Raw genomic sequence first — 72,089 nt, 5'->3', positions numbered from 1 at the left:
GGAAAAATTTATATACACCTTGCTATATACTCCTAATTGCTCTCCTCCTAATGAGACAACCCCTTCCTTCCCTCCATTCTCTTTTTTAGTGTCCATTCCACAAGCTTCTAACCCCCTCAGCCCTCTCATCTCCCCTCCAGATAGAAAATGCCAACATAGTCTCCAGTGTCTACCTGATCCTACAAGCTCATTCTTCACCACCATCTTTTTCTATCCCATTGTCCAGTCCACTCCCTGTCTGAAGAGTTGGCTTTGGGAATGGTTCCTGTCTTGGGCTAACAGAATGTCTGGGGGCCATAACTACCAGGGTCCTTCTAGTTTCAGTCAGACCATTAAGTCTGGTCTTTTTACAAGAATTTGGGTTCTGCATCCCACTGCTCCCCTGCTCCCTTAGGGTTTCTCTGTTGTGTTCCCTTTCAGGGCAGTCATCTGTTGTACCAGGGCACCATCTAGTTCTCTTGGTCTCAGGCTGATGTAGTCTCTAGTTTATGTGACCGTTTCTGTCTCCTGGGCTTGAAATTACCTTGTGTCCTTGGTGTTCATTCTCCTTTGGTCCATGGGTTGAGACCAGTTGATGGAACTTAGATGGCTACTTGCTAGTGTTTTAGACCCCAGACATCACTCTCCAAAGTGGGATGCAGAATGTTTTATTAATGGATTTTATTATGCCAATTGACTTAGATGTCCACTGAAATTATGGTCCCCAAACCCCCGCCCCTGCTGTGCTGGCCTTCAAAGAATTCAGTTTATTCAGGGAGCTTCTTTGCTTTTGGTTAGTCCAGTTGTGCTAACCTCGCCTGTATTCTGTGCTGTCTTTTCCTTCACCCAAAGTAGTTCTTATCTACTGTCTAATTAGTGAAGACCCCTTTCCCTGCCTCCCTCCCTCCCCACTCTTGTAACCATTAAAGAATATTTCTTCTCTGTTTAAACTATTTCTCGAATTCTTATGATACTGGTCTTATACAACATTTGTCCTTTTGCAACTGACTAATTTCACTCAGCGTAATGCCTTCCAGATTCCTCCGTGTTATGAAATGTTTCACAAATTCATCACTGTTCTTTATCGATGCCTAGTATTCCATTGTGTGAATATACCATAATTTATTTATCCATTCATCTGTTGATGGGCACCTTGGTTGCTTTCATCTTTTTGCTATTGTAAACAGTGTTGCAATAAATATGGGTGTGCATATATCAGTTTGTGTAAAGACTCTTATTTCTCTAGGATATATTCCAAGAAGTGGGATTGCTAGATCATATGGTTGTTCTTTTAGTAGCTTTTTAAGGAAGCAACAAATCGATTTCCAAAGTGGTTGTACCATTTACATTCCCACTAGCAGTGTATAAGTGCTCCAGTCTCTCCATAACCTCTCCAACATTTATTATTTTGTGTTTTTTGGATTAACATCAGCCTTGTTGGAGTGAGATGGAATCTCAGTGTAGTTTTGATTTGCATTTCTCTAAAGGCTAATGATCCTGAGCATTTCCTCATGTATCTGTTAGCTACCTGAATGTCTTCTTTAGTGAAGTGCCTGTTAATATCCTTTTCCCGTTTTTCATTGGGTTATTCGTCTTTTTGTAATTGAGTTTTTGGAGTGTCATGTAGATTTTAGAGATTAGGCACTGATAGGAAATGTCAGAGCTAAAAATTTTTCCCAGTCTGTAGGTAACCTTTTTACTCTTTTGATGAAGTCTTTGGATGAGCATAGGTGTTTGATTTTTAGGAGCTCCCAGTTATCTATTTTTTTCTGCATTATTAGTAATGTTTTGCATACCGTTTATGCCATGTAACATTGTCCCTATTTTTTCTTTCATGATCTTTATCGTGTTAGATTTTATATTTAGGTCTTTGATCCGTTTTGAGTTCGTATTTGTGCATGGTGTGAGGTATGGGTCTTGTTTCATTTTTTTGCAGATGGATGTCCAGTTGTGCCAGCACCATTTGTTAAAAAGACGTCATTTCCCCATTAAACTGATTTGGGGCCTTAGTCAAATATCAGGTTCTCATAAGTGCATGGATATATGTCTGGATTTTCAATTCTGTTCCACTGGTCTATGTATCTGTTGTACCAGTACCAGGCTGTTTTGACTACCGTGGTGGTACAATAGGTTCTAAAATCAGGTAGTGTGAGGCCTCCCACTTTGTTCTTCTTTTTCAGTACTGCTCTACTTATCCGGGGACTTTTCCTTTCTATATGAAGTTCATGATTTGTTTCTCCATCTCATTAAAAAATGTCATTGGAATTTGGATTGGAATAGCATTGTACGTATAGATCGCTTTTGGTAGAATAGATATTTTTACAATGTACTGTCTTCTTATTCATGAGCAAGGTATGTTTTTCTACTTATGTAGGTCTCTTTTGGTTTCTTGCAGAAGTGTTTTGTAGCTTTCTTTGTATAAGTCTTTTACATCTCTGGAAAGATTTATTCCTAAGTATTTTATCTTCTTGGGGACTACTGTAAATGGTATTGATTTGTTCATTTGGTCTTTGATGTTCTTTTTGTTGGTGTAGAGGAATCCAGCTGATTTTTGCATGTTTATCTTTTATCCAGATACTCATCTGAACTCTTCTATTAGTTTCAGTAGTTTTCTGGAGAATTCCTTAGGGTTTCCTGTGTATAAGATCATGTCATCTGCAAATAGAGATACTTTGACTTCTTCCTTGCCAATCTGGATGCCCTTTATTTCTTTATCTAGGCTAATTGCTCTGGCTACGGCCTCCAGCACAATGTTGAATACGAGTGGTGATAAAGGACCTCCTTGTCTGGTTCCTGTTCTCAATGGGAATGCTTTCGGGCCCTCTCCGTTTATGATGATGTTGGCTCTTGGCTTCGTATAAATGCCCTTTATTATGTTGAGAAATATTCCTTCTATTCCTATTTTGCTGAGAGTTTTTATGATGAATGGGTGTGGAACTTTGTCAAATGCATTTTCTGCATCTATTGATAAAATCATGTGATTATTGTGTTTTGTTTTATTTATATGATGGATTACATTAATTGTTTTTCTAACGTTGAACCATCTCTGCAGACCTGGTATGAATTGCACTTGGTCATGATGAATCATTTTTTTGATATGTTGTTGAATCCTATTCCTTAGAATTTTGTTGAGGATTTTTGCATCTAGGTTCATGAGGGGTATAAGTCTGTAATTTTCTTTTTTTATCGTGTCTTTACTTGGTTTTGGTGTCAGGGATATGTTGCCTTCTTAGAATTAGTTTGGGAGTAATCCGCCCTTTTCTACTCTCTGAAATACCTTTAGTAGTGGTGGTGTTAACTCTTCTCTGAAAGTTTGGTAGAACTCTGCAGTGAAGCCGCCCAGGCCTGGGCTTTTTTTGGGGGTTGGGGGAGTTTTTTGATTACTTTTTCCGTCTCTTCTTTTGTTATGGGCTTATTTAGTTATTCTACCTCTGTGTTAGCTTAGGTATGTAGGGTGTTCTAGGAATTCATCCAAGTCTTCTAGGTTTTAAATTTGGTAGAGCACAAGTTTTCATAGAAATATGACATGATTCTTTTAATTTCACTTGAGTCTATTGTAATATCACCCATCTCATTTATTATTTGAATTATTTACTTCCTCTCCTCTTTTTCTTTTGTCAGTTTAGCCAGTGGTTTATCAATTTTGTTGATTTTTTCAAAAAACCAGCTTTTGGTCTTGTTAATTTTTTCAATTTTTTTCCTTTCTATTTCATTTAGTTCTGCTCTAATTTTTATTATTTGTTTTCTTCTAGTGCCTGAGGGATTCTTTTGTTGCTCTCTTTCTATTTCTTCAAGTTGTAGAAATAATCATTTGATTTTGGCCATTTCTTCTTTTTGTATGTGTGGATTTATTGATATAAACTTACCTCTGAGCACTGCCTTCACTGTGTCCCAAAGGTCCTGATAGGAAGTGTTTTCATTCTCATTGGATTCTGTGAATTTCTTTATTCCATCCTTAACATCTTCTATAATCCAGTCTTTTTGAGCAGGGTATTCTTCTGTTTCCAAATGTTTGATTTCTTTTCCCTGCTTTTCTGTTATTGATTTCCACCTTCACGGCTTTATGGTCAGAGAAGATGCTTTGTGATAATTCAGTGTTTTGTATTCTGCTAAGGCTTCCTTTATGACCTAATATGTGGTCTATTCTAGAGAATGTTCCATGTGCACTAGAAAAGAAAGTATGCTTGACTGCTGTTGGGTGAAGTGTTTTGTATATGTCTATGAGGTCCTTCACCGAAAATAGTGTGTGGAAGCGTTCTACTATTATTGTGGAGCTGTCAATCTCACTTTTCAATGCTAATAGAGTTTGTTTTATGTATTGTCATTGGGAGCATAAATATTTAATGTGGTTATATCCTCCTGATATATTGTCCCTTTAATAATTAGTGTCCTTCCTTATCTTATATGATGCATTTAAATTTAAAGTCTATTTTGTCAGAAATTAATATTGCCACTTCTGCTCTTTTTTGATTGTTGTTTGCCTGATATATATATTTTTTCCATTCTTTGAGTTTTTGTTTTTTTTTTGTTGGGTTGATACCTGATATTATTGATTTTCTAACCCAAGATCTCCCTTTAGTATTTCTTGTAGTTTTGGTTTGGTTTTTACAAATTCCCTAAACTTCTTTTTATCTGGAAATGTCCTAATTTCACCTTCACATTTAAGAGACAGTTTTGCTGGATATATGATTCTTGGGTGACAATTTTTTTTCCTTCAGTTGTTTTTATATGTCATCTCATTGCCTTCTTGCCTGCATGGATTCTGCCATGTAGTCCAAGCTTATTCTTATTGGCTCCTCTTTGTAGGTTTTTTTTTTGTTTATCCCTATCTGCTCTTAAAATTCTCTACCTTTGGTTTTGGCAAGTTTGATTATAACATGTCTTGGTGACTTCCTTTTAACATCTACCTTATGTGGCATTTGATGAGCATCTTGGATAAATATCTTCTCATTTTTCATGAAATCAGAGAAGATTTCTGCCAACAAATCTTCATCAACTCTCTCTGTATTTTCTGTTATCGCTCCCAGTTCTGGTACTCCAATCACTCATAGAGTATTTCTCTTGATAGAGTCCAAATGATTCTTAAGTTTTCTTCATTTTCTAAAATTCTTTTACCTGATTTTTCTTCAAATATATTAGTGCCAAGTGCTTTATCTTCAAGTTCAGAAATTATGCCTTCCACTTGCTCAAATTTGCTCCTCTGACTTCCCACTGAGTTCTTTAATTCTGTATTTTTATTGTTAATTTTCTGAATTTCTGATTGCAGCCTGTCTTTGGATTTTTCCAGCTTATTAATTTTTTCATTAGTTTCCTGAATAACCTTTTTAATTTCTTAAACTGCTTTTTCTGTGTGTTCCTTGGTTTGTTCTGCGCATTGCTGATTTCCTTTCTGATGTCTTAAAGTGTTCTGTATATTAATCTTTTGTATTCTGCCTCTGGTAATTCCAGGAAGGCATTTTCATCTAGAAGAACCCTTGATTCTTTATTTTAAGAGCTTGTTGAGGTGATCATGATCCACTTCTTTATGTTACTTGATATTGACTGTTGTCTCTGAGCCATCTATGAGTTATTGTATTAGTTTATTTTTTGTTTGCTTACTATGTTGTAGCTTCTTGCTTTGTTTTGTTTTGATATGCCCAAATGGGTTGCTTGAGTGAGCTAGCTTGATTATTCTGAATGTCATTAATGCCATTGAGGGGTTCACTTAAAAGATGGTTAAAATGGCAAAAACAAAAGGCATTCCCAATGGAACTCATTCGAAACCTGTTTGTACATAATATTAAAGTTTACTTTCAAATGTATTTTTATATTTTATAATTGTGAATAAAGAGGTTCAAAGAAGAAGCCGAGTCTCAGAATTAAATTAACATAGAGTTAAAGAAATAGAACAGTAAGAATTAAGAATTTCTAACATTTTCTTCTCTTCCTTGATGTGATCCATTTTTCACCTACAAAGAAAGTATAATTTGTAGGAGAAAACATATTATATTAATGTTATGCAACCAAACACAAATTAGTATTAAAAAAATCCATTCGTTTATAGCCACAAAATTGTTTTTAAAAAATTTTTTAGCTGGGAGCTGAGAAACAATACTCTACTATAAAGGGTCAGAAACGGGACAATATATTAAAAACATATTTCTTCTTTCTTCCAAGATTACCAGCTCATTTATTCCTAACTATGTATTGAATTTTATACACACCTTGCCTATACTACGCTGTATGCAAAATTATGTACTCAGTACATACAACAAAGAAATATTCATGTTACCAGATTAGAAAATTCAATGTAAACCTGGTTAGAAAAAGTCTGACAAACCTCAGATAATATGATAATAACTATTTGATTTTTAGTAGATACACTTTCTTTCTTACTCTCTATATCTCTTTCTGTTTCCTCTTCTCTTCTTAATCCAGGTGCAGGAAGTATAGCAATTAATATTTATCTGAATTTGATTATTTGGCTCTTTAGAATTTCATTGGATTATGTTGACTTGTTAATTTGATTGGTATGCAAATGTGAGCTTACTGATTGCATTAAAATATATAACGGAAATGAGGAAATAATATCAGGCAACATGCAAAAAGATACTTGGCTCCCTACTGCTTAACACATCCTCCAGGGAAAAGAAATTGAATGATAAGTAACTTGATGGCCCTTCAAATTCCTTTTTCCCTAAAGAGTATTTCCCTCCATTAAAAAAAGTTTGCACATAATTTTCACCTGAAGTTGTGAATTTTCATATAATGTGAAATGTTCTAAAAACTAACCACAGTCTCTCTGTGGAAAATTATAGTACCACTGCTATTGGAGGGGGGGAGTATTAAGAGCTAAGTGAGCATGTGGGCTACTAACCACCATTGCTTGACCAAGAGGGAAACTAGGGTACTAGTAAGTAATCATATAGATCATAAAACAAAAGCAAAAGCAAAGATTCACTAATAAATATCTGCCTTTTCTTGTCTTTTTATATGAGTAAGTTCATACAATATTTGCCTTCTTGTGATTGACTTATTTCACTCAGTGGTTACTAGGGCAGCAGGGAGAGGAAAAGGGAGTGTTCAATGGTGATGGAAAAATCACATCGATTAAGAATGGGGTTGCACACAGTTCATTATTGTAATTGCCATCAATAAGTTGGACACGTGTAAAAAATTGAACTGGCATTGTGTGATAGATATATTTACAACAGCAACAACAACAACCAAAAAAAGAGTAGCTACTGAGGCTGCTTGTGTACAACCAAAAGTGATTTAATCTCTTGGTTGGAGAGTTAAAGTCACGGTTTGATGGGACATCCCAGTTAATTGGTCAAAAATGTTTAATGCTCCTGTTCTATCTCCTGGATTATTGCATAGTGCCTGGTGTCTTAAGAGCTTGCAAACAGCCATTAAAGCCATGACAATTGGTCTTTATTCGCCTGGAGCAACAGAGGAAGAAGAAGAGTCAGGAATAGGAAGAGGATATATAATGTGTGGCTAATTGCCTCCAAGAATAATTGCCTCCTTTGCCATAAGACCAGAAGAACTTGATGGCGACCAGCTACCATTACTGAACACTTTGATCAAATATTCTGTAGAAGAATCTTGATCAAAAGAGGGAAAGGTAGAACAGAATTTCAAATTCTCATGGACTCCAGACTTTCTGGAGCCATGGGGGCTGGATGAAATCCTGAAACTATTGCCCTGAGACTATTGCCCTTTAAAACTTAAACCAAAAATATCCCCTGAAATCTTCTTAAAACCAAACAATTATTTAGTTTCGCTGATAATAAATATCTGCCTTGAGCATTATGCTCTTATAAGAGCTATCTATATGGGATCAAAATAACAATGGCAACTCGAAAGATTAGATAGGAAATTTAGGGTGCAGAGAGTATATGTTAATAAGTAGGAACAATTCAGAAAAGGAGGATGAGAATGCTTACACAGCTCAAAGAATGTAATCAATATCACTGAATTGTACATGATTAACCAGTAAGCAAAGTACACACAGGTTTACAAGTAAGCAATGTATGCAAAGGCTTAATTGTGATTACTTATAAATCTGTAGTGAACAATTTCACATGGGTTTCACCACATCAAACATGTGTTGGGTTCGAACTGCCAACTTTCTGTTTAGCAGCTGAGCACTTAACCCCTGAGCCAACAGGGCCATCTCAAAATAGAAAGTAGAGTTTGATGTGGTCTACAACATAACTTTGTTACAAGTGCCACAGAATGGCGGGAATTAGGCAGCAGTTTACACCGCCTGTAACATTGACTCAGAAACTAGGATGACTGCACCTGAATACCACATATGGCCTGCTATGAGACTGCAAAAAACTGACAAACAAAAAACACATTGCCTTAGAGTTGATTCTGACTCATAGAGACCCTATAGGACAGAGTAGAACTGCCCCATAGGGTTTCCAAGGAGCACCTGGTGGGTTCAAACTGCTGATCTTTTGGCTAACAGCCATTGCTCTTACCCACTATGAACCAGGGTTTCCTGAGACTGCAAAGGTAGAGGATTTAATGGCAGTTATAGTAGCATGAAACATCACTATGTCCTATAGGGTCACCATGAGTCGGAATTAACTCGATGGCAACAGCTTTTGGTGTGGTCTTTAATATTGGCAAAACGTTGGGGAAAAAATGCTCATTCTTTTGAAAAGGCAAAGGATTAATATAAGGTCTCTGGGTAGCACAAGTGTTTTGTGATGGGCTGCTAATCTAATGGTTGGTGGTTCAAACCACTCAGCAGCTCCATCAGAGAAAGTTCTTGCAATCTGGTTCAATAATGATTAAGGCAAAGTAAACCCTTTGGAGTAGTTCTACTTAGGTTGTCAGATAAAATATAGGACATTCATGAATATTTTTATGTACAAATGTGACCTATGTAGAGAACCCTATAGGTGGTGTAACAGTTAAGCACTCATCTGCTAACCATAATTTTGGTGGTTTGAACCCACTCAGCACCTCCGTGGGAGAAAGACCTGATCTGCTGCCATAAAGATTGCAGCCTTGAAAGCCTATGGGGCAGTTCTACCTTGTCACATTTCATCGCTTGGAGCCAAAATCGACCCAACAGTGCCTAACAATAACATAACCTATCTAAGCCCTATATTTTTATTTGCTAAATATGGCAGGCCTAGATTAATGTCACCCATGATTTCCAGTGTTGGGAAGGTAATCTGATTACTAGGAATTGCATAGAAAAGTTAAGACAGAAGTACCTGAAAGCACTCACAAAGTTCTCCTGGAAATGTCTAATACTCTTCATAATAGGCATTTCCAACCAGAGAGTACATGATCCTTGTTGACCACTCCTCAACTCTGTCTTCTCATTCCAATTATCATTCAGTGCAGTGTAAATGCTGTTAATATTTTTCTTCACTTTTTTTATATATCCACTTCATTCTGTATTTCTTACCCAAAACACTTTCTTTTTGCTGCTTTAAAAATATCTAAATTTCGGGGAGTATTAAAGTCAAACCAAATCAAACTTGTAGTGAAGTCGATTCTGACCATTACAACCCTATATCTTACAGAATAGAACTGCTTCATGGGGTTTTTTTTGGCTGTAACCTTTACTGAAGCAGATTTCCAGGCATTTCTTCTGTGGTGCTGCTGGATGGGTTCGAGTCGCTAACCTTTGGATTAGAAGCCAAGTGCAAACCATTGGCTCTACACAGGGACTGGCACTTAAATTTGTTGGTGATGCTTCTGTACATTTACTTTTTAGAGGATGTACGGCCGGAATGCTCCTTAGAAGCAAGGATGACAAGACATTGTCGCCCCTACTTTGGGTATGTTATCAGGAGGGACCAGTTCCAGGAGAAGGGCATCACACTTGGTAAAGCAGAGGGTCAGCAAAAAAGAGGGTAACCCTCAAGGAGATGGATTGACACAGTGGCTGCAACAATGGTCTCAAACATAACAATGATTGTGAGGATGGCATAGGACCAGGAAGGGTTTTTCTCTGTTGTACATAGGGTCCGTATGAATTGGAAACAACTGGATGGCACCTAACAACAACAACAACAACATTTACTTTGGAAATACTTGTATATATTTCAAAGCCAAGTCTATAGGTTAAAATTATTTTTCCAAAGTATTCAGAACAATTTAGCTTCAAAAAATCCCCATGAATAATAAAAAAAAAAAACTATGAATAATTCAGAGGACACTTATTTGATACTCATTTATTAAATATCTAAAACATGACAGCTATGCGGTGAATTGCAGACTGTTCTAATAAAAGACAGCTTTCAGTCTCTTCTGAAAAAAATGCATAATCTGACATTGATCTTATTTTTATGGAACATTCCACACATCAGTCTTCCTGAGGTTATAAATTACAATATCTGGTCCTGAAACATGACAGCCAATTAGCCACTATCTAATATCTAAACTGTCAGTCTATTCCCTGGAGTATTTTTTACATTAATTCTCTCATTCAGCCCATGAGAAAATTGACGCAGATTTCCTTCTCATTTGGAATAGGATTTATTAATAATTTGACTTTGTTTATCATTGAATATATATTTTATCTGCTTTGAGAATCCATTATATCTGTGTGGCCCAATATATTATTCATTGGCCACAGTGTGGCTAGTGAGTGCTTGAACTATAGCTAGTCTAAATGGAGATGTGTGTAAGTTTAGATACTCACCAGTTTTCAAAGATTTATATATATCTTCCACATATATATGTGTGTAAAATGGTTCATTAATAATATTTTGCTTTGATCACATGTTGAAATGATAATATTTTAAAAATAATATTAAAATTTCACCTATTTCTACTTTTCAATGTGACTAATTAAACTTTTATATGCAGTTCACAAAATATTTCATTTGATTATTGCTGCATTAGACAAGAAGCTTCCTGAGGGTAGGAACTGAGTTCAATCTTAATATTCTGTATATTCTTAGAGATGCTTCTGTAAACAGTAAACCATTTCTACTGCCTCTAGTTCCTTACTTTGTGTTTACTAAGAAACTCACTGAAATTGAATTTCTGTCTTTTCCAATTGCAGTGCAACTTCTCAAGAAATATTCATAATTATTACTCTTATTCATTTTATAGTATGCAATCTCAGTTCACATCTAGCAGATCTTTCTATTTTACTGAGTATTGCTCTCAGCACCCTTTGAGAACTCTATTCCACTGGATTCTATGTCACTTCACTCTGTTGATTGTCCATTTATTTCTCTAATGTCTTTCACCCAGTCCTCTTCATGGATTCATCAGTATCCTTGCTCTAAAGAATCTTGATTATTCTTTGGCTCATTTAGTTTCTCTAGATGTGTTCTCTCTTTTTTGATATCATCCACTCTGGTAATTTTAACTACCGCCTCTAAGCTGATCTGTTAAAAACAAAACAAAACAAACAAAAACAGGCTTTTTTTGAGGAATACTCCGTGAGAGTATAAATTCACCCTGGGTATAGGCAGAGAGGCCATATTCAGCCTTGGAAAAAGTTCTTTGGCAAAGATATAAGCAGTTAGAGTTTGGCTAGAGTCCCCTGAAGTGGTGAGTCCTTAGATACATGGGTTAGAGATCAATAACATCTCCTTTCATGGTTTACAATCACAAGAATTTATTTTTGTGTTTACCGGTCTTTGAGTCAACTGATGTTTGACTGATCTGGACTGGGCTCAGCTGGAAATCTCAGCCTGAAAGCCTGATAGCCTTGGCTCCAAGCTGTGAGCTTGATTCCAGTACGGTCTGTTTATTTATTTATTTATTGGGAGGGGGGCAGAGACAGGTTGAAGGGTCTGTAGCTACAGGAAAAATTTTCTTTTTATGCCAGATCATCACAGAGCAAGAGCTAATCAAAACTGTACAAGCATATTGAATGCAACTGCTCGATCATATCCTATAACATTATAACAAAACTCTTCATCAGTGAGGTAAGAAAGTACACTCCACCTACAATGAGAGTGATTTTTTCTATAAAATAATTCATTATTATGTAATGTTTAAACATGTCCTGAATTTTTTTTCAATTATTACTACCATTACTGTATTAGGATAGGCTATATTATAATAAATGACTCTGAAATACCAAAAACATATGTTTATTTATTACTCACAATAATATTTATGTAAGTTCATCATAACTGTTCTTACAACATCTTCATATTGTGCCCATAACTTATGGAACAGTCCCTTGAAGTAACACTGCCAATCTTATGGTAAAAAGACAAGACAGACATAGTGAGTCTCAAATTGGCTCATAAAGCTTTTCTTTAAAAATGACATATATTACTTCATTACATAATCAACACGTCCTTAGCCAAAGCATGTGATACACTACTTCCAAACTGAGCAGTGCAGGAATGTATAATCCTCCCACAATGAATTGAAGGGAATAATTGTTAATAACTCTACCATAACTACTAGAATCTAGGTATTAATCTTTTTTTTTTTTTGCAAACTCTATTAGTCTTTTTGATTGTGGCATAATTGGAATGTGTTGAACATTATCCCTGAATTTAAGAATGTAAATAACAACAATAACAATAATAATCTGTCAAATGGTGGAGTTCAATTCACAGAGAATTTAGACTAGGTTATTTGGACCAAATTCTCTATAAGCCCGGAATTATTTATTTTTTTTAAGTGAACCATTTGAATGGTTCCAAGGATTTGCAGAGTCAAGACTCAGAAGAGATAAAACATCCCAAGAAGTAAACTAAGCTTTGGGCACAAATTTCTCCACTGAGGCATATGTCAACAATAAAAAAAAATAGAATGAGAGAATGAGAAGCTGATGTTGTGGTCACCTCACAGAATCAGATGGACTTTCCACCTAACATGCGGTTTGGGTGTTGTGCCTTATAGGCCACACAAGTACCAAGAAGACACAAAAAGATTTATTATTCATATACTTTTTTTTTTTTATGGCATCCTGGGTAGGCCCCCAATGGCTTTAAAGAGAGCATGGAAGAGAGACTGACTTGCATTTTTATTGTGGTTTGGTTTATTGTGCCGGGGTGAGGGTTTCCATGTTTATAGGCTGGGTTTTGAATTTCCTACTAATGCCAAAGGAGAAAGAACTTGGGTTTTCTCATTAATTTGTCCAGATTTGGGCCAGAAGAGGTAAGGGGATTTGAAATCAGTTAACAGTCAAATATCAAGAATGAATTTAGGGAGATGAGAGGATAGAGGAGATTAGAAGCTGGTGAAATGGACACGAAAAGAGAGAGTGGAGAGAAAGACCAGGTTGTCTTATTAGAGGGAGAGCAATTGGGATTATGTAGCAAAGTGTATACAACTTTTTGTGTCAGAGACTGACTTGATTTGTAAACTTTCACTTAAAGAACAATACAAATAAAAATGAAATAAAATAAAGAATTTAGACTCCTTATTACAGCTGAGTAGAGGCCCTGGTAAATATTCCATGCATTGGGATAAATTCCTAGTGAGGCATAAACTGTGATTTCTGTGAAATAAAGGAGACTAGCTCCATAGGAACTGATGTCTAGTATTGAAATATCTTAAAAACTATTTGGAACAAAATGATATGAAATATTTAGTGCCCACAGCATAAAAAAAAAAAAAAAAAATTTTTTTTTTCCTCAGCATAAACGTTTTTAGCAAACAAAAAACAATTGTAATCTCTGTGAAGGAAAATAACTTCATTCATTATCTCAAATTATCTCTACATTTTTTCATAAACTATGTGTGATATTTAATCAGTAATAACCAGATATGCAGCAATGTACTATTCAAACCTTGAAAAAAATCAAGGCAAAACATTGACAATAGAGGCAGACAGATAAACATTATGGGTGCTATTGGGCGTGAATTAAAAAAAAAAAATTGTGACTGATACATTTGAAAAATAAATTTTAATATGGATCTTTTTGCAGAGAACTGAAAGTGTCATAAAAGAATCCAGTGGAAAATCAACAGCCTGAAAATAAAAGACTAATTAAAATCACAAGTGGTGGGCTTAACGGCATATTAAAGATAGATCAGAAAATCATTTAAGCCTGAAGCATGTGGACGTAAAGAATCAGAAAATAAGAAATAAGACATATTTTCTAATGTGTTGGTAATTTAAAACCCAGAGAAAGAGAATGGGTTAGAAGCTATATTTGAAGAAATCAAGGCCATATTTATGTCCTTTTTTTAACTGATTAAAGGCATCAAGCCATAGATTTAAGAACTTCTACAAACTCTAGGCTGGGTAAATACAAAGGAAATCACCTAGATTTATTTTATCAAAAGTGGTGAAAACAAAACATAAAGTGTTACAAGAAGCCGTAAGACAAAAGTCATTAGCTTCAAAGGAACAATATTGTAAATGACAGTTGACATATCAATAGCAGCAATTAGAGCCAGAAAACAACGGGATGACATCTTCAATGTGTTCACAAAAAATATGCTAACATAGAATTCTATATCAAGGAATTATATTCTTTAAAAATAAATGCAAAAAAGACATTTTCAAACAAAAATTTAAAAAATCGGGCGGAGCCAAGGTGGCAGAATAGGCAGATGCTGTCAGCAAGCACTCTTTACAACAAAGACCCAAAAAAACAAGGGAAACAAGTGTATTTATGATAAGCTGGGAGCCCTGAGCATCAAAGGCAAGCTTAGACAATGAACTGAGGGCCAGGGGAAGGAAGAGACCACTCAGAAGTGGAGAGGAGTTACCGGACCTGAATTGTGGGAAGCCCTCAGGCACCATTCCTGGGAGCGGTAGCGGTGGCAGCAGGCTGGTACTAACATTCAGCCACAGTTTCCCCAGGGAGAAGCAGCCAGCCACACAGCCTACTCACACCTCCAGAACCTGAGAAGAACGGCCCTCTCGGCAAAGGCTAAGTACTTGCGTATATTTTACCAAGCTCCCCCACCCCCAAGCTGGCTTCACCGGCTGAATCACTGGGCCTGAGATAGGCCCTGTTGATCACCTAGAGCCATCCTCCTGGCCTTGGGGAAGGAAAAAATTTGCAAGTGGGGGGAAAAGATAATTTGCTAGCTCCATTAACTGGGGGAGCTCAGGACAGAAGCGACTCCTGTCCAGGCATAAACCGCCCATGGACATTGAGCACCTTTCCCTTCTGCATGGATCTGTGTGGGCCTATTTAGGGAGAATAGGCCCTTTTTGGCAAACTCCAACCATTTAAGCTGTGTGGTGGAGAGGTGGGTATTTGATGTTTGACCTTGCTTTGCCTATTAAACAAGGTCCTCACCTACCCACAACAGGGACCTAAGGACTGGTAGCTCCACTCAGGTCATCCAGTCACCCATGAGAGGGGTTCAAAGATAACTAGTACCTCCCAGTCCTTACAACCAAAAACTTAGAGTGCCCATGGTCTCTCTACAAAACCCACCCACCAGCACGCTCTAGGGAAGAGGGACGTGCTTTCCTCAGAGATGCTTGGGGATTGATTCTCAGCCCCCTGTCTTGTTCAGAGCATGACCCCCTGCTGCAATCAGATACCAGTATATACACCAATCACCCCTACCCCTCTAAGACTGTAGGATAGAGCCTGTACCACACATTTGATGATCAGCTACCTGGAAACCTGAGCTGAATTCATATAAGAAAACTGAATGGACTCCTAGACTAATATACCTGAGAACAGCTCTAGCCATCTGGGGACAAGACGTCAGAACTCCAAACGTGAAAATAATCAAGCTAGCTCACTCAAGCAACCCATACCAAAACAAAAAAAGGCGAGCAGCTATGACACAGTAAGCAAGCATAAAATAATACAATAAATTATAGATGGCTCGGAGACAACAGCCAATATCGAGTCACATAAAGAAACAGACCGTGGTCACCTCAACGGGCTCTTAAAACAAAGAATCCAGGGATCTTCTAGATAAAAGTGCATTCCTGGAATTACCAGAGCCAGAATACAAAACTTTAATATACAGAACCCTTCAAGACATCAGGAAGAAAATGAGGCAATATGCAGAACAAGCCAAGGAAAACACAGATAAAGCAAATGAAGAAATTAGAAAGATTACTCAGGAACATAACGAAAAGTTTAATAAGCTGGAAAAATCCATAGACAGACAGCAATCAGAAATTCAGAAGGTAAACAATAAAATTATAGAATTAGACAACTCAATAGGAAGTCAGAGGAGCAGAATTGAGCAAGTAGAAACTAGAATTTCTAAACTCAAAGGTAAATCACTTGGCATTAATATACTTGAAGAAAAATCAGATAAAAGAATTAAAAAAAAAATGAAGAAACCTTAAGAATCATGTGGTACTCTGTCAAGAGAAATAAGCTACAAGTTATTGGAGTACCAGAACAGGGAGGGATAACAGAAAATACAGAGAAAATTGTTGAAGATTTGTTGGCAGAAAACTTCCCTGATATTGTGAAAGATGAAAAGATATCTATCCAAGATGCTCATCGAACTCCACATAAGGTAGATCTGAAAAGATAGTCATCAAGAGATATTATAATCAAACTTACCAAAACCAAAGCTAAAGGGAGAATAATAAGAGCAGCCAGGGATAAAAGAAAAGTCACCTTCAAAGGAGAGCCAATAAGAATAAGCTCAGACTATTCGGCAGAAACCATGCAGTCAAGGAGGCAATGGGATGACATATTAAAAAAACAAGGAAAAAAATTGTCTGCCAAGAATCATATATCCATGAAAACTGTCTCTTCAACATGAAGGTGAAATTAAGACATTTCCAGATAAACACAAGTTTAGGGAATTCATAAATACCAAACCAAAACTAAAAGAAATGCTAAAGGGAGAACTTTGGTTAGAAAATCAATAGTATCAGGTATCAACCCAAGACTAGAACACTGGGCAGAGCAACCAGAAGTCAACCCAGACAGGGGGAAAAAAAAAAAAGCCCAAAACAGGGTAACGGGGATGCTATTATATAAAAGAAGACAACATTAAAATAATAAAGAGGGACTAAGAAATGTAATCATTTGCAGAGGAAGATACAGTGATACAAAGAAGTAAAAGCTAGTTTTAAATTTAGAAAAATAGGGGTAAATAATAAGGTAACCTCAAAGGAAACAAACTATCCTACTCACCAAGATAAAGTAAAACAAGGGAAAAATACAGACACAGCAGAAACAAAATCAACAACAAAAAATATGAGGAACAAACAATATATAACGAAAAACTACTCAGCAAATATAATTAAGTGGGAAAAAGAAACTGTCAATAACACACAAAAAAAGACATCAAAATGATAGCACTAAATTCATACCTATTCATAATTACCCTGAATGTAAATGGACTAAATGCACCAATAAAGAGACGGAGAGTAGCAGAATGGATTAAAAAAACAGGATCTGTCTATATGCTGCCTACAAGAGACACACCTTAGACTTAGAGACACAAACAAACTAAAACTCAAAGGATGGAAAAAAATATATATTAAGCAAACAACAATCAAGAAAGACCAGGAATGGGAATATTAATTTCTGACAAAATAGACTTTAAACTTAATATCACCATAAAGGATAAGGAAAGACACTATATAATGATTAAAGGGACAATATACCAAGAAGATATAGCCATATTAAATATTTATGCACCCAATGACAGGGCTGCAAGGTACATAAAACAAACTTTATCAGCCTTGAAAAGTGAGATAGATAGTGCCAAAATAATAGCAGGAGACTTCAACAAACCACTTTTGGTGAAGGACAGGACATCCCGAAAGAAGCTCAATGAAGACACAGAAGATCTAAATGGCACAATCAACCAGCTTGACCTTGTAGACATGTACAGAACATTCCACCCAACAGCAAACAAGTACACTTTCTTTTCTAGTGCACATGGAACATTCTCTAGAATAGACCACATATTAGGTCATAAAGCAAGCCTTAGCAGAATCTAAAACATTGAAATATTACAAAGCATCTTCTCTGACCATAATGCCATAAAACTGGAAATCAATGACAGGAAAAGCAGGGAAAAGAAATCAAACACTTGGAAACCTAACAATACCCTGCTCAAAAAAGACTGGATTACCGAAGACATTAAGGATGGAATAAAGAAATTCATAGAATCCAATGAGAATGAAAACACTTCCTATCAGAACCTTTGGGACAGACAAAGGTGGTGCTCATAGGCCAATTCATACAAAAAAATGCATGCACACAAAAAGAAGAAAGGGCCAAAATCAAAGACCTATTCCTACAACTTGAACAAATAGAAAGAGAGCAACAAAAGAAACCCACATGCACCAGATTTAAACAAATAATAAAAATTAGAGCTGAACAAAATGAAATAAAAAACAGAAAAACAATTGAAAGAACTAACAAGACCAAAACTGTTTTTTTGAAAAACTCAACAAAATTGATAAACCTTTGGCCAAAATGACAAAAGAAAAACAGGAGAGGAAGCAAATAACCCAAATAAGAAATGAGATGGGTGATATTACAACAGACCCAACTGAAATTAAAAGAATCATATCAGATTACTATGAAAAACTATACTCAAATTTGAAAACTTAGAAGAAATTGATGAATTCCTAGAAATACACTACCTACCTAAACTGACACAAACAGAGGTAACACAACTAAATAGACCCATAACAAAAGAAGAGATTGAAAAGCTAATCAAAAAACTCCCAACAAAAAAAAAAGCCCTGGTCCGGACGGCTTTACTGCAGAGTTCTACCAAACTTTGAGAGAAGAGTTAACACCACTACTACTAAAGGTATTTCAGAGCATAGAAAAGGATGGAATACTACCAAATTCTTTGTATGAAGCCACCACATCCCTGATACCAAAACCAGGTACAGATACCACAAGAAAAGAAATTTATAGACCTATATCCCTCGTGAATGTTGATGCAAAAATCCTCAAAAAAAATTCTAGCCAATAGAATTCAACAACATATCAAAAAAAAAAAATTCACCATGACCAAGTCGGATTCATACCAGGTATGCAGGGATGGTTCAACATTAGAAAAACAATTAATGTAATCCACCACATAAATAAAACAAAAGACAAGAATCACATGATTTTATCAATTGATGCAGAAAAGGCATTCACAAAGTTCAACACTCATTCATGATAAAAACTCTCAGCAAAATAGTAATAGAAGGAAAATTCCTCAACATAATAAAGGGCATTTATACAAAGCCAGCAGCCAACACCACCCTAAATGGAGAGAGCCTGAAAACATTCCCACTGAGATCAGAAACCAGACAAGGATGCCCTTTATAACCGCTCTTATTCAACATTGTGCTGGAGGACCTAGCCAGGGCAATTAGTCTAGGCAAAGAAACAAAAGGCATCCAGATTGGCAAGGAAGAAGTAAAAGTATCACTATTTGCAGATGACATGATCTTATACACAGAAAACCCTAAGGAATCCTCCAGAAAACTACTGAAACTAATAGAAGAGTTCAGCAGAGTCTCAGGTTACGAGATAAACATACAAAAATCAGTTAGATTCCTCTACATCAACAAAACTAACATTGAAGAGGAAATCACCAAGTCAATGCCATTTACAGTAGCCCCCAAGAAGATAAAACACTTAGGAATAAATCTTACCAGAGATGTAAAAGACTTTTACAAAGAAAACTACAGTACACTTCTGCAAGAAACCAAAAGAGACTTACATAAGTGGAAGAACATACATTGCTCATGGATAGGAGACTTCACATTATAAAAATATCTATTCTACCAAAAGCGATCTATACATTTAATGCATTCCGATCCAAATCTCAGCGACATTCCTTAAGGAGATGGAGAAACAAATCACTGATTTCATATGGAAGAGAAAGAGGCCCCGGACAAATAAGGCATTCCTGAAAAAGAAGAACAAAGTAGGAGGCCTTACTTTACCTGATCTTAGAACCTATTACACCGCCACAGTAGTCAAAACAGCCTGGTACTGGTACAACAACAGATACATGGACCAGTGGAACAGAATTGAGAATCCAGACATAAATCCATCCACATATGAGCAGCTGATATTTGACAAAGGCCCCAAAACAGTTAAATGGGGAAAAAACAGTCTTTTTAAAAAATGGTGCTGGCATACCTGGATATCTATCTGCAAAAACGTGAAACAAGACCCGTACCTCACTCCATGCACAAAAACTAACTCAAAATGGATCAAAGACCTAAATATAAAACCTAAAATGATAAAGATCATGGAAGACAAAATAGGGACAATGTTAGGAGCCCTAATACATGGCATAAACAGTATAGAAAACATTATAAAGAACGTAGAAGAAAAACTAGATAAGTGGGAGCTCCTAAAAATCAAACACTTGTGCTCATCCAAAGACTTCGACAAAAGACTACCTACAGACTGGGAAAAAGCTTTTAGCTATGACATTTCTGATCAGCGCCTGATCTCTAAAATCTACATGATACTGTAAAAACTCAAGTGCAAAAAGACAACCCAATTACAAAATGGGTAAAAGATATGAATAGACACTTCACTAGAGAAGACATTCAGGTAGCTAACAGATATATGAGGAAATGTTCACGATTTTTAGCCATTACAGAAATACAGATTAAAACTACAATGAGATTTCATCTCACTCCAACAAGGCTGGCATTAATTCAAAAAACACAAAATAATAAATGTTGGAGAGGCTGTGGAGAGATTGGAACACTTCTATACTGCTGGTGGGAATGTCAAATGGTACATCCACTTTGGAAATCGATTTGGTGCTTCCTTAAAAAGCTAGAAATAGAACTACCATACGATCCAGCAATCCCACTCCTTGGAATATATCCTAGAGAAATAAGAGCCTTTACACAAACAGATATATGCACACACATGTTTATTGCAGCACTGTTTACAATAGCAAAAACATGCAAGCAACCAAGGTGTCCATCAACGGATAAATGGATAAATAAATTATTATTCATACAATGGAATACTACACATCGATAAAGAACAGTGAGGAATCTGTGAAACATTTCATAACATGGAGGAAACTGGAAGGCATTGTGCCGAGTGAAATTAGTCAGTTGCAAAAGGACAAATATTGTAGAAGAGCACTATTATAAGAACTTGAGAAATAGTTTAAACTGAGAAGAAAACATTCTTTTGTGGTTACGAGAGTGGGGAGGGAGGGACGGTGGGAGAAGGGTATTCACTAATTAGATGGTAGATAAGAACTACTTTAGGTGAAGGAAAGACAGCACACAGCACAGGCGAGGACAGAACAATTGGACTAAACCAAAAGCAAAGAAGTTTCCTGAATAAACTGAATGCTTCTAAGACCAGCATAGCAGGGGCAGGGGTCTGGGGACCATGGTTTCAGGAGACATCTAAGTCAATTGGCATAATAAAATCTATTAACAAAACATTCTGCATCCCATTTTGAAGAGTAGCGTCCGGGTTCTTAAATGCTAGCAAGCAGCCATCTAAGATGCATCAATTGGTCTCAACCCACCTGGATCAAAGGTGAATGAAGAACGCCAAGGACAAAAGGTGATTACGAGCCCAAGAGACAGAAAGGGCCACATGAACCAGAGACTACATCATCCTGAGACCAGAAGAACTAGATGGTGCCTGGCTACAACCGATGACTGCCCTGACAGGGAACACAACAGAGAATCCCTGAGGGAGCAGGAGAGCAGTGGGATGCAGACCCCAAATTCTCATAAGACCATACTTAATGGTCTGACTGAGACTGGAAGGACCCTGGTGGTCATGGCCCCCAGACCTTCTGTTGCCCCAGGACCGGAACTATTCCCGAAGCCAACTCTTCAGACAGGGATTGGACTGTACAAGGGGTTGGAGAGGGATGCTGGTGAGGAGTGAGCTTGTTGGATCAGGTGGACACTTGAGACTAGGTTGACATCTCCTGACTGGAGGGGAGATGAGAGGGTGGAGGGGGTTAGAAACTGGTGAAAAGGACATGAAAAGAGAGAGTGGAGGGAGAGAGCAGGCTGTTTTTAGGGGGAGAGTAATTGGGAGTGTGTAGCAAGGTGTATACAGGTTTTTGTGTGAGAGACTGACTTGATTTGTAAACTTTCACTTAAAGCACAATAAAAATTATTATTTTTTTTAAAAGAGAACATCAGAGAGTATTCTATGGATAGGAAGAAAATGATACCAAGCGGATTGATTAGAAATGCATAGAGTAAATAAACAGGCAAACCTGAATGAATATTGAATATATAAATCAAAATAATATGTCACTGAAGGTATGTATATGATTAAAATGTACTCAAAATTGCATGTAAGTTGGAAGCAGATAATGGAGAGATATGTTTTAAGATTTTGAATTATCTGAGAAGTTATAAAAATAATTATCTTTACTAACCTTTGCATTAACCTTTAATTAATATTCTAAAAGAATGAATAATGAACAAGCTAAAACAGCAGAACATAGGATACTAAAAAAATTATCAATTCAAAAGAAAGACAATTCAATTAAAAAGAAAGACAAAGTGAAAACAAATAGTAAAATAGGATAGATATCTATAGAGTCATAAAAAATAAAAATAAATTCTGGAAGACTGCATAAAAAACGTAATGAAACTGCTTACAACATGATAAAAATCAGTGAGAAATTAAAAATACTGGGAGGCAAAAAGTTATATAATGTGCTCAATATAAAGAAATGAAAACAAAAAAGTAACTATACTAATATCAGACAAAGTAGATTTCATAGGGAAAGAAGTAACGTGAGATATTTAAGGAAATAGTATAAAGCTAAAAGTTTTAGTTTTCTAGGAAGATAATCACAAATTTCCGGGAAGATATCACAACTAAAATTTGTTTACAATAAACAAAATGACAATCCTCAGAGTAAGTAGGTAATTAATAGAAAAAAAGAAGAAAAATTCAGTATGGATTTAAAATATTCGAACAAATTGCTTAACTAGCCTTATTTCATTGACACATAAAGACCACTACACTAAACAACTACAGAATACACATTTTTCTCAAGTACCCGAAGGATGTTTACCAAAAATGATCATAGGCTGGGATATACATTAAGTCACAACAAATATCAAATGATTAAAATTTATTTTATTTTACTATGCTTTAAGCAAAAGTTTTCAATTCAAGACAGTTTCTCATACAAAAACTTATATACACATTGTTATGTGACACTAGTTGCTTTCCCTATAATGTGAAAGCACGCTCTTTCTCTCCACCCTATATTTCCCATGTCCATTCAACCAGCTCTTGTCCCCCTCTACCTTCTCATCTTGCCCCCAGGCAGGAGCTGCCCACACAGTCTCCTGTGTCTACTTGAGCTAAGTAAGAAGCACACTCCTCAACAGTATTAATTTTTGCGTTATACTCCAGTCTAATCTTTGTCTGAAGAGTTGGCTTCGGGAATGATTTTAGTTATGGGTTAAGAGAGAGTCTGGGGGCGGTGACCTCTGGGGTCCCCTCCAGTCTCTGTCACACCATTAAGTCTGGTCTTTTTACTAGAATTTGAGGTCTGCATCCCACTTTTCTCCTGCTCCATTGGGTATTCTCTGTTGTGTTTCCTGTCAGGGCAGTCATTGGTAGTAGCTGGGCACCATCTAGTTCTTCCAGTCTCAGGCTGAAGGAGTCTCTGGTTTATGTGACCCTTTCTGTCTCTTGTGCTCATATTTTCCTTGTGCCTTTGATGTTCTTCATTCTCCCTTGCCACAAGTGGGTTGAGGCCAATTGATGCATATTAGATGGCCGCTTGCTAACTTTTAAGACCCCAGGCCCCACTCACCCAAGTGGGATGCAGAACATTTTCTTGCTATACTTTGTTATGCCAATTGACCTAGATGTCCTCTGAAACCATGGTCCTCAGATCCCTGCTGCTGCTGCTCTGTCCCTGAAAGTGTTTGGTTTTATTCAGGAAACTTCTTAGCTTTAGATTTAGTCCAGTTGTGCTGATTTCCCCTGTATTGTGTGCTGTCCTGCCTTTCACCTAAAACAATTCTGGTCTATACTCTAATTTGTGAATACCCCTCTCCATCCCTCCCCACCCTCGTAACCATAAAAGAATGTTTTCTTCTGTCTTTAAGCCTTTTTTTGAGTTCTTGTAATAGTGGTCTCATACAATATTTGTCCTTTTGTGATTAATTTCACTCAGAATAATAAGTTCCAGATTCCCCCTTGTTATGTTTCACAGATTTATCATTGTTCTTTATCATTGCATAGTATTCCACTGTATGAGAATATCATAATTTGTTTATCCATTCATCTATTGTTAGGCAACTTGGTTGTTTCCATCTTTTTACTACTGTAAACAGTACTGCAATGAACATGGCTGTGCATATATCTATTTGTGTGAGGGCTCTTATTTCTCTAGGATATATTCCAAGGGGTGGGACTGCTGGATCTTATGGCACTGGGTTTGGGTTTATGATAGTTCTACGTCTAGGTTTCTAAGGAAGTGCCAAATCTATTTCCAATATTGTGTGGTTGTACCATTTTACATTCCCACTAGCAGAGTATAAGAGTTTCAGTCTCTTCAAAAACTCTCCAACATTTATTATTTTGTGTTTTTGAATTAATGCCAGCCTTGGTTTTTTTTGTTGTTGTTGGTATGAGATGGTATCTCATTGTAGTTTTGAGATGCATTTCTCTAATGGCAAATGGTCGTATTTCCTCATGTATCTGTTGGTTGCCTGAATGCCTTCTTGGTGAAGTGCCTGTTCATATCCTTTGCCCATTTTTTAATTGGGTTATTTGCCTTTTTGTTGTTGAGGTTTTTCAGTATCTTGGTTGATTTTAGAGATTAGATGCAGATCGGATTTGTTGTAGACAAAATTTTTTTCCCAGTCTGTAGGATGTCTTTTGACCCTTTTGGTGATGTCTTTGGATGAGCATAAGTGTTTGATTTTTAGGAGCTCCCAGTTTCTGTTCTGGTGTTTGTGCATTGCTAGCAATGTTCTGTATACTGTTTATGCCATGTATCAGGATTCTAATGTTGTCCCTATTTTTTCTTCCATGATCTTTATCATTTTAGATTTTACATTTAGGTCTTTGATTCATTTTGAGTTAGTTTTGGTGCCTGCTGTGAGGTACAGGTCTTGTTTCATTTTTTTGGCAGATGTATATCCAGGTATGTAAGGACCATTTGTTAAAGAGACTGTCTTTTCCCTATTTAACTGACTTTGGGCCTTTGTCAAATATAAGCTGTTCACAGGTGGATGAATTTATGTCTGGATTTTCAATTCTGTTCCGTTGGTCTATGAATCTGTTGTTGTACCAGTACCAGGCTGTTTTGACTACTGTGGTGGTATAATAGTTTCTAAAATCAGGTAGTGTGAGTCCTCCCACTTTGTGCTTCTTTTTCAGTAATACTTATCTGGGGCCTCTTGCCTTTCCATATGAAGTTGGTGATTTCTTTCTCCATCTCATTAAAAAATGCCATTGGAATGTGGATCAAAATTGCATTGTATCTGTAGAACAGACATTTTCACAATGTTGAGTCTTTCTATCCATGAACAAGGTATGTTTTTCCACTTACATAGGTCTCTTTTGGTTTCTTGCAATACTGTCTTGTAGTTTTCTTTGTATAGGTCTTTTATGTCTCTGGTTAGTTTTATTTCTAATTATTTTATATTCTTGAGGGCTATTGTAAATGGTATTGATTTGCTGGTTTCTTTGATGTTCTCTTTGTTCGTGTAGAGAAATCCAACTGATTTTTTTATGTTTATCTTGTATCCTAGTACTTTACTGAACTCTTCTATTAGTTCCAGTAGTTTTCTTGTGGATTCTTTAGGGTTTCCTGTGTATAAGATCATATTGTCTTCAAATAGAGATAGTTTTACTTCTTCCTTACCAATTCAGATGCCCTTTATTTCTTTTTTTTTGGCTAATTGCTATGGCTAGGACCTTCAAAACAATGTTGAGTAAGAGTGGTGATGTAGGGCATCCTTGTCTAGTTCCTGTTCTCAAGAGGAATGTTTTCAGACTCTCTCCATTTAGGATTATGCTGGTTATTGCCTTTGTATGTATGCCATTTATTTTGCTGAGGAATTTTCCTTCTATTCTTATTTTGCTGAAAGTTTTTATATGGATGTGTGTTGGGCTTTGTCAAATTCCTTTTCTGCATCAATTAATAAGATCATGTGGTTATTGTGTTTTGTTTTACTTATGTGGTGGATTACATTGATTGTTTTTCTAATGCTGAACTGTCCCCAAATACCTGGTATGAATCCCACTTGTTCATGGTGAATTATTTTTTGATATGTTATTGAATTCTGTTGGCTAGAATTTTGTTGAGGATTTTTGCATCTGGGTTCATGAGGGGTATACGTCCGTAATTTTCTTTTTTTGTGTTGTCTTTTTTTTTTTTTTTTTTACCTGGTTTTGGTATCAGGGATATGCTGGCTTCATAGAATCCTTTTCTATGCTCTGAAATACCTTTAGTAGTAGTGGTGTTAACTTCTCTCTGAATGTTTGGCAGAATTCTCCATGGAAGCACTCAGGGCCAGGGCTTCTTTTTGTTGGGAGTTTTTTAAATTACCTTTTCAATCTCTTTGGTTATAGGTTTATTTATTTGTTCTACTTTGTTTGTGTTAGTTTAGGTAGGTAGTGTGTTTCTAGAAATTTGTCCATTTCCTCTAGTTTTTCCAAATTTGTTAGAGTATAATTTTTCATAGTATTCTGTTATGCTTCTTTTAATTTCAGTTAAGCCTGTTGTGATATCAGCCATCTCATTTCTTATTCTGGTTATTTGCTTCCTCTCCTGTTTTTCTTTTGTCAGTTTGGTCAGTGGTTTATAGATTTTATTGATATTTTCAAAGAACTAACTTTTTGTTTTGTTAAGTGTTTTAGTGTTTTCCTATTCTTTATTTCATTTAATTCTGCTTAAATTATTGAATTTATACTGAAAATAGTTCCTATACACATTAGAACTGAACTTTATATTAATAACAAAAGATATTTAAAATACCATATATATTTGAAGGTGAGGCAAGACTTTTTCTCATAACTTATGGATCAAAAATAAGTCAGAATATATCAAAGTGTGTATAAATATCAATGGCAGGGTACATTTTTAGTTAAGTGAAAAATAAAAATATGCCATTGTTGCAGGTAAACTGACCTGTAGAGAAAATTAAGTTCTAAAGTACATATGTCAGAAAAAAAGAATAGCTGATAAACATTTACCTCAGCATCAACCTCAGAAGCTATAATAAGTACAGTGAACTAAACTAAGTTAAATTAGAATGGAACAAATAATAATTTTTTTTCAGAAATCAATAAAACAGAAGAGCGAAAGAGAAAAAGGTATTTAAGAAACTATATTTAATTATTTGAAAAGCTTAATATGATTTTTAAACAGTGGCTTGAGTTTACGCCATAGAAAGAGAGAAAATTGTGAGAGAGGGATTCAACATCAGGAAAGAAAAAAAAATCACAAGATGTTATAAAAAACTTTAAACTAGTAAATGTGTGTGTGTCCATGAAATGAACAAGTTCTAGAAAAATGCAATCTACTAAAGCTTACACAAGAAGAAATAGAACTTCTGAATTGTTCTGTACTTATAAGAGAAATTAACTTCATAATTTTAAACCTTAAAAATAAAATTCTAAAAAAAAACTATACCAGAGGCGGGACCACGATGGCTGACTAGGTAAAGCTACCTCAGATCCCTCTGGCAACAAAGATTCGGAAAAACAAGTGAATCGATCACTTACACGTCAATCTACGAACCCTGACCATCAAACACAGATCTAAAGAGTTGATCTGAGTGACAGAGACTGAGAACGAACAACCACAGGGAAGCAGCGACTGTTTTTGGAGCCTGGAGCCAGTGTCCCAGTCAGGAAACCTTGGAGCCAGGCTTTGGACTGTGCGCAGGGGAGCTGAGCACGGCATCCTGAGATGGCGCTAACAACAGACGCAGCCCTAGGCCCCAGAAGTGACCTCGGGGGAAGCCCAGCCAGAGCATGAAAGCAGCACAGTGAAGTGGCTGTCAGGAGGAGAAGTCACCAGGAGGTAGTGACTGGTTTTGGAGCCTGGAGTGCACCATCCCAGCTGGGGAACCTTGGCACTGGGCTTTGGACTGGGAGTGGAGGAAGTGACCACGGCTTCTGAGACAGCACAAGGACAGGACGCGGGCCTGACACTTGGGGGCAATCTCGACCCAGCCAGCACACACAGTCAAAACACCCCTAGGGAATCTCAGACAAAACAGTCATCCCAAGCAAGATAAGTAACTTTGTCTATATTCTGGGGTGCTACTCTCTCCTATCTATCTGATCCCTCCCCTCCCCTCCCCTCCCCAAGCAGCTTCATTAACATTGGAATTTCCTGAGCCAGAGAGTGAAGTGCAGGGTTTTTCTTTTTCCTTTTTTGTCTTTTTCTAACCCATTCTCCTGACCTGAGAGAAGCAACTACAAAAAACCCAGGGACCAAAAATCCTTCCCTAATTGGACTAAAAACACAGAACCAGCTCCAGCCAAACATATGTGATCCACAGTCTTGGGCTTTCATCCCTACAGGGAACAAGGTGGCTATTATAATGCAAAGGTATTTCTGATAGGGATCTGACTGTAATTGTTTTAGCGGATTACTGGAAAGAAAAGTTTCCCAGGTCCAATATCTCTGCATATTCAACAGAGCCCTCACTGACCCACAACAGGGAACGGAGGGCTGAAGCTCCCCCCAGACCACCTAGCCTCCTGCCTTAGGGGTCTAAGGAGGGTGACACCTACCAATCTGTACAGGTACATGCATCGGGAGCCTATGGTACAGCTTCAGAGCCCACCCACCAAGGTGCTTTAGGAATAGAGACACACCTACCTCACTGGCACTTGGGGGAAGCCTGCCAGCTTCCTGCCCCCCTGGACTGTGACCCCCTGCTGCTACTAGAATCTGGTGCACACAACTATCACCACTACTTCTCGAGGTGGACAGGCAACAGTCTGCACCACACACTTGATGACCCAAAATCAGATTCTACTCAAGAATAGTGAATGGACTCTTAGGCTTATATATCTGGTAACAGCCCAAACCAGCTGGTAATAGGACATAAGTGATTCAAGGGCTACAACACTAAAAACAGGGCAATCTAGTAGCCCATCTACGTGTATTGAAAGAAAACAAAACAAGATAAGATTCAGTGAGCAAACATAAAATAAATCATTACAACATCTTAGTGATGGCTCGGAGACAGCAGTCAATATCAAACCACATAAAGAAGCAGACCATGATTGCATCCACAACTCCCCAAACTAAAGAATCAAAATCTTTCCCAAATGAAGATACAATCCTGGAATTGCCAGATGCAGAATATAAAAAACTCATTTACAGAATGCTTCAAGACATCAGGGATGACCTCAAAAATGAAATAAGGCAATCTACAGAAAAAGCCAAGGAAAACACTGATAAAGCAGTTGAAGAACTCAAAAAGATTATTCAAAAACATAGTGGAAAAATTAATAAGCTGCAAGAATCCATAGAGAGACAGCATTGAGAAATCCAAAAGATTAACAGTAAAATTACAGAATTAGAAAACTCAATAGGAAGTCAGAGGAGCAGACTAGAGCAATTGGAATGCAGGGTGGGGGATCTGGAGGACAAGGGAATTGACACCAATATAACTGAAAAAAAAAAAAACAGATAAAAGAATTAAAAAAAATGAAGAAACACTAAGAATCATGAGGGACTCTATCAAGAATAACTTGTGTGTGATTGGAGTCCCAGAACAGGGAGGGATAACAGAAAATACAGAGAGAATAGTTGAAGATCTGTTGGCAGAAAACTTCCCTGACATCATGAAAGATGAAAGGATATCTATCGAAGATGCTCATCAAACCCCATTTAAGATTGATCCAAAAAGAAAATCACCAAAACAAATTATCATCAAACTTGCCAAAACCAAAGATAAAGAGAAAATTTTAAAAGCAGCCAGGGAAAAAGAAAGGTCTCCAACAAAGGAGAATCAATAATACTACTCAGCAGAAACCATGCAGGCAAGAAGGCAAAGGGATGACATATATAGAGCACTGAAGGAGAAAAACTGCCAGCCAAGGATCATATATCCAGCAAAACCCTCTCTCAAATATGCAGGTAAAATTAAAACATTTATGGATAAACAGAAGCTTAGAGAATTTGCAAAAACCAAACCAAAGCTACAAGAAATACTAAAGGAAATTGGTCAGAAAACCAGTAATATCAGATACCAGCACAACACAAGGTCACAGAACAGAACATCCGGATATCAACTCAAATAGGGAAATCACAAAAACAAATTAAGATTAATTTTAAAAAGAAAAAACTCTCAAAACAGGGAATCATTGAAGTCACTATGTAAAAGATCACAATAATCAAAAAGAGGGACTAAATGCAGGTGGCATAGAACTCCCATATGGAGAGGGGAACAAGGCGATATAGGACAATACAAGTTAGGTTTTTACTTAGAAAAATAGGGGTAAATACTAAGGTAACCACAAAGAGGTATAACAACTCCATAACTCAAAATAAAATCCAAGAAAAACATAACGGCTCAGCAAACATAAAGTAAAATACTACGAAAAAGAGGATCACACAATTTACAAAGAAAAATGTCTCAGCACAAAAAAGTAAGTGGAAAAATGAAATTGTCAACAACACACATAAAAAGGCATCAAAATGACAGCACTAAACACATACTTATCTATAATTATGCTGAATGTAAATGGACTAAATGCACCAATAAAGAGACAGAGAGTCTCAGACTGGATAAAGAAACATGATCCGTCTATATGCTGCCTACAGGAGACACACCTTAAAGTTAGAGACACAAACAAACTAAAACCCAAAGGATGGAAAAAAATATATCAAGCAAACAATAAGCAAAAAAGAAGAGGAGTAGCAATATTAATTTCTGACAAAATAGACTTTAAAGTTAAATCCACCACAAAGGATAAAGAAGGGCACTACATAATGATAAAAGGGAAAATTGACCAGGAAGATATAACCATATTAAATATTTATGCACCCAATGACAGGGCTGCAAGATACATAAAACAAACTTTAACAGAACTGAAAAGTGAGATAGACACCTCCACAATTATAGTAGGAGACTTCAACACACCACTTTCAGAGAAGGACAGGACTTCCAGTAAGAAGCTCAATAGAGACACTGAAGACCTAATTGCTACAATCAACCAACTTGACCTCACAGACTTATACAGAACACTCAACCCAACTGCTGCAAAGTGTACTTTTTTTTCTAGCGCACATGGAACATTCTCTAGAATAGACCACATATTAGGTCAAAGAAGAAACCTTTGCAGAATCCAAAACACCGAAATATTACAAAGCATCTTCTTAGACCATAAGGCCATAAAAGTGGAAATCAGTAATAGAAAAATTAGTGAAAAGAAATCGAATACTTGGAAACTGAACAACACCCTGCTCAAAAAAGACTGGGTTTATAGAAGACATTAAGGAGGGCATAAAAAATTCATAGAATGCAACGAGAATGAAAACACTTCCTATCAAAACCTCTGGGACACAGCAAAAGCAGTGCTCAGAGGCCAATTTATATCGATAAATGCACACATACAAAAAGAAGAAAGAGTCAAAATCAGAGAACTGTCCCTACAACTTGAACAAATAGAAAGTGAGCAACAAAAGAATCCATCAGGCACCAGAAGAAAACAAATAATAAAAATGAGAGCTGAACTAAATGAATTAGAGAACAGAAAAACAATTGAAAGAATTAGCAAAGCCAAAAGCTGGTTCTTTGAAAAAATTAACAAAATTGATAAACCATTGGCCAGACTGACTAAAGAAATACAGGAAAGGAAACAAATAACCCCAATAAGAAACGAGATGGGCCACATCACAACAGACCCAACTGAAATTAACAGAATCATATCAGATTATTATGAAAAATTGTACTCGAACAAATTTGCAAACCTAGAAGAAATGGATGAATTCCTGGAAAAACACTACCTACCTAAACTAACACAATCAGAAGTAGAACAACTAAATAGACCCATAACAAAAAAAGAGATTGAAACGGTAATCAAAAAACTCCCAACAAAAAAAAGCCCTGGCCCGGAAGGCTTTACTGCAGAGTTCTACCAAACTTTCAGAGAAGAGTTAACACCACTACTACTAAAGGTACTTCAAAGCATAGAAACTGACGGAATACTACCTAACTCATTCTATGAAGCCCCCATATCCCTGATACCAAAACCAGGTAAAGACATCACAAAAAAAGAAAATCACAGACCTATATCCTTCATGAACATAGATGCAAAAATCCTCAACAAAATTCTAGCCAATAGAATTCAACAACATATCAAAAAAATAATCCACCACGACCAAGTGGGATTCATACCAGGTATGCAAGGCTGGTTTAATATTAGAAAAACCAGTAATGTAATCCACCCTATAAATAAAACAAAAGACAAAAACCACATGATTATATCAATTGATGCAGAAAAGGCATTTGACAAAGTCCAACACCCATTCATGATAAACGCTCTCAGCAAAATAGGAATTGAAGGAAAATTCCTCAACATAATAAAGGGCATCTATACAAAGCCAACAGCCAACATCACTCTAAATGGAGAGAGCCTGAAAGCATTTCCCTTGAGAACGGGAACCAGACAAGGATGCCCTTTATGACCACTCTTATTCAACATTGTTTTAGAGGTCCTAGATAGAGCAATTAGGCTAGACAAAGAAATAAAGGGCATCCGGATTGGCAAGGAGGAAGTCAAATCATCTCTATTTGCAGATGACATGATCTTATACACAGAAAACCCTAAGGAATCTTCCAGAAAACTACTGAAACTAATAGAAGAGTTAGGCGGAGTCTCAGGTTATAAGATAAACATACAAAAATCACTTGGATTCCTCTACATCAACAAAAAGAACATCGAAGAGGAAATCACCAAATCAATACCATTCTCAGTAGCCCCCAAGAAGATAAAATACTTAGGAATAAATCTTACCAAGGATGTAAAAGACCTATACAAAGAAAACTACAAAGCTCTACTACAAGAAATTCAAAAGGACATACTTAAGTGGAAAAACATACCTTGCTCATGGATAGGAAGACTTAACATAGTAAAAATGTCTATTCTACCAAAAGCCATCTATACATACAATGCACTTCTCATCCAAATTCCAATGACATTTTTTAATGTGATGGAGAAATAAATCACCACCTTCATATGGAAGGGAAAGAAGCCCCAGATAAGTAAAGCTTATTGAAAAAGAAGAACAAAGTGGGAGGCCTCACTCTACCTGATTTTAGAACATATTATACAGCCACAGTAGTCAAAACAGCCTGGTACTGGTACAACAACAGGCACATAGACCAATGGAACAGAATTGAGAACCCAGATATAAATCCATCCACATATGAGCAGCTGATATTTGACAAAGGCCCAGTGTCAGTTAATTGGGGGAAAAGATAGTCTTTTTAACAAATGGTGCTGGCATAACTGGATATCCATTTGCAAAAAAAATGAAACAGGATCCATACCTCACACCATGCACAAAAACTAACGCCAAAGTGGATTAAAGACCTAAACATAAAGACTAAAACGATAAAGATCATGGAAGAAAAAATAGGGACAACTCTAGGAGCCCTAATACAAGGCATAAACAGAATACAAAACATTACCAAAAATGATGAAGAGAAACCCGATAACTGGGAGCTCCTAAAAATCAAACACCTATGCTCATCTAAAGACTTCACCAAAAGAGTAAAAAGACCACCTACATATTGGGAAAAAATTTTCAGCTATGACATCTCTGACTAGCGCCTGATCTCTAAAATCTATATGATTCTGTTAAAACTCAACCACAAAAAGACAAACAACCCAATCAAAAAGTGGGCAAAGGAGATGAATACGCACTTCACTAAAGAAGATATTCGGGCAGCTAACAGATACATGAGAAAATGCTCTCGATAATTAGCCATTAGAGAAATGCAAATTAAAACCACGATGAGATTCCATCTCACTCCAACAAGGCTGGCATTAATCCAAAAAACACAAAATAATAAATGTTGGAGAGGCTACAGAGAGACTGGAACTCTTATACACTGCTGGTGGGAATGTAAAATGGTACAACCACTTTGGAAATCTATCTGGCGTTTTCTTAAAAAGTTAGAACTACCATACAACCCAGAAATCCCACTCCTCGGAATATACCCTAGAGAAATAAGAGCCTTCACATGAACGGATATATGCACAACCGTGTTTATTGCAGCTCTGTTTACAATAGCAAAAAGCTGGAAGCAGCCAAGGTGTCCATCAATGGATGAATGGTTAAATAAATTGTGGTATATTCACACAATGGAATACTACTCATCGATAACGTACAGTGACAAATCTGTGAAACATTTCATCACATGGAGGACCCTGGAAGGCATTATGCTGAGTGAAATTAGTCAGAGGCAAAAGGACAAATATTGTATAAGACCACTATTATAAGATCTTGAGAAATAGTACAAACTTAGAAGAATACATACTTTTGTGGTTACGGGTGGGGGGGAGGGAGAGAGGGTGGGAGAGGGTTATTCACTGATTAGTTAGTAGATAAGAACTACTTTAGGTGAAGGGAACAACAATACTCAATACAGGGAAGGTCAGCTCAACTGGACTGGACGAAAAGCAAAGAAGTTTCTGGGATAAACTGAATGCTTCAAAGGTCAGCGGAGCAAGGGCAGGGGTTTTGGGGACTATGGCTTAAGGGGACTTCTAAGTCAATTGGCAAAATAATTTTATTATGAAAGCATTCTGCAACTCACTTTGAAATGTGGCATCTGGGGTCTTAAATGCTAACAAGTGGCCATCTAAGATGCATCAATTGGTCTCAACCCACCTGGATCAAAGGAGAAGGAAGAACACCAAGGTCACATGATAACTATGAGCCCAAGAGACAGAAAGGGCCACATGAACCAGAGGCTTACATCATCCTGAGACCAGAAGAACTAGATGGTGTCCGGCCACAACCGATGACTGCCTTGACAGGGAGCACAACAGAGAGCCCCTGAGGGAGCAGGAGATCAACGGGATGCAGACCCCAAATTCTCAAAAAAGACCAGACTTAATGGTCTGACTGAGACTAGAGGAATCCTGGCAGTCATGGTCCTCAAACCTTCTGTTGGCCCAGGACAGGAACCATTCCTGAAGACAACTCATCAGACATGGAAGGGACTGGACAATGGGTTGGAGAGAGATGCTGACGAAGAGTGAGCTACTTTTATCATGTGGACACTTGAGACTGTGTTGGCATCTCCTGTCTGGAGGGGAGATAGGAGGGTAGAGAGGGTTAGAAACTGGCAAAATTGTCATGAAAGGAGAAACTGGAAGGGCTGACTCATTAGGGGGAGAGTAAGTTGGAGTATGGAGTAAGGTGTATATAAGCTTATATGTGACAGACTGACTTGATTTGTAAACGTTCACTTAACGCTCAATAAAGATTGTTAAAAAAATAAAATTGTATGCTCAGATAGCTTCAATTGTACAATTTTTTCAAATATTTAAGCAAGAAACAGTATTAACCTTGCTCAAATATTCCAAGAAAAAAAAATTCTTCAGGTCTGTTTTTGTTGTTATTCTTGAATTCAGGATTTTATTAATAGCCAAACCTTGCAAAGCTACTACAAGAAATAAAAACTATAGGCTAATATTCTCAATTAACATTAAAAAATTATATTTTCAATAAACACAGATTTTTAAAAATATTACAGTAAACCCTTTAGATAATACATTAAAATCATTTCAAATCACACACACAAAAAAATTGACCATTTTCAATAAATGCTATTTGGGTTTCTTGGTTGAAAAATAATCAATTAACCAATGTAATTTCCAAATTTATTGAGGAGAAAAGAAAACTCATGTTTTCATCCAAATAATGCAGAAAAGGAGCCCTGGTGGTTAAGAGCAAAGGCTGCTAACCAAAACGTTGGCAGTTTGAATCCACCAGGCGCTCCTTGGAAACCCTATGGGGCAGTTCTACCCTGTCCTATAAGGTCACTATGAGTCAGAATTGACTCAATGGCAATAAGCTTTTAATGCAGAAAAATATTTGATAAAATTAAGCATTTATTCATAATAAAACTCTATTGGCAAATAAGGTAATGAAAGGAAATTTTTTCAGTGTACTAAAGACTTTCTAAAAAAATCTATAGCAACTATGATAGTTAACAATGAATAGGTGAAGTGTTTCCTCTAAGATTAGCAATAATGCAATCACAATTAAAGAAATTTTTGTGCTAGAGGTCCTAGTGAGTGTAACAGGGCAAAGGAAACAAATGTCTATCAGAAGGATAAAACAAATTTGCCATCATTCACGTTTGTTTACTTTTGGAGAAAATCCAAAAGTGTTTAGAGATCAGCAACTAGAATTATTCAGTGAATTAAACAGATGTTTAATATAAAGTGAATATACAAAAAAAGGAATTTTATATGAGCCAACATGAGAAAATTAAAACGATTTTTTCTAAAATAAAATTTTAGTAACTACCAATTGATACATTTGAACTGCAGTATTGTCAAAGAATATTGACTATACCATGGGCTGCCACAAGCAGTCTTAGAAGAAATACAACCAAAATGCTCACTTACTTTGAACATGTCATCAGAAAAGGTCAATTACTAGAAAAGAACACCACATTTGGTCAGCAAAAATGAGGGAAACCGTCAGTGGGATGGATTAACACAACATCTGGGTCCACTGGCAACAATGGACTTAAACATATCAATGATCATGAAGGTGGTGCAGGACCAGGCAACATTTTGTTCTGTTATCCATAAGATCTCCATAAGTCAGAGCAGATTCAAAGGCACCTAACAACAACAACAAGACTTATGTTAATATCTTAATCGGGACGGTATAATATTAACATGAAGTTAGCCAGTTAAAACAATGAAATAGATAATACCAAAAATAACTAAACAAACAAAACATTAACATTTGATTTATGGCAAAGGTTATATTGAGCAGAGTGATGAAAAACTTCAATAAATGTTGTTTGAAAGGGGCATGGCACTACGCAGAAGAAGAAATGATTAAAACAGAGGAAGCCCCATAGGGCATCAGACATCTGCTCACTAGCCAGCAGATATGCCAACTTTAGAGATGAAATGGATTTTTGAGGCTATGTTATTTTCAATCTTGCTCCCAGTGAAGGACTCTTATGCACTGCATGGCTGACAGGAGCATCTGGACATTGCTTACTTTCAGAGCTGAGAAGTCCCTTCTTCTCAAGAACAACCGTTTCACTTCCAGACAATTTGAACGGAAAGGTTTTCCCCTCATGTTGTTAGGTGCCGTCTAGTTGGTTCCAACTCAAAGCGACCCTATGTACAACAGAAGTAAACACTGCCCTGTCATCCTCGCGATCATTGCTAGGCTAAAATCTGCCATCCTCTGGTTACCTGGTTTCATGTCCAGGCTCTACCACTTGGATAGGTTACTTAACCTCTCTGTGCTCCAGTTTCTGTATGCATAAAATGAAGATAATAATAGTACCTACCTCATAGGATTGTTGTAGGAATTAAACATGTCAATACAAGTCAAGGGCTTAACACATTTCCTGGCTCAAAATAAGTGCTCAATAAACGAAATTTTGCTTTTATTACTACTGCTACTGCCACTTTTATAACAACTACCACTATCACCACTGAGGATGCCTTCTGGAGTGACACACATCAATTCTCTATCTTCTTCTTTATATCAGCTCTTCAAATATTTGAAGTGTCCTATGCAAAGCATGAGCTTTAGAACTGTGTATCCTAGCTCTGCTCCTTATTAGTTCTATTAGGCAAATTATCTGACACTTTCAAGCCAGATAGCTTCAAGGAAGATAATACTTAACACATAGGATGTCTGTGAGGATGAAAGGAGATATTTACAAAGCTCCTGGCACACGGTAGGTACTTAAAAAAATGTTGTTTGGTCCATTAGATACCCGTATTTTTTTATTTAAAAAAAAAAAAAAGAATTCTGACCACTACCTTGTAACACACCTTCAAATATTGCCAAGTGAATTTGCTGACATGTGTGAAAGGTAAACAGTAAGCATTTTCTATAAAGGGCCAAATAATAATCATTTTCAGCTCTGAGGGCCATCCATCTCTATCACAGCTACTCATCTCTGCCTTTGTAGAGGGTGGATTTGCCCTCCAGACCACAGGCCATAGTATGCAGACTTCTTTTCTAGTGTCTCCCTGCTCTGAGAGATGAATAGGATAACGCATTCATAATTTAGTCATAAAGAAGGATTTGTGGCATATAATACAAAAAAAAAACCTTGAAGGAAAAGATGAAAAATGTTGATTACATTAAAATAAAAAAAAAAAAATCTCTTCAACATAAGACACCAATAATGCTGCCAGGTGAAAACATCAGGTTCCGCTTGGTGTGGCTTGTTACAGCCAGTAAACAAGAGGCTGATGTGGGAGAGAAGAAAGGCGCCTTTATTCCTTGCACAAGGAAAGGGGCAATCGGGGCTGCTGCCTCCAAGACTGCTTGCAGGCAGCTTTGAAAGATGTGCTTTTACAGAGAGCAGACAAGGAAATGCAAATTCATCACGAATATTCAGGATTGACCTTCACACAGGTGCTCAGGGCTTGGAGATGACTGTATTCCTCTAGCAAGGGTTTGATCCCAGAAGATGGAGGAAGGGGTCGATTTTCTTTCATTAGCATGTTAAGTCACCACATAGAGGAGGGGCGTTTATGTGTATTTTACACTTAATGAGCTAATAGATCACTTGAAGTTTTAAGGTGACATAGAAATCCTGTGAAAACTGGTTGTGGCCAGGGTCGGCTATGGCTCATTCTGTGGTTATCTTGTCAAGGACAATTTCAGAAGAATGTGTGGCCTATTCTGCTCGGTGTAGGAGGATAAGCCAGAGCAGATGTCTCTTAGGAGGGTTGGCCTTTGAGGCTGCCTGCCTCAATAAGAGAGAAAAAAAGAAAAAAATAGCAAGCCACTGACTAAGAGAACCAGCTGGAACTCTAGTGTCCTGTCAATGGAATTGTATATGTAAATTTACTTTGAAAGATAGTTTAGCATTATCTACTAAAGATGCTCATATTCTATGACTTCTAGGCATATCCTTGAAGTTTTCATACACAAGCATGAGCACTAAAATGATGTACAAGAGAGCTCGTAGCACCATTATCTTTATTAGCCACAGCCTGACAAAAATCTAAGATCTACGTCATGATTTTTGATGAGGCTAGCATGAAATAATACATGGGAATCACATATAACAGTGCCTGACACTTTTTTTTTTGACACATAATAAGCATCATGTGGATTAGCTATTTGTCTTTGGTAGATTTTTTAGTGCTTCAATTCCTAGGCACAGTTTATTTTCATCAGACTTCAGTCTTGAACTCATTTAAGAATTATGAATTCTCCTGACCTTTTCATTATAGTAACTGTTTCCAGTAATCATTATCCAAGTGTGTAATTATTAAAACATAAAAAATGAAAAATAAGTGATGTCAGATTGTCGTTTCCTAATTCAAAATATTATGAAAGCTTATTTTCATAAATACGTATGTTCTGATGTTGAATTTTTGGTTTATAAATTCCTAACATAAGAGTCACAAATAAGAGAAGCTAATTTTTCATCCTTTTTTCATTGCTTTGGCCGGTAGTGGTACCAGATTTAGTTCAGCAAGCAGCACAGGGCAGTGGCAGAGGATTGCAAGGAGCATCTTAGTTTCCACTTAAGACCTTGTCTGACCAATAAGCAGTTCAGCTGTGGTGAGCAGCAGGCCTTGTTGGGGAGCTTGCAGTCCTCTTCCCTTCCCTCAGGCTGAACCTGTTCAGGGAAGGTAGAAGAGCACTCTTCCTTTCTTGCATGAATAAATTCTGCTTCATTTCACACTTAAAAGCACTTTTTTTGGCCAATAGTGAATCCAGTGAAGAATCAACTATGTTAGTAGTAAAATTACAAGGATAATGGAGCAGGTAATCAAGCAATTTAGATTCTAGTAACTAATATTGACTTGCTATGATATGTCAGCTGACCATTGACCCTAGTGTGTGCTAGGTGTGCACTACCCTGTCTTCAGAGATTTTTGTCAACCTGTAACCAAAACGAACAACCCAGACAAATGTCAAGGAGCCAATAGAAAAGAAAACTTTATAATATTCTGATATAAGGGGAGGAGGCAAGAATTGTATAAAGAATGAAATGTATCTATCGGGCTGACCTGATTTGGAGTACTTGGAAGGTCAGTGAAAAGGTTACCGAATATGCAAAACAGAGATGAAAGGATGAAAAATATGAAAAGCAAATTTCGTCTAATTCATGATTTTACCTAGGATCAGCCCTGGCTTTGTGCCTAAGGCTTTTTAAGAAGATATGAAGCATTAAAATTACTAATTATAATCACTCTTTAAACCATTCCATAAGGCCTTTGTGGTTACACAAATGTAGACAGACTTTCTAATTGACGCTATGGTATCCTGTGGTGTTTAATATTGTATTAAACCATGGTACTAGCATTTTAGTTACTTATGCAAAAATTACATCAGCAATAGATACAAATATTTATCAGTGTGTTCACTAAAATGAAAAAGCACTGAAGCAAGTAATAACATTTAAAACAAATAGGAAAGCCCAAAGGAAAATGAAGCGTTTGAATAATTACACAGTGTGTAGCCCAGAATAAATGATACAAAAATCTACTTCTATTTCAAATCGGTAGCACTGAAATGTGACAGAATCTTGATGATCCTGTATAACAAAAATTTAAGCCATAAAAATATGCTTGTAAAACATTCCCAGGTACTCGGATAGTTGCAGTTTTTCTTTAGCACAAAACAATTTGCTCCTGGAAGTGATTAGTTTTCTTTTACTAGTTTATTATCATATATTCTAGATTGAGATCCTAGTGTTTCACATTTGTATTTTTAAAGATTGTGGAAAGTTACTATAAATTCACATTGTTTTAGGTAGTTTGTTAAAGATATTGTCAGAGTGTTGTGAAATCAAATACATGACTAGATGTTCTGTGAATTCATTTAGTTTGCCAAATTTAGGATGTTCACAACCCAGTATGTCATTCTTTCATTCATGCATTCATCATGGTTCTTGTTTATTCAAGAAATTAAAGGAGTTTCCGACTTTATTCATGCATTTTGTTAAGAATCACAGGAGACAGCAAGATGAAAAAGGGAGATTCTCTCCTTACTGTCTAATGGAGAAAACAAAAGTGTTTGTGAAAGCATTTGAAGTGACTTTGGATATCACCTTTCAGATATTTATTTGTATCCTCAAAAATAGTTATCAGTTCAGAGTTTCATTACAAATCCCTGTATTCTGGCATAGAAAATAGTTGAACATGAATCTGAATGTCAGTGTTGGGGGCCAGGAGGGCCAACTGGACCTCGGTCCCTAAGACTAGACCTGCAGAGCAATGAGGGGCAATTGTGGAGGTTCTCAAGGAACCATCCGCTAGGAGAAAAGAAAAGCTGCTAAAGCATCGAGTAAACTGACAGCAGGCCACGTGCTGTGTATGAACAGCCAGACAAGGCGTTTCAGTCTGGTCTTACGTGGTGTAGACATCGAGCCCTGTATCCCAGAGCTGCAAGCCTTGTAACTAACACTTCATCGGTAATGACCTTCTCTTTGTATTATTTTTTCATTACTTCAGAGGCTCTTACAATTGTAAAAGCCCTCAATAAGTCAATGGATCCATTATCTTGTACCCATGTAGAGAAGTTATTCCCATCTGTCAGCAAGAGCCTTTGAGACCCACCCGAATTTGCTGGCCTGTTCCAGTCATGCAGACAATTTCTGATGGTTGGGATTTCAAAGCCTAGGTATTTTGGATACAATCCCACTGAATTTTTAACTGGGAGCAGTGAGTGAAAAGAATAAAAATGGCTAGCCATTAATCAGTTGCCGTTGAACTGATGCCAACTCATGGTGACCCCATGTGTATCAGAGTAGAACTGTGCCCCACAGGGTTTCCAGTGGCTATTATCTTTCAGGATTGGATTGCTAGGCCTTCTTCCAAGGCACCTATGTGTGGACGGGAATCCAACCTTTCACTTAGCAATGGAGCCTAATAACTATTTGCACTAAAAAAGATAAAAATGATGTAAGACATCAAAATTGTAGAGAATTAAGCCTGGTGATCAGAAATTAGGACTGTATCTCTTCCAGTTCAAGAGTCCCTAAACATTTTTGAACTCAATACGTAATTTCAAATGGTTTTAACTACAACGAAGAGGAAGGTATATACTAAATACTAAGAGAAGGGAATTATTGGAAACACCTTTGGTTTTGGACACACACACACAGATACGCATTGCATAAACATGGCAAAAGCTTCTGGAGGCACTCACACGTGATTTACTTTTCAATTCTCAGTTCCTCTTGCCAAACCTGCCACTGTGGCCCTGCCCCTTCCTTTCAGAGTCTACATGGTGCTTTTGTTTGCTTCAGTCACCCTTCCATCACTCAGTGCCAGAGACTCCTGGCTATTTCCCAGCAAACAGCAGCTCAATTCGGCAGCATCGTTTGGGGTGCTGCTTCAGTGTTCTTTTAATTGTTCTTCTCAGATATGCCTGGGAAGAAGCAGCACTGAAAATTATCTTTTAGGGAATAAGTGGTCCTTACATATGAGAAAGAATTAACTAGTTAGAAAAAAGTGAAAGAATTTAAATTTCCAGATTTGGGATTATATGTAAAAGGAATTATGTAGGTGGAAAGAAATTACATGAATTCTGGGGGTACCCTACATGTAGAAGTGATTTTTTTTTTCCATATCCCAAAGATGGCCATTCAGGCACTAGAATCCAGTGGTACCTGGGAAAGCCAATTTACAGGAAAACTTTCAGCAACAAAATACAGCTTACGAGCTTGACAAATCAGTCACTGAGTCTAGTATTTTAACTGCATTTTAAGGAATAAATCATTCACATAGGCTTGCAATTTGATAAGGGCCTGCACAAGCAAATAATTAAACAGATAATTACATAGATGGATGGATGGATGGGTGGGTGGGTGGATGGACAGACGGATGGGTGGATGGATGGGTGGATGGGTGGATGAGTGCATGGGTGGATGGGTGCATGGGTGCATGGGTCGATAGGTCGATGGGTGGATGGGTGGATGGGTGCATGGGTGCATGGGTGGATGGGTGGATGGGTAGATAGATGATAGATAGACAGATGATAGATAGATAGATAGATGATAGATAGATAGATGATAGATAGATAGATAGATGATAGATAGATAGATAGATAGATAGATAGATAGATAGATAGATGATAGATAGATAGATAGATAGATAGATAGATAGATAGATAGATAGATGATAGATAGATAGATAGATAGATAGATAGATAGATAGATAGATAGATAGATAGATAGATAGATAGATGATAGATAGATAAAAGGAAAGCTCAGGACCCAAAGTAAATCAGGTTGTGTTTAATAATAATCAGCCAGATGTTTTTAACTCTGTTCAGTTTTGCTTAATTCACATTTTAAGCTTCAGCCTTTCTACCTATAAAACGAAGGGAATGACCTGTGCTCCTTAAACTGCACTATGTATATGACCCAGCTATCAGAAGGGATTTCAGGGGCATTTCAAACCATGGGGAAGTGTATTATATCATTTGGCACTACCAATTTGTTCAGTGGTGGGAATTTTAACACATTTTGATTTAAAATAGAGAGGGGCATATAATAGAGAAGAATACAAATTTAATCTCTGCAGATCCGGAGGTAGAGCATACACTCTAAAATAAATGAATGGGACATTTACCAGTGGTCCACACTTCGCACCATAAAAAATAAAAAAGGTAATTTTAGTTGAAGCAGCCTAGACAGACAAGAAAAAAGTGTAATCCATATAAGCAAAGTAGATATATATTACTTCTTTTGATCGGATATAATAAAAGGAGCTTAGCCCAATTTGGGGATTTAAGAAACTTCCTGGAAGAGGTAATACCTTAGATGGATTTTGAAGAATTCAGTAACAATTAAGCAAAGAAGAGTGGGGCCATTATTATGCAACGGTGATTAAACATACAGCTATAAAAAAAAAATTGTGGTGTGTTCAAAGAGGGAAGGAGATTAGTGAAACGGGGTGGAAAAGACAAGAAGTGGTAGGAGGTGATGGAAAGAGATAATTTGGGACTAGGTTTATTCTATATTAAAGATCTTGATTTTTTTTTTTTTCTATAAGGGATAGAGAGCTTGTTATAAAAACAAAACCAAATTCTTATTTGGGACATCTTAAATCACTCATTCCCAAGACATCTTGGAGGAAGGAGTTAAAGTGACAAGACTGAACATGACAAGGCAGATAACCAAGGATTCAATGAGCATTCAGGAAATACAGTAGATGAGACTTGGTGCCTGACTAGATGTAAGGAGACAGGAGAGAGAAGAGGGTCTGCTTTAGGTCTTAATTGACTAGATGCACCTAAATGAGTAAGGATGCTGGAGAAGGGGTGGATTTAGGGTTTAGAAAGAATTGTTTCATATAGGTTGAATACAATGTGCATCTGGGATACCTAAGTGACACTTTTCAGAAAGACTGTTAACCAAAAATCTGTTGGCATCGAGTAAATTCTGACTCCTAGAAACCCTACAGAACGGAGTAGAACTACCCCATACAGTTTCTGAGGAACAATTGGTGGATACAAACTGCTGACATTTTGATTAGCAGCCGAGTTCTTAACCATTGCACAACTGGGGCTCCACAGACGGCTGTTAAAACATCTCCAAGTCTATATTATTTTTAGCTTAAGTTACTACGAGCCTTTTTTATTGTGTGTGTGTAGAGGGGGTGGCGAAATAAAGAGTAACTTTAATTTTGTTAAATCACCTCCACTTTCTGAGTATGGCTAGAAACAGGGAGCAATATTAAAAGAAACAGTGACGGCAATGAGAAGAAAGTGGAACTACTTGAATGTGAAATGAGATTCAAATTAAACTAGTGGCAAAAGTGCTTGCATCCAATGGGATTTTGAAAAATATAAACCCTGTCTGTCCTATCAGCACAACTGCATTTTTATGTCACCTTGGTAAGAAAGCGTCCCATCAAGTCATTTTACAAATTGCCATGTAATTTCATCCACCTTTTTGTAACATTGCAACCTATCGGTCAAAACCTATGAGAAAATGTACTATTTTGTACATTACTCTGCCTGACACCCTAAGGAACAGATATAAACCATATATATGCCTCCATGGAAATTTTACTCTAGTTGAAAATTTCACATAAAAATTGGTAAACAATCGGAGGCTTAGGGTCATGGTTTTGCACGACATCCCAGTCAGTTGGCCTAATTTTTGTGCCTCTGTTCCATCTCCTAGTTCATTGTATAGTGCTTGGCTCTTAAAAGCTTGCGAGCAGCTATCAAAGGTAGAGCAACTGGTCTCTATTTGCTGGAAGCACCAGGAGAAGTAAGAGGTTCAGAAATCGTGGAGGAAATAGAATATGTAGCCAACCATCTTCACGAACAACTGCCTCGTTTCACCATGAGACTAGAACTGGATGGTGCCCGGCTGCATTTACTGAACACTTAGAAAACAGATTCTATAAAAGAATCTTGATCAAAGGGGTAAAATGAGAAAAGTAATTTCAAATTCTCATGGAATCTAAACTTTCTGGAGCAACTGAATCCCAATGAACTCCCAAATTTATTATTCTGAGGGAATTTTTAAACCTTGAACCAAAACTATCCCCTGAAGCCATCCTTGAGTCAAACAATGGTTTAGCCTAATTATAAAAGAATGTTTGCATTATGCATTATAATCTTTTAGAGAATTATCTATCTGTGATCAAATTGTCAACAACTCAAAAGGATAGATGAGAATCTTAGGGGAGCAGTAAGTTTTGTGTTAATGATGGTGAAAGAGTTTGGAAAATGTCCAGAAAGTGGCCCATCCTGAAGAATGTAACCACTGTCTCTGAATTGTACATGTAGAAATTATTGAAGTGGTATGTTTTGTTGTGTCTATTTTCAACAAAAGAAAAAATTGTTAATAACATCAGTATACAAAGGTAATTATCGATTTCTGTTACAGAGTCTCTGAGTTCTCAAATATTTTGAAAAAAAAGGCATGTATTAACGGGAGGTACCGAAGTCAGGAAGAAAAGACATCCTGGCAAAAGTGAGGCTGTGCTTTGAGCAATGCATAGGTTTTGAAATATTAGGCGGGAAATTTTCTGGAGTAAGAGAGCTTGTTTTAAAAAAAAAAAAAATTTTTTTTATATACATACATACATATATATATATTATTGTGCTTTAAGTGAAAGTTCACAATTCACATCAGTTTCTCATACAAAAACTTATGCACACATTGTTATATGACCCTAGTTGCTTTCCCTACAATGTGACAGCACACTCCTTCTCTCCGTCCTGCATTTCCCATGTCCATTCAACCAGCTCCTGTCCCTCTCTGCCTTTTCATTTCACTTCCAGACAGGAGCTACCCACATAGCCTCGTGTTCCTACTTGAGCTAAGAAACACACTCTTCGCCAATATCATTTTATATCTTATAGTCCAGTCTAATCTTTGTCTGAAGAGTTGGCTTTGAGAGTGGTTTTAGTTTGGGGCTAAGAGAAAGTCTGGGGGCTATGTCTTCTGGGGTCCTTCTAGTCTAAGTCAGACTGTTAAGATTGGTCTTTTTACTAGAATTTGAGTTTTGCACCCTACTTTTCTCCTGTTCCATCAGGGACTCTCTATTATGTTCCCTATCAGGACAGTCATTTGTAGTATCCAGGCGGCGTCTGGTTCTTCCAGTCTCAGGCTGATGTAGGCTCTGATTTATGTGGCCCTTTCTGGCTCTTGGGCTCATATTTTCCTTGTGTCTTTGGTGTTCTTCATTCTCCATTGCTCCAGGGGGTTGAGACCAATTGATGCATCTTAGATGGCTGCTTGCTAGTTTTTAAGACCCCAGACGCCACTCACCAAAGTAGGATGCAGAACATATTCTTAATAAACTTTGTTATGCCAATTGACCTAAATGTCCCCTGAAATCATGGCCCCCAGATCCTCACCCCTGCTACTTTGTCCCTTAAAGTGTTGGGTTTTATTCAGGAAACTTCACAGCTTTTGGGTTAGTCCAGTTGTGCTAACTTCCCCTATATTCTGTGTTGTCCTTCCCTTTACCTAAAATAATTCTTATCTACTATATAATTTTTTTTTTATATAATTAGTGAATACCCCTGTCCCTCCCTCCCCAACCTCATAACCATCAAAGAATGTTTTCTTCTGTGTTTCAACCTTTTCTTGAGTTCTTATAATACTCGTCTCATACAATATTTGTCCTTTTGCAACTGACTAATTTCACTCAGCATAATGCCTTCCAGATTCCTCCATGTTATGACATGTTTCACAAATTCATCCTTGTTCTTTATCATTTGGTAGTATTCCGTAGTGTGAATGTATCATAATTTGTTTATCCATTCATCCACTGATAGGCACCTTGCTTGTTTCCATCTTATTGCTATTGTAAACAGTGCTGCAATGAACATGAGTGTGCATGTATCTATTCATGTGAAGGCTCTTATTTCTCTAGGATATATTTCAAGGACTGGGATTGCTGGATCCTATGGTAGTTCTATTTCCAGCTTTTTAAGGAAGGCCCAAATCGATTTCCGAAGTGTTTGTACCATTTTACATTCACACCAGGAGAGTATAAATGCTCCATTCTCTCCATAATCTCTTCAACATTTACTATTTTGTGTTTTTTGGATTAATGCCAGCCTTGTTGGAGTAAGGTGGTATCTCATTGTAGTTTTGATTTGCATTTCTCTAATGGCTAATGATCGTGAGCATTTCCTCATGTATCTGTTAGCTACCTGAATGTCTTCTTTGGTGAATTGCCTGTTCATATCCTTTGCCCATATTTTAATTGGGTTATTTGTCCTTCTCTTGTTGAGGTTTTATAGTATGTTGTAGAATTTAGAGATTAGACACTGTTTGGATTTGTTGTAGCCAAAAATTATTTCCCATTCTGTAGGCTGTCTTTTTACTCTTTTGGTGAAGTATTTGGATGAGCATAGGTGTTTGATTTTTAGGAGCTCCCAGATATCTGATTTCTCTTCTGGTGTTTGTGCATTGTGAGTAATGTTTTGTATACTGTTTATGCCATGTATTAAGACTCCTAGCATTGTCCCTATTTTTAATTCCATGATCTTTATCATTTTAGATTTTATATTTAGGTCTTTGATCCATTTTGAGCTAGTTTTCTGCACGTGGTGTGAGGTGTGGTTCTTGTTTCATTTTTTTACAGATGGATATCCAGTTATGCCAGCACCATTTGTTAAAGAGACTATCTTTTCCCCATTAAATGGACTTTGGGTCTTTGTCAAATATTAGCTGCTCAAAGGTGGATGAATGTATGACTGGATTCTCAGTTCTGTTCCACTGGTCTAGGTATCTGTTGTTGCACCAGTACCAGGCTGTTTTGAATACTGTGATGGTATAATAGGTTCTAATATCAGGTAGTGTGAGGCCTCCCACTTTGTTCTCTTTTTCAATAATGCTTTACTTATCCGGGACCTTTTCCCTTTCCATACGAAGTTGGTAATTTGTTTCTCCATCTCATTAAAAAATGCCATTGGAATTTGGATGGGGATTGCATCGTATCTGCAGATTACTTTAGGTAGAATAGACATTTTTACAATGTTAAGTCTTCCTATCTACTAGCAAGGTATGTTCCTCTGCTTATGTAGGTCTCTTTTGGTTTCTTGCAGTAGTGTCTTGTAGTTTTCTTTGTATAGGTCTTTTATGTCTCTGGTTAGATTTATTCCTAAATTTTTTTATCTTCTTGGGGGCTATTGTAATGGTATTGATTTGGTGATCTCCTTTTTAACATTCTCTTTGTTGGTGTAGAGGAATCCAACTAATTTTTGTATGTTTATCTTGTATCCTGATACTTTGCTGAAATCTTCTATTAGTGTCAGTAGTTTTCCTGTGGATTCTCTAGGCTTTTCTGTGTATAAGACCATATCATCTACAAATAGTGATGCTTTAACTTCTTCCGTGCCAATTTGGATGCCGTTTATTTCTTTTTCTAGGCTACTTGCTCTGGCCAGTACCTCCAGCACAATGTTGAACAAGAGTGGTGATAAAGGGCATCCTTGTTTGGTTCCCATTCTCAAGGGGAGTGCTTTCAGACTCCTTTTAGAATGATTTTGGCTGCTGGCTTCGTATAAATGCTTTTTATTATTTTGAGGAATTTCCCTTCTATTCCTATTTGGCTGAGCGTTTTTTTTTTATCCTAAATGGGTGTTGAACTGTTAAATGCCTTTTCTGCATTAATTGATAAGATCATGTGGTTCTTATCTTGTGTTTATGTGGTGGATTACATTGATTGTTTTTCTAATGTTGAACCATCCCTGCATGTCTGGTTGAATCCCACTTGGTCATGGTGAATTATTTTTTTGATATGTTGTTGAATTCTGTTGGCTAGAATTTTGTTGAGGGTTTTTGCATCTAAGCTCATGAGGGATATTTGTCTGTAATTTGCATGTGTGTGTGTGTGTGTGTGTGTGTTTACCTTGTTTTGAGATCAGGGCTGTGCTGGCTTCATAGAATGAGTTTGGGAGTATTCCACACTTTTCTATGAGCTGAAATACCTTTAGTAGCAGTGGTTGTCTCTGAAAGTTTGGTAGAATTCACCAGTGAGGGATTTGGGGCCATGACTTTGTTTTTTTGGTAGCTTTTTAATTACATTTTCAATCTCTTTTTTTTGTTGTTATAGGTTTATTTAGTTGTTGTACTTCTGTTTGTTAGTTTAGGTAGGTAGTATATTTCTAGAAATTTGTCCACTTCCTCTAGGTTTTCCAATTTGTTAGAGTACAAATTTTCATAGTATCATGTTATGATTCTTTTAATTTCAGTTGTGCCTGTTGTGATATCACTCATCTCATTTCTTATTTGGGTTATTTACTTCCTTTCCTTTTTTTCTTTTGTTAATTTGGCCAATGATGTATCAATTTTATTGAATGTTCCATGTCTGTTGGAAAAGAAAGTACACTTGGCTGCTGTTAGGTGGAGTGTTCTGTATATGTCTATGAGGTCAAGCTGCTTGATTGTGGGATTTAGATTTTCTGTGTCTTTATTGAGCTTATTTCTGGATGTTCTGTCCTTCACCAAAAGTGGAGTGTTGAAGTATCCTACTATTATTGTGGGGCTATCTATCTCTCTTTTCAATGCTGTTAAGAGCTTATGTAATTTGGAGCCCTGGCATTGGGTGCATAAATATTTATTATGGTTATGTTCTCCTGGTGTATCAACCCTTTTATAATTATATCATGTCCTTCCTTATCCTTTGTGGTAGATTTTACTTTAAAGTCTATTTTGTCAGAAATTAATATTACCACTCCTGCTCTTTTTTGATTGTTGTTTGCTTGGTATATTTTTTTTCCACCCCTTGAGTTTTAGTTTGTTTCTTTAAGTCCAAGTTGTGTCTCTTGTTGGCAGCATATTGATGAATTGTGTTTTTTATCCATTCTGCCACTATCTATCTCTTTATTGGTGAATTTAGTCCATTTACATTCAGTGTAATTATGGATAGGCATGAGTTTAGTGCTGTCATTTTGTTGTCTTTTGTGTGTGTGTGTGTTGTTGACAGTTTCTGTGTTCCACTAAATTTTCTGTGCCAAGTCATTTTTTTTTATATATTTTCTTTTCCTCTTATTCATTGTTGTTGATTTTACATTTGCTTTTTTTTTTTTTTTCTTGTTTTTTATTTTGATGTGTAGGATTCTTACTTTCCTTTGTGGTTACCTTAATGTTTACCACTATTTTTCTAAGTTTAAACCAATCTTTTATTTCTTTATATCACCTTAACTTCTTCTCCATATGAATGATCTACAACTACATTTTTTGGTCCCTCTTTTTTGTTTTAATGTTGTCATTTTTTGCATAATGATGTCTGTTTCCCTATTTCAAGTGTTTTAGCTTTGATTTGTTTTTGTGATTTCCTTACCTGGGTTGATATCTGGTTGCTGTGTCCTGTGTTCTAGTTTTGGGTTGTTATATGATGTTATTGACCTCCTAACTAGGGGATTCACTTTAGTTTTTCTTGTAATTTTGGTTTGGTTTTTGTAAATTCTCTAAACCACTGTTTGTCTGGAAATATCCTAATTTCACCATCATATTTGAGAGAGAGTTTTGTTGGATATATAATTCTTGGCTGGCATTTTTTTTTTTTTTCCTTCAAGGCTTTGTATATGTCATCCCATTGCCTTCTTGCCTTCGTGGTTTCTTCTGAGCAGTATGAGCTTAGTCTTATTGACTCTCTTTGTAAGTGAGTTTTTGTTTATCCCTGACTGCTCTTAAAATTCTATCTTTATCTTTGGTTTTGGCCGGTTTGATTATAACATATGTTGGTGGCTTTCTTTTGGGATATACCTTGTGTGGGGTTTAATGAGCAAAATGAGTAGATATCTTCTCATGTTTCGTGATATCAGGGAAGTTTTCTGCCAGCAAATCTTTAACGATTCTCTCTGTATTTTCTGTTATCCTCCCCGCTCCCCCCATTCTGGTACTCCAATCACTGGCAGGTTTTCTTGAGAAAGTCGCACACAGTTCTTAGGGTTTCTTCATTTTTTAAAATTCTTTTATGTGATTTTTCCTCAAATATGTTGGTGCCAAATGCTTTATCTTGAATCTCACTAATTCTGACTTCCATTGCCTTAATTCTGCTCTTGTGACTTCCTATTGAACTGTCTAATTCTGAATATTATAGTTAATTTTCTAAATTTCTGTTTGCTGTCTCTCTATGGATTCTTGCAGCCTATTAAATTTATCATTGTGCTCTTGTCTAAACTGCTTAAGCTCCTCTAACGCTTTGTCTGTGTGCTGCTTGGTTATTCTGTATTTTGCCTGATCTCCTTCTTGATCTCTTGAAGAGTTCTGTATATTAATCTTTTTTTAATTCTTTTTTTTTTATTGTCCATTAGATGAAGGTTTAGAGAAAACACTAGTTTCTCATCAAACAGTTAGCACACACATTGTTCTATGACATTGGTTAACAACTCTGTGACATATCAACACTCCTCCCTTCTCAACTCTGAGTTCCCTATTACCAGGTTTCCTGTTCTTTCCTGCCCTCCAGTCCCTGCCCCAGGGCTGCTGTGTCCCTTTAGTCTTGTTTTGTTCCATAGGCCTGATCAATCTTTGGCTGAAGGGTAAACCTCAGGAATGACCTAATTACTGAGATGAAAGGGTGTTGCGGACCATACTCTCATGGTTTCTCCAGTCTCTGCCAGGCAAGCAAGTCTGATCTTTCTTCTTGAGTTAGAATTCTATTCCACATTTTTCTCCAGCTCTGTCTGGGATCCTCTTTTGTGATCCCTGTCAGAGTAGTCAGTGGTTGTAGCAGGGCACCATCTCATTGTTCTGGACTGTCTGGTGGAGGCTGTGGTAGTCCTTTGGACTAATATTTCCATTGTATCTTTAGTTTTCATCGTTCTTCCTTGCTCCCAAGTGGGTGGGGCCCATGTAATATACTAGATGGCTGCTCACAGTCTTTTAAGACGCCAGATGCTACTCACCAAAGTAGAATACAGAACATATTCTTTATAAATTATGTATGCCAATTAAACTAGATATTCCCAGAGATTATGGTCCCCACAGCCCTCAGTCCAGCAGTTTGTTTCCTCAAGGGGTTTGGATGTGCCTATGGAGCTACTATGACCTTGCCGTTTACAGGTTGTGCTGGCTTTTCCAGTATTGTGTACTCTTAACATTTCACCAAGGTTTCTACTTATCTATTGTCTATTAAGTGTTTTTCCATCCCCATCCCTTCCCTCCCTCAGAACCATCAAATATTGTTTCCTTTTCTATGCAAACCTTTTCATGAGTATTTACAGTACTGGTCTCATATATTTGTCCTTTTGTGATTGACTTATTTTATGCAGCATAATGTCCTCCAGATTCATCCATGTTATGAGATGCTTCACAGATTCATCATTGTTCTTTAGCATTGTGTAATACTCCATTGTGTGTATGTACCATAGTTTGTTTATCCATTCATCTGTTGGTGGGCATCTAGGTTGTTTCCATCTTTTTGTTATTGTGAACAGTGCTGCAATGAACATGGGTGTGCATACATCTCTTCATGTCACGACTCTTACTTCTCTAGGATATATTCCCAGGAGTGGGATTTCTGGGTCATATGGTATTACTATTTCTAGCTTTCTGAAGAAGCACCATATCATTTTCCAAAATGGTTGTATCATTTTGCGTTCCCACCAGCAGTGCATGAGTTATGATCCCCCTGCAACCTCTTCAACATCTGTTATTTCCTGCTTTATTGATTCATGCCAGTAATGCAAGAGTGAGATGGTGTCTCACAGTGGCTTTGATTTGCATTTCTTAATGGCTAGAGATTGTTAGCATTTCCTCATGTGTCTTTTGGCCACTTGAATGTCTCCTTTGGTGAAGTGTCTGTTCATTTCCTTTGCCCTTTTTTTAATCAGATTATTTGTCTTTTTGTTGTTGAAGTGTTGAATTTTCTTGTAGATTTTAGAAATTAGACCTTTGTTTGATCCATAATACCCAAACATTTTTTTCAAGTCTGTAGATTCTCTTTTCACTCTTTTGATGCAGTCTTTTGATGAGCATAAGTGTTTAATTTTTAGAAGATCCCAGTTATCTAGCTCATCCTCTGGAGATTGTGTGTTGTTGGTTATAGTTTGTATCCTGTTAATGCTGTGTATTAGGGCCTCCGGCATTGATCTCATTTTTTCTTCTATGGCCTTCATGGTTTTTGGCTTTATATTTAGGTCTTTTATCCATTTTGAGTTAGTTTTTGAATATAGTGTGAGGTATGGGTCCTGTTTTGTTTTTTTGCAGGTGGACATCCAGGTTTTGCCATCACCATTTGTTAAAAAGACTGTCTTTTCCCCATTTGATGGACTTTGGGCCCTTGTTGAAGATCAATCAGGTGACCATAGGTGATTGGATTTACATCTGGGTTCTCAATTCTGTTCCATTGATCAATGTATTTGTTATTGCACCAGTACCAGGCTGTTTCAACTACTGTAGCTGTATAGTAGGTTCTGAGGGCAGGTAGTGTGAGTCCTTCTACTTTTTTCTTCTTCTTCAGTAGTGCTTTTACTTACTTTCAGTAGGGTTCTTCCCTTTCCATATAAAGTTACTGATAAATTTTTCCATCTCTTTAAAGAATACTATTGGTATTTGGATTTGTATTGAATTGTATTTGTAAATTGCTTTGGGTAGAATTGTCATTTTCACAATGTTGACTCTACCCATCCATGAGCATGGTATGTTTTCCCATTTATGCAGATCTCTTTTGTCTTTTTGCAGTAGTGTTTTGTTTTCTTTGTAGAGGTCTTTTACATCCTTGGTTAGATTTATTACCAAGTATTTCATTTTTTCAGTGGCTATTATAAATGGTATTGTTTTCCTGATTTTCTGTTCATCGTTCTCTTTGTCGGTGTATAGGAATCCAACTGATATTTGTATGTTTATCTTCTATCCTGCTACTCTGCTAAATCTTTCTACTAGTTCCAATAATTTTCTCATGGAGTCTTTTGGGTTTTCTATGTATAGTATCATATCATCCACAGATAGGGAGTATTTAAATTCTATATTACCAATTTGGAAGCCCTTTACTTCTGTTTCTTGCCTTATTGTTCTGGTTAGGACTTCCAACACAATGTTAAATAGGAGTGGTGTTAAACAGCATCCTTGTCTTGTTCCTGTTCTCAAGAGGAGTGTTTTCAGCCTCTTTCCATTAAGAATGATGTTGGCCATTGGTTTTGCATATATGCCCTTTATTATGTTGAGAAATTTTCCTTCTATACCTATTTTATTGAGAGTTTTTCTCAGGAATGGGAGTCAGACTTTGTTGAATGCCTTTTTTGTGTCAATTATGATGATCATGTAATTCTTTTCTTTCTTTTTATTTATGTGATAGATTATGTTGATTGATTTTCTAACATTGAACCATTCTTGTGTTATTTTTTTTGTGTGCTGCTGAATTCTATTGGGTAGAATTTAGTTGAACATTTTTGCATCTACATTCATGAGAGATTGGTCTGCAATTTTCTTTTTTTATGGTATGTTTGCCTGGTTTTGGTATCAGAGTTATGCTGGCTTCATAGAATGAATTTGGCAGTATCACTTCCTTTGCTATGTTCTGAAATAGTTTGAGGAGTACTGGTATAAGCTCTTCTCTGAATGTTTGGTAGAATTCTCCAGTGAAGCCACCTGGGGCAGGGCTTTTTTTGTTGTTTTTGGTCGTTGCTTTTATTACCATTTCAATGTCTTCTCTTGTTATGGTTCTGTTCAGATTTTCAATATCATTTTGTATTAGTTTGGGTAGGTCATGTGTCTCTAGAAATTTGTCCATTTCCTCTAGGTTTTCAAATTTGTTGGGGTATAGTTTTTCATAATACTCTGTTATGATCCTTTTTATTTCAGTTAGGTCTGTTGTAATGACCCCCCATTTCATTTCCTATTTGGGTTATTTGTGTCCTCCCATGTTTTTCTTTTGTTGGTTTGGCCAGTGGTTTCTCGATTTTGTTGATCTTTTCCAAGAACCAACTTTCGGTTTTCTTGATTCTATTCTCTATTTCATTTATTTCTGTTCTGATCTTTATTATTTCCTTTCTTCTGGTGGCTGTGGGCTTCTTTTTCTGTTCTGTTTGTATTTGTTCAAGTGTGTAGCTAATGTTTTGATTTTGTCCCTTTCTTGTTTTCTGATGTGTGCACCTATTGCTATAAATTGACCTCTGAGCACTGCTTTTGCTGTGTCCAAAAGGTTTTCGTATGGTGTGCTTTCATTCTCATTTGTTTCTAGGATTTTTTTTTCCATCTCTTATTTCTTCTGTTACCCAGTGGTTTTTAAGCAGGGTGTTTTCAGTTTTCACGTAATAGGTTTTTTTTTTTTTTTCTTTACTCTCCCTGTTGTTAATTTCTACTTTGATGGCATTGTGGTCAGAGAAGATACTTTGTATTATTTCAATGTTTTGGATATGTTGAGGGTTGCTCTGTGGCTGAGATGTACTCTAATCTGGAGAACTTTCCAAGTGCATTGGAACAGAATGTGTACTTTGCTGCTGTTGGATGTAGTGTTCTTTATATGTCATGAGGTCAACTTGGCTGATCGTGCTTTTTGGGTCTTCTGTATCTTTGTTGGGTTTCTTTCTAGGAGTTCTATCCTTTACTGAGAGTGGTCTGTTGAAATCTCCTACTATTATGGTGGAATTGTCAAAAGCTCTTTTCAGCACTCTTAGAGTTTGTTTTATGGATTTTGGAACCCTGTCATTGGGTGCATAGATGTTTATTATGGTTAAGTCTTCCTTATGGATCATCTCTTTAGTCATTATATAGTGCCCTTTGTCTTTTATGGTGGATTTTGTTTTAAAGTCTATTTTGTCTGAGATCTGAGATTAGTATTGCCACTTCTGCCCTTTTTTGGTAGTTATTTTCTTGATATATTTTTTCCATCCGTTGATTTTTAATACATTTGCATCTTTGTTTCTAAGATGTGTCACTTGTAGACAGCATATTGATGGATCCTGGTTTTTTTTTTTTTAATCCATTGTGTCACTCTATGCCTGTTTATGGATGCATTTGGGCAATTTACATTCAGTGTAATTATCGATAGGTGTGAGTTTATTGATGTCATTTTTAGTGCTTTTTTTGTGGTGCTAACATTTTCTTTGTTCCTCTTACTCTCTTGTGTTGAGTTCTTTTCTTTGTGGATTTCTTTTGTTTTTGTAGATTTATATTTTTCTTCTTTATTTTGATGAGTAGGTTGGTTAACTATCCTTTTGGTTACCTGAAATTTATCCTTATCTTACTAGGTTTGAACCAGCCTATTATTACTTGGTATCACTTTTGCCTTTTTTCTCCACGAGAAAGTTCTACAGCTACACTGTTTATTCCCTTTTTTATTGTTCTGAGTTGTCGTCATTTACAAATTAACCTCTCTGGTTCCCTGTTGCAATTCTTTTAGTTTCAGATAGTCCTTGAGAGTTTATTTCCTAGGTTGATATCTGGCTGGTATAATCCTGCATCCCAGATTCAGGCTGTGGTCTGATATTGTTTGTTTTCAGGCCAAAGGACTCCCTTTAACTATTCTTGTAGTTTTGGTTTGGTTTTTACATATTCCCATAATTCCTGTTTACCTGGAAATGTCCTTATTTCACCATCTTATTTGAAAGAAAGTTTTGCAGGCTATGTTATTCGTGGTTGGCATTGTTTTTCTTTCAAAGTTTTACATATATCACCCCATTGCCTTCTTGCCTGATTGGTTTCTGTCAAATAATCAGAGCTTAGTCTTATTGTTTCTTCTCTGTATGTGACTTTTTGTTTTTCTCTAGTTGCTCACAGGAGTTTTTTTTCTTTTTCTTTGGTTTTAGTGAGTGTGACTATGATATGCCTTGGTGCTTTTCTTTTGGGGTCTATCCTATATGGGGTTTGTTGAGCTTCTTGGATGGTCAGCTTTTCATCATTCATGACATTGGGGAAGTTTTCTGTCAGAAATTCTTCAATGATTCTGTCTGCGTTTTCTGTTTTCTTTCCTAGTTCTGCAAATTTTTTTGCTTTTGATTGTATCCCACATAATTCTAAGAGTTCCCTCACTTTTCTGTGTTCTTTTTACTGATTTTTTCCTCAAACAGAGTCGTATCCAAGTGTTTGTCTTCAATTTGACCGATCCTGTCTTCCATTATTTCGAATCTGCTCCTCAGTCCTCCTATGATACTGTCCAGTTCTGAAACTTTGTTTTTTATCTTTTATACTTCTAATTGTTATTTTTGTATTATTTACTGTTGTGGATTTATTTTGGCATTTTGCCCCTGTATTATTTTCCTGAATTCTTCCATTTTTTTCTGTATTTTCCATGAATTTGTCTACCTGTTCCATAATTTGTCAATTTTTTCCTCATTTTTGTCTGGTTTTTGCTTCAGCTCTTGTATAGCTCTGAATATTAGAGATTTGAATGTCCTATCAGGTAGTTCTAGTGCCTCTTCTTCTACTGGTAAGTTGTCTGGTGTTTTATTTTGGATGTCTACTGGAAGAATCTCTCCCTTTTTATTTATTTATTTATTTTATATGTTTTGATATTGCTAGTATGGGTATGGGAAAGAGGAGAGAGAAACAGGAACCAAAAGCAAAGAAAGAAAAAAAGCACACACAGACATCTCCCCAAAAAAGAGTGCAAAGGGAGCTTGCTGTTGGAGTGGAGAGATAAGAACCCAAGAAATGGAGAGAAGGAAAGAAAAAAAGGACAAAGAAAAAAAACTAGATAAAATTTTGGAAAGGAATAAAAAGACAGAAAAACAAAGCTCCCAGGTGTCCCACCAGTGCAACTGTGAAGACCAGGGAATTCTCCCATGTTGTGCAGTATAGCCTGGCTAGAGGAGGTATAGAAGTCACACAGCACTAGGTATTCAGGAGACTGGAAAAGAAGAAAGTATAGACAGATGAGAACTGAGACATGAAGAAAGACAGAAAGGGAAAAAGAGAGAAAGAAAAAGGAAAAAAAGAAAAGCCCCCATGGATCCCACCTGTGCAACTGCACAGATTGCTGGCGTGGCTCCTAGGCCACACAGTGCAGCTTGGCTAGAAGGGGCTCCCAAGTGTGAAAAGAGAAAGAAAACAAACAAGCAAATGAAAAAGAATAAAGCAAAACAAAACAAGCAAAAAAAAAAAAAAAAAGCTCCAGGGATCCCACCAGCATGGTGTCACAGGTTGGAAGAGTGGGTCCCAAGTCGAGCAGAGCTTCATAGCTTTTCAAGAAGAAGCAAAGATGGCACAGAGAGCCAGGTGTTCAAGAGAAAGGAGGGGGAGGTGGTGGGAGGTACGGAAGAAACTAAAAGAGGTGGAAAGTAGCTATACCAGTTCAGGAACCTGGCTAGTGTGAACAGGGCAGAAGCAGTTTCCTCCTGGCCAAGAGATTGCCACAGGTGGGAAGCAGAGGAGGCTGAAGGGGGGCGGGGAGAAGTTTGGGAGTTAGGAAAGTGTATATTGCTCGTTACCAGGTGCTCTGTCTCCTGCTGAGAACTTTGTGAAGCCGCTTTCCTGTTCTCCCTCTTTGCTGATCTGCAATGTGGGTGGGGCGAATCTAAGTGGCATAGATGCTGTACTTCCCTGCAGGCCAAGCCACCTCAACCAGCCAGGAAGCTCGGAGTTAGAGCAGCAGGAAGAGGATGGGGGATGGGAAAGTGTTTATCTCTGGTTACCATGTGCTCTGTTTCCTGCTGAGTGTTCTGTGAGATTGCTTTCCCGTGCTCCCTGTCAGCTGATCTCTGACAGGAGTCCACGATGGCAAATCCATGCTGCCTTAGCTGATAAGGAACCTCAGTACGTATCTCTCTTTGGACTCAGTCCTCTGTCAGTTTCTTATTCCTTTTGGTGATTGGCTGAGTTCTTTTTCTCTTTGTTTGACACTTTGGGTTCCAGGAATGATGTTTGCCTCTGTTTTACTTAGGTTTCGGGTCTTTACTGTGGAGGAATGGTGTGGTTCTTCTGTCTATGATGCTTCCGTCTTGGTCAGAAGTCTCTATATTAATGTTTTGTATTCTATCTTTGGTAATTCCAGGGCGTTCTCTTCATCCAGAAGATTTCTTGATTCTTTTTTGGGAGATTGTTGAAGCCATCATGATCTGCCTTTTATGTGATTTGATATTGACTTGTGTCTGAGCCATCAATAAGTTTTTATGTATATAATTTTTTTATGTTTGCTTACAGTGTCCTAGCTTTTTGTTTTGTTTTGATATGCCCAAATAGGCTGCTCGAGTGAGCCTGTTTGATTGACACCATTGAAGCTCTAATATCTTGTCACCACGTGGTTAGAGCTGTTACTAGGTATGTGAGCCTAGGAGTCCACTCACTTTTCTTATACGGATTCAGCTCAGGTCCCCAAGTAGTCAGTCACTAAGTGTGTGGTGCAGGTTCTCATCTACAGTCCTAGACAAGCAGGGGTGATTGGTGTAGGTACAGGTATCTGGGTGCAGTAGGGCATCACACACTTAGCAAGGCAGGAAGCTGACAACTGCCCCTGAATGTCCGTGAGGAATGTGTGTCCCTGTTTCCTAAAGCATGTAGGTTGGTGGGTTTTTCAGCCAGACTGTGGACACCCAATGCTGTTGGCTTTAAGGATGGGGAGGCACCACCACTTATTCTTGGGCCTCTGTTGTGGGTGATTGTCATGGATGGAGCTGCCAGTCCTCAAGCCCCTGTTGTGGGTCATTGAGGACCCTGCTTAATAGGGAGAGCAGTGTAAATGTCATGAACCTGCCTCCCCACCATGTAGCTCAAACAGTTGAAGTTAAACCTTAGGTATATACCCTGTTTTACTGTGCTAGTGGGTGCCTATGCTGTTGAAATGAGTTCATTCAGTTCTATGCTGGGATGAAAGGCATTCAGAGTTGATGAACCCCTTATGCCTTTGCCTTAGCAAAGGAGATGTTTCTACCCTGAGTTCCTGGCTTAGTGGAGTCAGCAGATTATTTTTTCCCATTTGGTAATTTGTTCCCTCTCCAAGGCCAGGAGAATATCTCAGGGCAAGTACAGGGTCCTTATTCTGGCCCAGGAGATGCTGCTGGCTGGGACCCAGTGCAGAGTGGGAAGGAAGCAGGTAAGTGGGTGAAAGGTTTTTCCCAAAGGGGTATTTTTCGATCTGTGAGGTAGGTTAAATGCAGGTACTTAACTATTTGCTGATTGAAGGTCACTTCTTGCTTGTTCTGGAGAGTTGAGCAGACTCTCTGTCACTTGTTCTCTCCCAATGTGGAAAACACATCCCACATATCCCTGCTTGTGTCATAGCTCTCACGCCAGCAAAACTGGCCTGTGGATTGCTGCTTCCTGCCAGGTCAAGTCTAGCAACTCCTCGCTGCTTCTGAACTTTTTCTCCCTCCTGCTCCTGCTCAGTCCGATTCCTTAACCTTGCCTTTGATGTTCAGGGCTCCTAGCTTGTCATATATAATCGATTCACTTGTTTTTTCAGGCCTTTTTTGTAAGAGGACCACTGGAAGTGTCTGACTACTCTGCCATCTTGGCCTAGCTCTGTTTTATGTTTCTCGAAACTACTTATTGTGGCAGAGATAAAACTGTTACCTTTTTAAAAAATTTTGAGCATGGTACAGGTATTGACCCAGAAGAGGCACCTGATAAATTGTGGGGAAAACTTTTGCAATGTTCCCGTCTATTTTGTCTCAAGATTCCCTCTAACCTTATACCTACAATTTGTGGAAATGAGAGGTTGTAGAAATATGAAAATGTAAATGTTACCTGTAAATAATGGAAAGAATGTTGAAATGATATAATAACAGAAACTTGTTTGGATGTCTACTTAAATATGGTAATCTTCAAATGAATATAAGTGAATTAATTATTCTTATACTTTGTCTCAAAATGCCATCTGAGAATTTTTATGTAGTTGAGAGTAGAATGAAAACTACTTTACAGAATTAGCAATTTATTGAAGTTTGGCCTTAATTCTCAGAATATGCCTCACTTATCTGTATGAGCAAAACATCATGAATATGATAAGAACAATTTCCATCATCCATTTTGCTCATCATTGTACTGAGCATTTTAGGCAATTTAGTGGAAGTAGAAAATAAGTAAAATACATGAAGATTGGAAAGGAAAAAAATGATTTCACTGACAATATAGTAAGCCCCCAAATTTTTACAAAAACATTATCAGATTAATACAAGGATTTAGTATTAGGTTTGTATATAATATCAATATACAAAACAGATAACATTTCTGTATAACAGCAACTAACAAAAATCAGAATGCTTTCAATGTTTATCATTTACAATAGCAAGAAAAGTATAAGGAAACTTAAAGAAACAGATATGTATACAGTATTTGTGGATAAGCTCATAAAGTTATGCTGACTATTAAATGACTTAAAATATATAAAGTTTTTGGCAAATGTTAGATGTTCAATAAACATTACTTCCCTAATTCCTCCTTTTAAGAGCCAAGACATAATTACATTTTTAGTTTACATAAACTACAATGGGACAGCAGAGAATTTTATATTAGTTTTTTATGAGAGAATATTTATATTAATATAAGGCAGAAACTGACAATCATTACGGAAGAGATATATATTATCAAACTTTATTCCACCATGTAATGCAGTTGTTGTCATTAGAAAAAATCATTTTTTCAAAGGAAAGTAATTTTTTAAGAAAATATTATTTAACCCTATTGTTTCTAACCAAATAAAAGGGTATTGATAAGCTCCAAAAGAACGTTAACTAAAATTTTTGAAATGTCTTTATATCAAAAAGCGAAGACACATAATTATATGCTTTAATTCCCCCACTTGGATTTTAAATAATTTGTTTTAAGTCTTGAAAATATATGTTAGGAACGTGAAAATATTGGTATAAAACATGTGTGTTGTGCTATAAGAATTTTATGCATAAGTAAAATATTTATTTAGGAGATTTATGGCGCCGTGGAATAAATTACCTCAAAACAACTGGGTAATCAGTCAAAAATCATTTGAAAGTCAAGAAAACTTATGTGTTTATTATAACAGTAAAAAAAAAACCTGCTTCCAACTTGAATTCTGGGAGAGGGAAGTAGCTCTGTAACCTGTAATACGGGGAAAAAAGTGCCTTCTCTTCCCTGTTTCACATATGTAATTTGGGTTTGACCAAATGTGCTTGTGCAGTTATGAGGAAAGAAGCTACAATACAAAAAAAAAATAATTACTAACATTTTTTCATTCCTAACAAGTGTATCTTAGAAGTTATTACACAGATGGGTGGTAGTATCACAGCGTTACTGCAAAATTACATATAAACAGAAATCTCATTTTGCAATTTAACATGTGCTTTTCTGATAGGTGTTTGTGAAGATGTCATTTCTCACCTATAATTCTATAAACTTACCCCTCCATGCATGTTGATGACGAAGAAGAGAGGGAAGTCTTATTAAACCATCAAGTTTCATCCAACAAAGAGGGCATGGGTTCTATCATCAAGATTCTTAAAGATTCTGGAAATGGTTCACCCAGAAAATTTGCTGGCCCTGAGAGTCTACTGCTGCAGTCACAGGTGTTTGCTAGATCTCTGTGGGCAAACACCCTTTAATCAACTCAGTGTGTTAGTACAATGGTGTATTTCATCATCATCTCCATCATCATCTTCATCATCATCTTCACCATTACTCAGCAGCATGAATGTCTCACATTTTAGATTCATTCAAACACATTCTTAATTTGTCCAGTAGAGTCAGGTATGCAAAGCCTAAGGTGTGAAAACAAAGCAATGCTACAGTGACTAATTATACTTTTCCAGTTTGCAATAATGAATTGTGAAGGGCATTTACTTTACAGACCTCCTTTGAAGCCTTAGAACATGATTGCAAATGACACGTGTGACGTCCAGCAGTCCTTTTTTTTTTTTTCCCCGAAATGGTCACAGATTATACTGGGAAATGGGAACGCGGAGTCAAGATGACAGCTCCCATCACTTAATGAGATGTTTATTAAGAAACTAGGACTGATTATAAGCTGCAAATTAGTCATAATGTAGGTAATCAGCAGAGATGTCACATTGGTAGAGGAAAGATGATAAACAGCCAAGTGCTCATCCCTGTGCTAATCAAAAAAGTACCTGCAGTTCATCCCAGATGGTAATTTGCTAGAATCCGAAGATACAGGTAGAGGTAGTAGAGGTAGTATGTGTTGTCAGTTTTTTTAAAGTGCATTCATCAATGTTACTCTATGTTACTTCAACATGTATTTCACTGATAACCTGAATTTTTATTTTTAATTTTTTCTAAGCAGTGTGGATTTGAGTTATAAAGTCACTAGACTTTGAGATTTAAAAATAATATTCTAAGATAGAATTCAATATTGTAAATATGTTCAACTTTCCCAGTAAACACATAAATCTATTGGTAAGAGATCACTAATTGTAACTGTAATGAATTTCTAGACTATGTATATGCTCCAAATTAGAATATAAAAGGAAGAGACATAAAATGGATGATTAAAGTTATTATTTTAACATAAAAATGATTCAAGATTAGTAGCAAGGTGTGCTTGAATGACAGAAAATGTCACTGGCAAGTTTTCTTAATTTCATAAAAACTGGATTAATACTTTTGAGACATAGCTGTATTGCTTGTTGTAACTGTGAGTAGGTATTAAAGTTGTGAAAAAACAGCTTCTAGCAGAAAAGCTGTCACACACCTGTCAATTTATCATACTGTGGGGGCTTGTGTGTTGCTGTGACACTGGAAACTATGCCACTGATATTCAAATACCAGCAGGGTCACCATGGTGGGCAGGTTTCAGCTGAGCTTCCAGACTAAGAAAGGCTAGGAAGAAGGACTCGGTGGTCTACTTCTGAAAAGAATTAGCCAGTGAAAACCTTACAAATAGCAGTGGAATGCTCTCTGATATTGTGCTGAAAGATGAGCCCCTCAGACTGAAATACCAAACCCAAACCAAACCCTTTGCTGTTGAGTTGATTTCGACTCATAGGGACCTTATGCACTGCTGGCACTGGTGAAAAACAAGGCTCCGGGAATTGATGGAACACCAGTTGACATGTTTCAACAAAGGATAAAGCACTGGAAATGCTCACTCATCTATGCCAAGAAATTTGGAAGACAGTTACCTGGCCAACCAATGGGAAGAGATCCACATTTATGCCTATTCCAAAGAAAGGTGAACCAACCGAATGCAGAAATTATCAAACAATATCATTAATATCACATGTAAGCAAAATTTTGTTGAAGATCATTCAAAAGCAGCTACAGCAGTATATCAACAGGGAACTACCAGAAATTCAAGCTAAATTTAGAAGAGGAAGTGGAATCAGGGTTCTCACTGCTGATGTCAGATGGATCCTGGCTGAAAGCAGAGAATACCGGGAAGATGTTTACCTGTGCTTTGTTGACTATGCTAAGGTATTCGACTGTGTGGATTATAACAAATTATGGAAACATTGCAGAGAATGGGAATTACAGAACACTTAATTGTGCTCATGAGCAATCTGTACACTGATCAAGAGGCAGTTGTTTGAACAGAACAAGGGAATACTGAATGGTTTGAAGTCAGGAAAGGTGTGTCAGAGTTGTATATATCCTTTCATCGTGCCTATTCAATTTGTATGCTGGGCAAATAATTCAAGAAGCTGGACTATATGAAGCAGAACAGGGCATCAGGGTTGGAAGAAGACTCATTAGCAACCTGCGTTATGCAGATGACACGACCTCGCTTGCTTCAAGTGAAAAGGACTTGAAGCACTTACTGATGAAGATCAAAAACCACAGCCTTCAGTATGGATTACACCTCAACATACAAGAAAAGAAAAATCCTCACAACTGGACCAATAAGCAACATTGTGATAAATGGAGAAAACATTGAGGTTGTCAAGGATTTCATTTTACTTGGGTCCACAATCAACATGCATGGAAGCAGCAATCACAAAATCAAAAGACGCATTGCACTGGGCAAATTGGCTGTGAGAGATTTCTTTAAAGTGTTAAAAAGCAAAAATATCACCTTGAGGACTAAGGTGTGCCTGACTCAAGCCATGGTGTTTTCAATTTCCTGATACAGAAGTGAAAGCTGGGCAATGAAATAAGGAAGAAGGAAGAAAAATTACCATCTTTGAATTTGGTGTTGGTGAAGAACGTTGAATATACCATGACTGCCAAAAGAATGAAAAAAATCTGTCTTGGAAGAAGTACAACTAGAACGCTCCTTGGAAACTACGATAGCGAGACTGAGTCTCACATGCTTCGACGTATGGTCAGGAGGGATCAGTCTCTGGAGGACATTATGCTCCATAAAGTAGAGGGTCAGCAAAAAAGAGGAAGAACCTCAACAAGATGGATTGACACAGCGGCTGCAACAATGGCTCAAGCATAGCAACAATTGTGAGTGACGCAGGACCGGGCAGTGTTTCGTTCTGTTGTGCATAGAGTTGCTATGACTTGGAACTGACTCGATGGCACCTAACAACAACAACAAGTAGGGAAAATCATGCTGTCTGCACTAGGTGAATTTTCAGTTTGTTTTCATCATAAGGCTCCCACAATAAATATTCTATCTAACCCCCTCCACCCAAGCACTTGGCAAAAAGCCAGATACATAGATAAAAAAAAAAAAAAATTAGTAAATAAATTGGCATTTACTATTTTGGCATAAGAAAGAGAGACTGGAAAGTGCATTAATACTCACTATATCTAGCTTTCTAACAAATAAAGCATATGTTCCTCGAAAGAGATTTTGCAAGGAGAACCTCCCCAATAGACTGAGAAGTTCTTGAGTATAGAGGGTATGTCTACTTATTAACTATTACAGCTGTTTGAACATAGAGGATTGGTGTTGTTAGTTGCCATCTAGTGAACTACAACTCATAGCCAGTGACCTCACAAACAACAAAATGAAATGTTGCCCAGTCTTGTGCCATCTTCAGGATTTTTGGTATGTTTGAACCCATTGTTGCAGCAATTGTGTCAATCCATCTCACTGAGGGTTGTTTTTGCTGACAGTCTACTTTACCATACATTGCCTCTATCCACCATGAGGATACCAAGTAAATATTAATTGATTGAAAGTATAACTGAAGAAAAGAAGGAAGGAAGGCAGGAAGGAAGAAAGGAAGGAAGGCAGGAAGGAAGAAAGGAAGAAAGGAGGGAGAAAAAGAGGGAGGGAAGGAGGGACGAAACAGGAGGGAGGGAGAGAGGAAGGAAGGAAGGATGGGAGGATGAAGGGAGGACGGGAGAGAGGGAGGGAGGGAGGGAGGAAGGAAGGAAGGAAGGAAGGAAGGAAGGAAGGAAGGAAGGAAGGAAGGAAGGAAGGAAGGAAGGAAGGAAGGAAGGAAGGAAGGAAGCAAATAATCACATTAATTAGGTGGGCTCTTAACTCCAGAAAAATATTTTGTCTTTCTTAAGAAATTGCTGAAATTCTGGTATCACTGCAATGCAAATGTTTGAAACTATCGATGAATTCTTTTTCACATGTTTTATAAGCCTCCATTTCCAGTCATTACTGAATTTTTATATACAATATAATTTCCAAAACATATTTTAAAAGATTGTTTGAATTCACTATGTGATCATTTATCAACATTTTCTTCCTTGGTAAATCATTCAGTATTTTTTTCCTGTAGAAAACATTCAAAGTTTTCATGTTAAAATTCTGTCTTTTCTTATAGTGCTTTCATGTAATTATTAGAAATGGAGGATTATATAACAAAAAACCCAAAACCAAAACCCACTGCCGTCGAGTCGATTCTGACTCATAGCGACCCTATAAGACAGAATAGAATTGCCCAGTAGAGTTTCCAAGGAGTGCCTGGCAGATTCGAACTGCTGACCTTTTGGTTAGCAGCTGTAGCACTTAACCACTACGCCACCAGGGTTTCCAATAAAATACAGACAAGAAATATTTTATGTATTACATGCAATCTCTTTTAATCATTTATGTGCAATATATAATGTCATGTAATATTAAAAAAAAAAGTGGCCATAGAATTGATTCTGACTCATGACAATCCCATGTGGTACAGAGTAAAACTGCTCCATAGGGTTTTCTTGGTTTTCAATTACCTCATATGCATGCGGAAGCTGGGCAATGAATAAGGAAGACCGAAGAAGAGTTGACGATGCCTTTGAATTGTGGTCTTGGCAAAGAATATTGAATATATCATGGACTGATAAAAGAAAGAGCAAATCTGTCTTGGAAGAAGTACAATCAGAATGCTCCTTAGAAGCATGGATGGCGGGACTATGTCTCACATACTTTGGACATGTTATCATGAGGGATCAGTCCCTAGAGAAGGACATCAAGCTTGGTAAAGTAGAAGGCCAGTGGAAAAGAGGAAGACCCTCTACAAGATGGACTGACACAGTGATCTCAACAATAGGCACAAGCCTAACAACCATTGTGAAGATAGCACAGGACCTGGTAGTGTTTCATTCTGTTAAACATAGGGCCACTATGTTTTGGAACCAACTCAATGGCATCTAACAACAACAACAATCTTTACAGAAGCAGATTGCCAGACTTTTCTCCCATGGTACTGTTGGGTGGGCCCAAACTGCCAACTTTTAGATGAATATTTTATGAGTTGTTCAGGAAACGTTTGTATCACCTAGTATAGTGTAGTGTAGTGTAGTGTAGTGCAGTGCACTGCAGTGTAGTGTAGTGCAGCGCAGAGCAGCGCAGCGTAGCGTAGCGTAGTGTAGCGTACTGTAGTGTAGTAAACAAACAAAAAACCTGTTGCCATTGGTCAATTCCGACTAATAGTGATCCTATAAGACAAGTAGAACTGCCCCAAAGCATTTCCAATGAGAGGCTGATGGAGTTAAACTGAGTTCTTACCACTGTACCACCAGGGCTCTGTAGTATAAAAGTATAATTCATTACAATAGCTTTTATCTAAGATCATACTTGAAAGACCTAAAATGATCTGTCTTTATGTGTTCATCAAGTAGTTGCACATTTCTGATTTCTATTGTCTGAGAAGCAGTCCATAGTACAAGATATTTTTTTAAGTGTGAATTTTCTTGTAAACAACTTCAATTCAGAGGCCCATTTCTCATTTTCACAAAATTTAAATAGGTTCTGATTTATAAAAGCAAGTATTAACCCTGATATTACTCAATGCTATCTTGAAGATCAAGGCATAGATCTATGGCTTTCTGCTAGATCAGAGAATACTCAATTTCCTCTTTTTTTTTCCCCCCCAATCCAAAAATAAACATCTTTATTTGTGGAAAAAAAGAAAACAAGCTTGAACTCATATGGCTTCATAAAATCACAAAATATTTAAATTGATATATTGCATTTATTAACATACTTTCTTTTATAAATTGTATTGTGAAATATTACAGATAAAATATTCCAAAAATAAAAACACACTACTCAATGTTGTATTAGAAAATGATTATCCATGTATCCACAACCCAGGTCAAAAAATGGGACATGAACAGTAACACAGAATCCCTTCCTGTCTGCTCCCGTCACTCTGCCCTCCCACTACCGCAAACAGCCATTATTCAGAGTTCCATGTTAATTACTTTCCTACAGTTTTACCATTATAGCTGGCTTCCCTTAAAATGATAGCTTCTTTTCAAAGGTTTTAAATTTTATATAACGAAATATAACAGTATTATTCTTTTTCTGGTTTCTTTTAAAAAACACTATATAAAATTGATCCGTGATCAGGATACAAGTAGCTGTAGTTTGCTCATTCTCATTGCTATTTTATAATTTACTGTATAAATACATCAGAGTATATTTATTCAACTGTAGATGGACATTTGGGTGAATTTTAATGTGATGGTGTTAAAAAAATATGCTGTTATGCCCATGTTGGTATATGAAATTTGGTAGCCATGAGCACAAAGTTTGATATATACCTAAGCATGGAATTGATGGTATATAAGCTACACTTTTGAGTCCGTGGGTAACGCAAAGTTAAGTGCTTGAATACTAGCCGAATGGCTGGCATTCAAACCTACCCAGAGACTTCTAGGAAGACAAGCTTGGTGATCTGCTTCTAAAAGGTCACAGCCTTGAAAACCCTGTAGAATGGTTCTACACTGCGTACGGGGTCGCTATGAGTCAGACTTGGTGGCAACCAAAGACAGCACAACAGGCTGTACTTAATCTAAGTTACTTATAATACAATTTTGTGATTTGTTGAATTACGAAGGATCTGTGCTGTCTGTCGCCTGCTTCATTTTCTGACAGTGCTAATTTTTGTTCTCTGTCAATCTTGCCAAAACTTTTATCAGTTTTATATGCATTTTCAATAAGCCAGTTGAAGCTATTATATAGCAGTTTTCGATTTCATACATTTTTATTCTTATCTATGTAATTTTCTAAAGTCTATTTTGGATTTAATTTTCTGTTCTAATTTCTTGAGATGGATAATTAGATAATTGATTTTCAGTGTTTTTTTTTCCTAATATGTGTATTTACAGCTACATACTTCCTTCTAAGCATGGTTTTATCTGCATGTCATACATTTTATATGTAATTTTAAATTTATCATTCAATTCTAAATGTATTCTAACCTTTGTTATGAATTTCTTTTACCAAAAAGCCTTTCAAAGAAATATATTATTTAATTACCAAATATATGAGAGTTTTGAAATAATCATTATTGTATTATATTCTAGCTTCAGCTCAGTGTAATCATTTAAAAATATGCATACTTGTAAAAGTCACATATTGTCCAATTGTTTAGTACAGTGTACTGTATATGCAATTTGCAGTATGGATTAATCTTGTATAAGTCTTCTATATTGTTAATGATTTGTATCTACTTTTTTCCACCAATAATTAGAGTGATGCTTTAAAATTTCCAATATAATTGTGTATTTGTCTATATCTGTTTCATTCTGTTAATTTTTGCTTTCTGTATTTCAAGTCAATGTTACTATATACATATCATTTCCAAATTTATATGTTCCCGATGAACTGAAATTTTTATCATCATGAAGTAAACTTTATCTAGTAAAGATTTTTTTTTCACATGCTGTGTAGTCTAGTTTGCCTATACTGCTTGCAAGTGGCTTATCAATTCCCTTCTTTTATTTTCACATTTTCTATATCTGTGTGCAATAGGAATGTTTCTCCTCAGCAACATCTAATTGGATTTTCTATTTTGTTCTGTTTTATCTTGTCTGCCTATTTTCCCTTTTAATTAGAACTTGCCTATTTACACTTAATGTGCTTCCTGTTATATTTAATTTAAAATCTACCATTTAACTCCAGTTTGATTCCCTTTCTCTCTGTTACATTTTCTTGTCTTCCTCTTGGATTAGTTGAGGAATTCTCTCAGCCTATATTTTCCCTTTACAACCTGGCAATACATAACTCTGCTGCTGCACTTCGAGTTGTTACCGTGGGAATTACAGTATGTGTCTTTGACATATTATATCCGTATATCATTGACAATTTATCCTCTTTCAGGACATTTCAGGAGTCTTAGGATACTTATTTCATTTGCTACCCTCCCATGTAGAATTTTTTTAATTATATATAATATTTTATAAATATATATTCATATGTAGTTACCGGGGAAACCCTGGTGGCCTAGTGGTTAAGTGCTATGGCTGCTAACCAAGAGGTCAGCAGTTCAAATCTGCCAGGTGCTCCTTGGAAACTCTATGGGGCAGTTCTACTCTGTCTCTATGAGTCGCAATTGACTCAACAGCAGGGGGTTTGGTTTTTTGGTTTTATGTAGTTACCAATTTTTTTGTATTATTCAGTTAATATTCATTTAGATTTAGGTATGTATTAATCTTTTTTTTTTTTGTACTCCATGTCTTCCTGCTTCTTGGAACTTCCTAATGAGATTATTTTCCTTCTACCTGAAGAACACACTTTAGAATACCATTAGTCTGGTTTATGATAAAATTCCTCTGTTTTAATTTCTCTGAAAAATGTCTTTATTTCACTTCCAGTTTTGACAGATATTTTCTAGGGCATAGAATTCCAAGAAGAACCCAGAACTTCAGTCTTCTAGCCACCCCTTACAGAATTGCCAGATTTCTTTAAAGCAAAAGTACCCTCAACTGCTAGTTTCAAGTAAGTGACCGCCTCAACATAAAGAAAACAAAATCCTCACAACTGGACCTATAAGTAACATCATGCTAAATGGAGAAAATATTGAAGTTATCAAGAATTTCATTTTACTAGAATCCACAATCAAAGTCCATGGAAGCAACAGTCAAGAAATCAAATGATGCATTGGATTGGGCAAGTCTGCTGGAAAAGACCTCTTAAAAAGTTTTAAAACCAAAGATGTCACTTTGAGGAGTAAGGTGCCCTTGACTCAAACCATGGTGTTTTCAATCACCTCACATGCATGCGAAAGCTGGACAATGAATAAGGAAGACTGAAGAATTGACGCCTTTGAATTATGTTGTTGATAAGGAATACTGAATATACCATGGACTGCCAGAAGAACAAAAGGACAACCAGAGTGCCCCTTGTGAACAAGGATGGCGAGACTTCATCACAAGTACCTTGGGCATGTTATCAGGAGGAACCAGCCCCTGGAGAAGGACATCATGCTTAGCAAGGTAGACAGAGTCATCAAAAAAGGGGAAGATCCTCAACAAGATATAGATTGACATAGTGGTTGCAACAATGTGCTCAAACATAGCAACAGTTGTGAGGATGGCGCAGGACAGGGCAGTGTTTTGTTCCATTTTACATATGATTGCTGTGGGTATGAACAGACTGGATGGAAATACTAGATGGAACCAAACAGCA

This window comes from Loxodonta africana, chromosome 4 (genome assembly GCF_030014295.1).
Source record: "Loxodonta africana isolate mLoxAfr1 chromosome 4, mLoxAfr1.hap2, whole genome shotgun sequence".
NCBI classification, from domain to species: domain Eukaryota; kingdom Metazoa; phylum Chordata; class Mammalia; order Proboscidea; family Elephantidae; genus Loxodonta; species Loxodonta africana.
The sequence above is the reverse complement of the archived record's forward strand: the minus strand, read 5'-3'. Positions refer to the sequence as shown.